We start from the raw sequence: 72,089 nt of genomic DNA on the forward strand, positions 1-72,089 counted from the left end.
ATGGACAGTCCCACAGGTGACCACCAAAGTCAAAACCAGTGAGTCAAAACAGCTTTCTCCTGTTGTATATATTAAAGGAGTTGCTGTAGATTAACCTCTGAAATGGGTTTCATAAAGCAAGTTCAGAATGTTACCTGGAAGTACGTGCTCTTAAAGTTTCCTGAACTCATGCCTTCTAAAGCATGGAAGAGAAGGACAGGTAATAAAACAACTTCTCCCTCAAAATCCAGGTCAGGACGTTATGTCAATTACTTATTCACCATCTTATTTTTATAAAAATGTTCACAAAAATGGAGAAGGAGAATGGAGAAGAGGGATTAACTAACACATCTGGCCCTGAAATATTATTTCTTAATGTCATAACTTGAAAGGGACTACCACAAATAGCAATTGTGGTATAGTTACTGTGCAATAAATTCTACTCTTGTGTCAGCACCCGCTGAGCAGGGAAGAGGGGAGGAGACTGAACTGAGCCTTCATCTCATTCATATAGCTTGATTATACATGAGCTTTAAATCCAGCTCTCATTCCACTTTATATTTTCATCTCCATTCAGCTTCCAGTGAAGTGTTCCTGTGTTCTTGAGAAAAAAGGAGGATGTGATTAGGTAAGAGAGTAAAACACGCATTCGATTACAGAAAGCATTATCATCTCTTCCCTAAACTGATTAGTTATTGTTCCCTTAAGTAGCACTAACTATACTCATGTGCTCTGCAATCCAAGCCATTAGGCATAGGCACTGGCCAAATGCCAGCACAGCACCCACTGACACCGTTCATAAAAGACAGAGCCTGAAAAGGCTCTGGTGGAGATCCTCTGAGGAGCTTGAAACTTTGGTTCATGTTTTTCAGGAATCTTCTTTTTGACGAGGTTTCTTAGTGGCCCTTGTCCATGCCAGGTCATGCTCATTCACCAGCCAGTGCCAGGTAGCAAAAGAGCCTGTGGTGTCCTGATGAACTCATTTATCAGCCTGATTTTATGCAGTAGAGGAGTACTAGCTCACCTGTGATTAGGTTTATCTTGAGCTGATATTACACAAGTTTCTGGGCTTCTCAACCAGTTGCCTTTTGAGAGCTTTAGTGGGCTAAAAGGGGAAAATGTAAAGCAGCTGCAGCTGGGGGAGAGTGTAAGGGCACCAGACTGAGGGATGTATCGGCTAGCTGCAGTCACCTAAGGTTTCCTTCTCTCCTCAGGGAGACACCAGGAGCCCTACCAAAGTGCATTCTCTCTTCCCAGGGAGACCTGAGAGCAGCATTGGGCAAGGCAGGGCCGACATTTATTGTCTTTTGAGTGTCACCATATATTTTGGCATCAGCAAGTAAGGAGGGATATATGAAGAAAGACATTGGTACTAGTATATAAAAATTTTAAAAAAAGAGACATAAAAGACATTATATTAATTTCTTCCTCTGTCTGCTATTGTGTTACTGTCTGTATACATAATTAAATCATTGGAGTGTATCCAGTCTTGCATTCTTCTAACATATCTGATGCACACTGGAGGCTGCCTAATATTCATTATTAGTATTATTCATTAATTATGCATTATTAGTATTATTAGTATTTTAGCCAGTAACTGGCTAAAACAAACGGTGACATTTGGGAGAACTTATTTAAAGTACTCAAAAATAGAATGCAATTACGTGTGGTTGTTTTTTTGTATAAAAGTTTGCAGTGCTCAAAAATTTCTTTGCTTTTAATTTGGAAGCATGCAATTGCCTGATGAACTAATATATATCTAGAGGTTATTTTAATGGGCAGCAAGTCCTACAGAAAGTTAATAGTGAGCAGGTAGATTGTATTTTGAAATTTTGGTCCAGGGCCTTTAAAAGTGAATGTGTAACAAACACCAACAATTTCTACTTTTACAAACTACTTCAAAACAAATATTATTTGTGTTATTTGCATAACCATGAGGTTCATGTGTCATACTCTAGTATGGCTATCTCTAAACATGGTCCTAAACAACAAGATCAGTTAGATAATGCAGTTACTGAATCAGCTGAAGATCTAGAAAATATCCTGTGAACACATTAACAAGATATTGAGAAAGTTCATAAAATCCAGCCTTTACTTGTCCTAATTTAGTCAGATTTATTTAGTAAGGTCATACCACCAGTAGAGAATGAGCAAAATTAATAAAAAGTGAGGGTTACATAGACAAGACTATCTGGTTATTTGTGTGAGACAGAAGCATGTCGTGAGAGTTCTCTTCTGAAATAAGCTGACAGTGAACACTAATATGTCACAACATTCCACAGATTGATTTCAGTTCAGTCAACCTCAGATATAATGATTAGTACAGATGATATTTAACTCTGCAATTTGCATTCTATGGATTAATGCTAAACCTGGGTGGTTACCATAAGTAAGACATTCATCTCTCCTACATTCCTTCATCTACAGATATTTAGGCACAGCTTAGTTCCCAATGAGCAATACTCACTACCATGATGAGCAATAGGAAACAAAAAGTTAAATCCAAAAGCAAAGAATCATCACTAGATTTATGAATTTAGCATTCAGATCAAGTAACTTATACAAGTCTGAACTGAAAACACTGTAATTATTTATATCTCCATTTGAAACTTATTGCTTTCATAAAACATCTAAATATATTGACAACCAGTAAATATTCATCATTTGAAAACTACTATCCAGATTGAAGTTTTGCAGTAATTAATTTAGTTCTGACAGGGTGAGCAATATTCTTGAGTTTCTTTAAGACTTAAAAAAAGGTCAGATTTGATTCTCATATTTTTCTTGTGAAAGAACTGTGGAAATATATATTTCAAGAAAACCAAACAGATTTGTAGGCAGCATCAGGAAATGTAATGATAGCATACCAGACACATATTTGATTGAAAAATATGTTTTTCAAGCTTTTTACTTACTGGTTGCAGTAGTAGGTGTTAACTGCTACGCATGAAAAATCTAACAGATTCTTGAACTTTGAAGATCTCAGCCTGAAGATATTTAGTATTTTAAATAGTTGTCTTAATATATATTTTGAAGTTTGGAGAAGCGAAGTATTTTCTGGTAACATATGGAGTTCTGTGGTTTTTGGGATGCAGGCATATTTCGTAGTTATGATCACCCATTAGAGCCTATAATGTCTATCATCCTAGAAATTTTATCTTTATTCCAAAGGTGTATGTATTTATAGACCAGAAAAATTATGGGTCCAGATACATGGCTACCAATATTCAAAACATTCTAAAGCCCTTTCTCTGCAGTGATGTGCTGTTATCTTTTAGATAGAATGTCTTCTTGCTGATATTAAACACTATTACTTTTAATATTACTTACAAAATGCAGTAGTCCCATATTTTCAGGGGCATCACATCTTTCAGAAACATATCCTTCAAATATCATAATTTCTTTCTACAGCATCTTGCTCTGGTGCAGAGAATTTCACAAGGAAAAGAAAGCAGCAAAATGCTGATCTTTTGCATTCAGCTAACTTTGGATCACAATATATGATCTATTTTAGGGATTTCAGTCTACACCCAAGGTCTAAAAAGAGTCACAGGAAACATCTCTTGTGACTTTGACTGTGATAGGAGAAGTGTTTAAAATTATTTTCTATATGTGTGTGGAAGAAGTCTTGATGAAGATCTGACACAACAATATTGTGTTTATCTGACAGACCATGGACGATACTTGCTCAGTGCCACCCCTGCCAGAATAGCTCCTTGAATCTTCTGAATGTTTTTACTTTAGAAAGACTGTGATCAAGATACACAATATGACACATGGCTCTTCTCACTGCCACTTTGCAGCATGTAACTTCATGCTTCAGGCTTCTCACTCATTGTGAAAATTCAGTGTGTGCCAGGAAAGCAACAGATAGGGGGAAAAAAATAGGAGCTTGCTCCCTGTACAATACTATGCATGAGAAAAGCAGCAGTGAAATATTCCTGTTTATAAACTCCTTGGTGGCAGAAACTCTTCCACAATTTTTTTTGTATCCACTCTGAGGAAGTTCTTCGTATGTAGAGACAGTCAATTTAAAAGAAAAAATTCTCCATTGCCTGAACCAGTTTTCCTAGTGCAGGATTACTGGCATTTTTTTCAAATCTGTAGCTTCTAATCATAGTTATAGGGAAAGAAAATTAATTTTAAAAGACATAACGTTTTTCATTTGATGTAGGTGTTACAGTAATTGTCCTTTTACAACAAAAGAAATGTTTACATTTGTGTTTCCACTTCGAAGATATTGTTTCCCTTTCTCTGAAGGAAGGGAGCCCATCCCTCATAGCAGTTGCTATTTCAGGACCTCCAATGACTACAGGAAGATATGCTGTTTAAATTTGTACTCAGTGTGAACAGAGTGCAAAAGCCAGTACCAAGAAGATACAGCTTTAAGTGAGATGTTTGGAAGACTTTATTCTGTTCACTAATGTAGCATGGAGTAGTCAGCCTCAGTCTGGGAAATAACGTGCTATTGTCACAATGTTTGCAGCTGGAATACAGTTGACTCAAATTGTAAAAAAACAAAATTGAATTTGGAATACACTAGAGAGGTATGGCTTATTCTGTCAAAAATTATTACACACTGAGAAACTGCTGACAGTAAAGTCATGTATTTCCTGCCTTCCTTCCTTCCTTTTCTGTTGTTTCTTCCTTTCTCTCTGTGATAAGAGAATCTTAACACAGATAACTTAGCACTGATAAGGAAACTTAGCAGTTTTCCTAACTAGCACTTTCTTCCCAAAATATCTTCAGCTGTAAGGACGATTTCAACCTCCTCTCCAACCCATAGATTTACTATGCTTAGGAAAAGCAGAACACTTAGGAAAATTTGAGAGCTATTTATTTATTTGCTTACTTATTTATTTTTGGTGCTCACATAATTACACCTGCCATGATTAGTTTTAATATGATGAATTGCAAAGATAAAAGTGTAGCATGCTTTGTGCCCATTCATTTCACTTGCAAATGCAGCATAGATCTTCCTTATTGCCTGTGGTGCAATTTTCACCAATAGTACAGCTTTTAGAGAATGCTGAAATCAGTCATCTGAAGCCTGTAGAAATGTGATCAAGTTTGGTATGAACCCTGCAGGATTTTATTTTCATATTTACTTTGTTTCGAAACCAGAGCCTCAACTATGACAGATGGTTCTTTTGCCTTAGTGCGCCCATAGTTCAGTTCTCAACAAAAGATCAGAAGATAACAAAAAAGGTCTGATATCCTGTTTGTTTGTTTAATATATATATATATATATATGTGTACATATTCGTCTGCAGAACATTTGGTTTCATCTCAGCAGGTTATGTCTTGTCTTCCAGTGACCCACACTTTTCTGTTTAAGAAAAACCCAAATGAAACAAACATCATATTCAAGACCTCAGTTAAAAAAGGTTTTCTGGAACTGAACTTCTCCAAAACTACTTGGGGATAAGTTCCTAAACTTATCTTCACTGCAGATCACTCAGGAGAGCAGCTGGATGTACATCTCCCCAACAACAGAAGGCAGAGATATTTTCTGTGACGTCATCACTGCATGTGACATCAATGGTTTCTCTTCTGAAAGGCTGTGATATCTATGGCTCATAAATTCAGATAAACTCTGAGACAATGTTTCTTTTATGAGTGGAAGAACAAAGCCATTTCTTTGGTGCTATAGATGGATCAGAGCAATAGTTTATATGAAAAATATGTGCAAGCAGTTAAAGAATGCTTCCTTTATTTTTTCTTCTTTGCGCTTTGTTGGGTGTGCTCTGTGATTGAGGTTGGTGATGAAGGCATAGACAGGATTAGTAGATTCTGGGAACATTTGGTTATTCCTTCATGTTGGTTTCCAGGCATTCTCAGGACAAATATGCTAAAACCTTAATTGTAAAGATAAACATGCTCGTAATAGTAACATGGCTTTGAAGTAAAAGATACATACATAGAAAACTCAATTTCTTGCTAATGTATTTTCATGTGTTATATAAATTAAGCAAATAAACATGACAATCTTATCCGTTTTGGAAAAAAGCTATTAAATATTACAATACCATAAACTTAAGTGCATTTCCCTAAATCATAAGTTACAGTATACTCTCAGTCTTTGGGAATTAATTGTTCTGTTTCCTTAGTATTGAGCAGAGGATGAAAGCTGGTACAAACCTTGAAACCATAATTATCTGTTTTTTCTGAAATCAAAATTAAAACAAAGGCTTGAAGTATACATAGCTAAGAAGCTTCTACCTGAACAAGACCTAATAAGTTGCAAGGAACCCAAATACCCAGCAGTACTCAACAGCAATAACTTGAGAAACATTTTTCTCCAAACACCTTCCTTTGCTCAGAGAAATCTCAAAGCTAAAAAGAAGCCTGGTGACTTTCATTACTTATTTTGAGAGCAATTTCTGACATCTGCCTTGTTATTTAAACTTTTAACTAATTTAGAATTAAATCCATGCATTCAGTCTTAAATACAAGATTTAATATACTGGGCATAACTTGGTTTGTTTGGCAACTCTTGCTGAAAAATGATCGGTTTAGTATAGCAGCTCTGTGGAGAACACAACAAAACCCCTTTAGCTCACAGAGTTCAAGGAGATAATTTCTTCAGGCTGTGAGTTTTGAATCTTTAACCAGCTCTTGCCTTCATTATTGCTGTCAGAGCTACCTGAGCAGTGAAAGGAAGCATTAATAATCAGCCACAAATGACAGCAGCAGTGCAGTTCCTCACCATGGGACATACAGCACTGAGCATTAAGTCAGGATCTCTGCTTTTGACATACAACCAGTAGCCCTAACTCTAACCTTAATTATAGCCCAGGGTTCCATCTCCTCAGAAAATATGTACTTAAGGTATGTGACTTAAGAAATACCTTCCCTCTTCCTACTCTCAAGCCCATTATCATTCAGCAAAGAGGATATTTTATATTTTATATTACTTTGTCCTAAATCTTAATGTAATTAAATATGGGGCAGCTACCCCAGCAATGAAAAAAAAATATCATCTCATACTGCATAGAGTTGATACAAAACTTCTGCCTCTCTAAAGATCTACAACTTTTTGGATTAGCAAATCCTGACACCATTCCTAACTTTTACCTTTCCATTCTAGCCAAGGGAATCCATCTTTTCTGAAACAGTGACTACTGAGGGTCACACCTGCCTTCTTGCAATCAGAGTCATTTAGCACACAGGGGAAAAAGGAACTCTAGTTTTTAGATTTAAAAATACAAGCCCTAATGCTTACTGTCAAATTCATTCTATCCCAGGGTTCCATTGTGAGTAGTAAACCCATCAAAATACTGCTCGTCAGAGGCATCTACTTTCATTTGAACTCTGAAATGCCAGTCAGACAATAGCTGAAACTGCTAGATCCCAACAGCTAACACTAGCTGCCAGCTTGACTTAGAGGACCCCTTTCTTCTGGAAAAGTGGATGTGAAGTACTGTATGAAAGCGTCTTCGTAGTCCTCAAAAACTCTTAGAGCCATTCAAAACACAAGGAAAAAGCTTCTCATTACTCTTTAGACTCATGTGATCTAACTCTAACCTTCTCTCTAGCAAAGAAACATAACCAGATGGTGAAAGGGAGGTAATGTATTGGTCATAACAAACTCTAACCTTGTCCTTAGTGGTGGAGATCGTGCAACATCCAGTCTTACAGTGAGATCTTCTCTCTCCAGAGACCAAAATCCTGTCTGTCATCTTCACTTTCATTCCAGCCAGCCGAGCCATCTGAGTAATAAAAGAAAGCACAAAGATTTACCACAACTTTTTGCCAATAGATGACCATTTCAATTTCAGTCTGTGTGGGCTCCAGAGCAGAAAAATTTTTCAGGCTTTAGATTCCCCAACTCCTAAAATTCAAGAGCAGGAAAAACTAGGCTGACCTTATTTTCTTCTGTTGGGGACAGGCATGTCACACATACTAACAGAAGATCTGCTAGGTTTCTCTTTTATCTCCAGACATACTGATACTATAAAGTAATTTTTAAAATATTTTAAAGCCACCCATCATTTACAGGTACATACTGGGTCATGGTTCCTATCCACTGGGAATTACATGCATTCTGTACCTACCTAGTATAGAGAGCCAAAATATGGGTTTTGTACAAGTCCTTTGGCAAAATTCTTGATGAAAGAGGCCACTGTTGTTCTGGCATCTGCCATTGCAGACGCTTTCTTGCAGTGATGACTTACAGGAGATAAGATTGCTTAGACGTTGCTGTATTGATCTAGTGTTCAGTAATAGCTAAATTCATTACTTCCCAAGATCTTCACTCTTTATCTCAACGTCTCTGATCAATCCTCTTGGGTAACAATCTGTGTGAGAGAACATGCAAAAGACAGATTGAAAATCTGAATGTTAATGAGGAAGTTAGTGCAGCGGTAGCAAAAAGGACTTCTAAAATACAGCCCAGCAATCACCAGGAAGCAATTTTACTTCTTCTAATATATATTTTGCCTTCCACATGGTACTGTTGAGGGTAAATTGATTGATGTTTAAAGTGCTTTCCATTTCTTTGATGCAAGTTGCTATGGAAACAGAAAGCATACTTATTAGATACTTGCAGTCACTTTTTGTTAAATTCAACTCTTCTAGGTTTTCTTTTTCTCAGAGTCTTGCTGCACTTTTCAGCATCTGATGTCGTTAGCAGACCCACAACAGGAGATCTCCTATGCTGCTCTGTGTACTCACTTTCCATTCTGTATATTTTAGCTGGATTTCTTAACAGCAGAGATATAAACTCAGCCACTTTCAGCACTGGAGAAACCTCTGCCAGTCATGCGAAAGATTTTCATGATGATGCATTAAGCAGTTCAAAGGTTGAAAAGGCACTCTGTTGTTATTTTAAATATTTATAGTATCTTTTGCAGTATGTAAATGCAGTTAAACTATTAGCCTTTTGTAACAACTGCCATCAGAGGTGCCCTGTCAAGGCATTTGGGGCACTGCAACCATGTGCATACAAATATAAACATTATATATATTCAGCCCTCCAGGACTTTGCTGCTGCTGTTATTATTCAGGACTGTCTTTCCTTTTCCAGAACTGTGTCATTTATAATCAACAGAAGAGAGGAAGGAATCTGTTTTTCTTTCTATTTGATTTATTTACATTTGGGTACTTTCCTTATTATAACTCTAGTTTTGAATTTTTTATTGATTCTTTCCTGTATTTGAGAGAAGAAAACATGATTTAATCATAAAGAAAGGTGAAAGGGTTTATGTCAGGTTTTTTATACTATTTATATGTCTGTAAGGGAGAAATTTTTCCATGATGCCACCAAGGAAAGCAAAAAAGGAGTATTAAAAAAAGATCTAGCTTTTTATTAGGGTCTAAGTTACCCCTCTGAGGCACAAACACAAATGCCTTCTGAGCATACCTATGCAATGGACAATAGACCTCCAGGAGCACATGAAAAAAGAAGTGAAACTTCACTGGGAAAATTCTTGTAAAAAAGAATAAAAAAATAAAATAAAGTGCCTACATTAAGCATGCACCCCTATTGTTCTGGAATGGAGAGATGTTGGCTTTAACCTTAATAGCAGAAGGTGCAGGTGCAGCTGATTTGCATTCAGAGCTTTCTGGTGAGGTGTAGATGGCTCTGGAGCGAAGACAAGTAGGAGGTTCCTTTTCCCAGGCAGGGAACATTTCTTCTTTGCAGTCACTCAGGTATCTCAGCTCTTGGTTGCTTTCCTTTCATGTGAGTCCTTAAGAAAATATTAGAGGATAAGTGAAGGCTTGTTTTTGTATCTCTTCCTAAATGTACCCTCTGGTGAATCAAGAGCCCCCTTCACTGTCTTTCCCATAATTTAAAAATCTTACAGTGTATCATATACAGTAAGGGAAATACGAGTGTTTTACTATCTCTGTTGCTGAGACTGTCAGTTTCTTAGCAGTAAAAGCAGAAAGAAATAAACCCATTCACAATAAGGGGAGATGTAATAAAAAGTGACCTTCATCTATATTTCATTTTTTTTTAAGGCTTCAGGAGAAAAATAAAAGGCTTGCAGCTGGGCTGTCACAAACAGCCTGTAGAACTGCTGAAAGAAACTTACTTTCAGGGTGTATTTCTACTTTCATGCTACTAAATGCTTTTATGTTTTAAAAGGCATTCTTTTCTGTTATGGATTTGCACAGAGACTGCTAGAGCTGTATTACACCTCTCCATCCAGACAAAACGCAAAAAACCAAAACAAAAACCCCCAAACAAACAACAACAAAACCCAAAATCACATTGCCTAGTTTTTCCAAGGATTAAACAGTAATGCCAAAATAATTTCTAGAGAAAAAAACAGCTATCCTGTAATTTTTACTAAAAAGATTGCAAAATTAAAAGAGTCATTTTGGAAGGGGAAAAGCTATTAACAGAAAGGAAAAAAGAAACCCCAACCAAACCTTTTAAAATTCAATACTGTTTCTTTTAAATTGTGAAATATGTAAATGCATTGTGTATTCTGCAGGACTGGTTGCAAACTGCAGCTAAGGGTCTTTGGGCCACTTCAGGTGAAAGACAGCAGTGGAAAAGAAGGGCTGTGGAAAGGTTGCACAAAGCTGACTCAGTGCTTGATTTACCATGTGCTGAGCAGCTATGAGATAACTTCTCCATGTCTCAAAGGTCTCCCTTTTGTCCTTTACAATGGATGAAAGAATAAAGGGGCTGAAGAAGTTATATTCAGTACTTGGCAACCTCACTAATTCAGCCTGTATCTCAGCTCCCGCTGCTCCTTTTATCTTATTTTTTTGGGTGACTGGGTGGGTGGAGAGATTGTTCCTCCTTCAACCCTTTTTACAAACAGTTATATTTCCCCTTTTGTAACACCTGCAGTAAAAAAAAAAAAGAATAGTGGCTCTGGTTCTTCTATTCTCTCATAACCATTGCTTGGGCTCCATCAATATCCTTGAAACGGAAATGCACCACTCTTTCTCACTCCACCCTAACAAATATTTGGAGATGGAGACTTGCACTGTCCCATCCTTCATTCTGGGGAAGGGATTCCCTTGCAGCCTTGTTAATATTTGATGTCTGCATTGCTGCTGCTCTGCTTATTTCTGATTTTTTCTAGTAGTGTTTATTGAATAAAGGCTTACAGCTGGGGTGCTGCATAGAGTGAAGACATCTTGAGTAGTTCCTTGTTTGCTTTGAGAGAAGAGATATTTCACACAGTGCATAGTCATGGCCTACATGAGACTTATGTATGGGAATGGACAATTTAAAACAGAATGAATTTTAAATTTGAATAATTTCATTGCAATTGTTTTTGAGGGATATACAAAGCAGTACATTTGTAAATATGGGGTTTGTTGTTGGTAAAACAAAGTAAAGGAAAATTCTCCTTTTCTCTGACATCATCAAGAAAATAAATCTTCATAGCAAGTGCTGTTAATAGGGAGGCAAGATACTTTAACAAGAAGCAACAAATCTACTGTGCTGTAATATCCATTTCAGTACCAAAGGATTATTAAAAGTCACACAGATTTATTTCTCCTGTCTCATTTCACATCAGAATATGCTGACAAAACTTTGGAAATTTAAGCATTGGCAGCTTTTCCAGATATAGCTAATTCATAAAAAATGATGGGAAGGTATATGACATTTATATGCTGAGGGTCAGTACATCACAGTATTGTATTACTGATTTTCAGTGTCACTTGAGTTTCCCCATGATTTTGCTATAACTCCTTTTAAGTTTTGAGCTCTAGAGGCAAATACTTCAAGCAGATGGCCATAATTTCTTCTGTGAAGTTGGTGAAGTCTAACAAACAACTTGTTTGAGGGCATATCCTCACACCAATAAAATACGTGAGCTAGCAATATTAAAAGTGAATGCAAGGGGAACACCCTAAAAGTTGAGATTAAATTGTAAGTATTAGTATTTTTTATTCTTATCACGAGGCATGATAGTAAGTTTTTAAATGAAAATAAGGTCTTTCAGGTGCAATAAAGAAATTTGAAGAGTCTAATGTCAGTAGAGGAGATACTAGAATAAAGTGCTAGATGAAGCTCTGCTGCTGACAATACCTACATAGGTGGGTGCCTTTTGTTGCCTCAATCCCTTCCCAGTGGTAGTGGGAAAGTTCTTTAGTGACTATCATCAAGCAGATCAATTAGTAATTTATGTAACTGGACTGTAGCAAGAAGTTAACACTGATGAAGTTGAAAACCGATAGCTGAGTAACTGACAAAATATTTTAAACTAGAAAACTCCTTGACTGATGGAACATATTAAAAAAAACAAACCAACCCACATTACAGTGTGCTGTAGCTGCATTTCACTTCAGAGGGGGCACTTAAGCCAGGAATTATAAGCAAGCAATAGATGCCAAGTACTTGTCAAAGTTCAATAGAGTAATTTTTGTTAGAGTAATGTTATTTTAATTTAATTAATGTTAGAGTAATGTAAATTTTGTTAGAGTAATGAATCAAAATTCAATAGAGTCCTTTCCCATAGCAGTAGCATTCCCCTCAAAACAGGTATAATTTCTTGCTTCACCTCATAGATTATTTACCATCCAGTGAATGGGTATATTGTTATGTTTGGTTCTGTTTTTGTTGATAGAGGTGGTACTTTGGGCCAGAGCAGCAATAAAGGATTGCAGCAGCAGGGATTACTGGACATGCTTAGGATGGCTGTAGACATTTGACCTGAGATAGTACAATGGGTGGAAAGCCTTTCAGGTGTCACTTAGGCAAAAAAGACTGTGGATGTGCTACACCTCTCTATTATTTGTGGAACTTGTGTGATACACTTCTCTATTATTTGTACACCCTTAAACAACGATGGAAGGAGTTGAGGGCTAGTCTAAATCATTCAGAACTAGAATTAGTGTAAATGTAGGTTTTTTCCTATGTGTGCCAATGAAGACCTTATCCTAAAATGAGGACTTCTTGGAATCCATTTAAACATTTGCAACAGAAAGACATGGTTTTCACTTTTATCTTTCTCAATAGTTGTTTCTTCATGGTGTCTACAGACAAATACAAAGGTATTTTATCTTTCAAGCAGTATGTGCAGGAAGTGGAGACCTATAAAATCATGGTCTTTCCATCTCTGCTTTGGTAAGAAATATCTTTGTGCCACCCCTAACTGAAGGCTGTGTTTATCAAGTTTACAAAAGCTCTGGATAAGACAAATCACTAACACAGACAGTTCTTAAATCTAACATACATTTCCTCAAAGTTTGTCCCTTTCTGTAAGGGAAAGATGTAATAAAGCTCGCCCCAGGCATGCACTTTGATGCAACCAGCTAGTCTTAAATGTAATCAAGAAACTATTGTGAGTAAATAATTGTAAGTACAGATCTACCTATTTCTGAATTATCACTAAAAGTCTGAAAGGGACAGGGACAGAAGAACCTTCCAGAGATCTTCTTCAATATTACCCATTTCTAAGGCAGTTGCACTGAGCACCACACCATCTGACCATGCATTCAGGTAAGGTATGCTCTTCCAGGACACAAGTCATATTATCATATTCAGAGATTCAAGCAGGACTGCATTTCATGCAGTATTTTCTTTTGCTTTTCTAAAACTTTTCCTCCAAAACATCACCTGTAAGATATATAGCTGTGTTTTCACAGTATATCTCCTCTTTCTGTTCTGTGCCTTACTCAGGTCTTAGATAAATCTTTTGTAATTTCACAGAGAAAAATAAATAACTGAAAAACTTCTCATTATATCACAGCAAATTCAGGTTTTTCTTGGATGAAAAACATGTTTTCCAACTGCACTATTGTAGTCCTCATTTTTTCTTTGAAGGTACCTAATGTGGTTGGAAAAAACAGTGCCCAATCTATCAGCGTGGTGTGCAGGCAGTGTCTGCAGGTGTATTTTACGACTGAACTGAAATTTAGGTATTTGAAGACAAGTTACCTTTTTAACTGTTGCTATAATATATACAGTTTATGCACATTCACTTGTGAAAAGCAAAAAATCCTCCCTCACTGACCAGTGAGGATGGTCCAACTTGTGAAAGTCAAGTGGAAGACAAATGCACTGTTGAATGTCCTTCAACATGTAACACCATTAAAACAGGATTAAAACATGGCAGTTTTATTAAGTGCCATTAAACCACTGTGTAATATGTGGGTTATACTCTGCTACATCAGCACTTTACTGGAGCAGATGTCCCTGGTTTTAAAGATCTCAGACACCAGTCTGTGATGACAGGTCCTTAAACAGCCTCAATCAAGTTGCATTTAATTTCTTGCTCTAGATTTAGAAGACAATGCTAAAGTGTCCTTGGAGGAGAAACTAATCAAGAAAAAAACTTATTATAGTTTACATGAGACCTCTGATTTATTCACGTTGCCAAAATCAGGCTTTCTTCAGTTATTGTTGTTGTTAATAAAACAAAAGGAAAAATGGAACAAAAACAGCAATTCATGTACCTGTCATTCTGCATCTCCACATGCATTATCCTGTAGTTCATTTTCCTGTTACTCCTTGCCTTCAGAAGCACACAGTAAAATATAACTTGCTCTTCATTTTTCCTCCAGCGAGGTAGAACAAATTTTAAAAATTAACAAAGAAGTGCTGCAGATTTGACAGCTGCTACTGGCTTTTATTAGTTAATTTTTGTGTATTTATTAACACCTGCCTATTTCAGAGACCAAATGTAATTTTACTCTGAGAATCTCAGTGCTGTGGTCTCTAATCTAATATACTCTGATCATCTTCATTCTCTTGACCTTTAATAATTAGCTAGCTTTATCTATGGATTCTGAATGTATTTTACATTAAAAAATATTGTACCACCCCCTCCATTATTTAATTATTCATTAACTGACTTAGGTACATATTTGTGATTAGAAATTTTGATTGAAACCAAGGATTAGAAAATGGAAATGTGTTCTGGACAGCAATAATGACTCATAACTCTTGAAGTTTGTCTAAAGATATGTTTTTATTGTAAATTAATTGGCACTAATTTACAGACTAAAACTGCAAAATACTTAGAGAAGAAGAACAAAACCAAACAAAAACAAAAACTCCATCAAGCTTTTGACAGCATGTATAAATTCATCTAGTAAAAAAAATCTTTGCTGGCATTACAAAAAAATTCTACTTTTAAGTTATTCTAAATTTTATTAATTTCTAACATTTCAAGTTTTTCTGCTTTATTTTAATTGAAGTCATATAATTGTGAACACAATGATTCCAAAAGGTTTTTTGTTGTTTTAGACTATTAGGGATTTCAGATGTGGATACAAATCTTCTCTTTTGACAGGTTCGACAATATCAAAACATTAGAAATAATGAGGCAGATGGAACATAGAAGTGTCCCCATCATGCTTGCAAATAACTATTCACATACCACTGTTATGACAGACACATTTCTTTTACCCCTGCTCTCAGTTTATGCAGTTAGTATTTGGGAATACTTGAAATAGAGAGAACGACATCTAAATGTGCAATAACCTGTACTGTAATGGCAATGCCTGCAGGTCTATTGGTTCTGTTTGAGTTAGCATAAAATTTCTGTGTTTGTTCCAAAATTTGGAATGTTTAGACCCCATAGCTTTCAAATGAAAAGTTCTTCAATAGATGAAGAAGATCCTTAAAACAAAATTTCCAGTCTAATTTTCCTTATGCAGGAAGGGAAATGTTGTGTTATACATAACAGAAGAATGAGTGAAGCATATTTTTTATTGAGAGAAGATGATTTGCAAATAAATTCTGTTGATTGTAGAACCTCAAAATTCCATAGTGTTAGGCACTTGTAGAATCCCTCTTGCTGCAGGATTTCAAGACAAGTTGGTAGAACAGCTGTGAAGATGTGGACTGAGGTTGGTCTAGATGACTTCTGGAGATGCTTTCCAGCCCTGTAACTGCAACCCAGCTGCCCTAGGAATTTACCAGTGACCCAGCAATGCACAGCTGAGTCCTGGCTGCTCAGCTCTGTCATGCACATCCAGCAGTCCATGGGTTCTCAAACACCAAAATCCTTTGTTGCAGCTACTGTCACAAGAGTATCTGTCCCACAAAATAACCAGTGAGAAAACCCATTTCAAATGGCAACTTTATTTCAGTGACAAAAGCAGCAGCGCAGAATTCGGAAGGAATGGTGATAATTGATGGGTAGAGGCAGCTGCTGGAAGCAACCCACTAAAGTTAGTAAAAAGGCAAAAGACTGAATATTGTGTTGCCAGGAGTTAGAGCATGATTTGATTAGATGTGTTTTTCCAATAATTACATGTTGTCTGTGTACCTCTATGGATCAAAAGAACTGTTGGCCAAGCTGCCTGTGGCTTGTTTTTTCTGTTGTTTACTAAGCTTAAATTAGTCTCCTGGCTCCTAGCATACTAGACTTGAAATTCAAATTTCTTCTTTATATCCATCGCTGTTAAGTTAGGATTAGTATGATGGCTGTGAGTATAAATTAAGAAGAAAAATAAAAAAGGATATTCCTGGAATGTATAGCCATTTCTCTCAATGTACTTTAATTAAGTAATCATTGGAATAAAGTGATGCAGTAAATTATCAGAAATTCAGGTACCTAGAATCCATGCTGTTTCTTCTGAAAGGAATTCTGTGGTGGGTTTTTTGTTGTTTTGGTTTGGTTTTGTTTTTTTTGGTGGAAAGAGATTATCAACTTTTTTCCACATTGTTTCAGGAAAGGAGTTTTTTCCACTGCTATGTATTGCTCCTTTCCCATTAGGTTTGGCTGCATAAAAGATATCCCCAGAACATATAAGCATTAGCTTTGGTTCTTTACAGACAAATGTCTAGAAGCATATAATTAGGGATTTGTTTATTAACTCATTTTTAAAGAAGAGAAAAGAATTCAATTTCTTTTTCTTCATTGAAGACAGATTAAAAATTTGAGAAGGGAGGCAGCTTTTAAACCAAGTCTGTTCTTGCAGCAGTGAATTGTATTGGCTTCCCTATATTGGGTTGACCAATTCCAGCCAAATGTTTCAGGTATGATAAAAGCTTAATAAAGCTGAGAAATTAAGAGTCTCTGCATTCTGGTTTCAAGACATTGACTGTGTCACAAACATCTGATACTACTTTTTTTTTTCCAAGCATAGGAGTAGTGCAGCAATCACACTTTATTTACTTGATGGACATCTTAGCTGGGCTGACACATTGCAGGAGCAAGTCACAGCACTTTGGGCAGGGACTAGTTAAAAAGAAGTTGACAGAAAATTAGCCATTCCTTTTGCACAGATATGATTAATTCCACTGTACCAGTCCTTGAGTCCACTCCCAAGTCCTTTCAAATAATTCCTGTGTCCTATGCCACTTGGCTAAGTAGGGAAAAAACAACATTTAATTAAAGCCAGTATTAGGAGCAAGAAATGAGACTGCTGTCGTAAATGCTTCCCTAGGGCCCAGTAGTAAGTGTTTGTGTGCAGTAAAAGAGTAGAAATTAAGCTAATAATAATAAAACTTAGCCTTTTCCTCTCTCTAAAGTGCTGATAAGTCTGAGAAATCTTCACACTGCTGCTGTGAGTTACAGAAGCAATAGATAGCACAGTGTTGAGAAAGGGTTAGTTTTCTCTCCATGCTGACAAAACCATGTGAGGAGTGCATCTACACCTCCAGCCCCTGTGTTGCTTTTGCTTCTAGTGTAGTGGAAAAAAAGGGCTGCTGAGAAGAGAACTCACAAGAACTTATTTCTTCTGTTTTATATGGCAGCATTCAGCTCTATAAGGATAAATATGCTTAAATGATATGTAAGTTCAAAAGCAATGTTCAAAAATTCAGAAACCCCCTGCAAACAATGCCTTTTAACTTTTTATCTAGCACTAGGAATATTTACATGAAAAGACTAAAATATTTCTGCTTCTTAAGCATTTATCTAATCCTGCTGTGCTGTCCTCATCTGTTACAGTTTTCAGCTGTTCATTTCAGAGCAATGTTTCCCTTTTTCTTTTTGGAGAAAGGCAGTGTCAGGACTGAAGTGAGAAAAGCAGGAACTTTGTACTTTAGGCTGTGTGAAGAGGTTTTGAGTGTTGCAGAATGAGTGGAAACAGCTAGTATTAGTATTAATGAGTTTATTCTGGAAGAACTATATGAGCACAGCACAGCTTTCGTGGTTAGCAGCACAGCTTCACAGCTAATGAGTGTTGGAGGTCAGCCTTCCTGGAAGGTCTTTGCTTTACTCAGAAAATTCAAAAAGTCTGCGTAACACCAACTGGTACTGGACATCAATGCTATCACTTCTCAAAGAAAGGGAGCACCCCTGTCACTTGAGTTTGGTGTCTGCTATGCAGGACATATGAAGTAGAATTCACTTAGGTGAGTATTTGTCCTTCATTCAACTCATTAAACTCATGCCTTTGGTTTTGTTTCTGGAGCCATGCTAAATACAGACACCCAAGGATGACTTCAGCAGAAGACAGGCTTTTGGTTGGGTAACTTGGAGATTTATGACTAATGCTTTTGGGAGACAACCAGGTCTGCCCTTCATGTATAATCCAGAGTTTAACTGATGACTAGATTTGATTTGAGAAGAAATATTATCAGATTAACAAAAGATTAGCAGAGATGCTTCTAAGGGAAGATGACTGTTCTGTTGTTGCTTTGTACAGTAGAACACCGTACAGTCTATCTGAAAATGATTTCTGATGAATTCCCAGTATTGCATGCCCAAAAAAAGTGGTGATGATGCTCTACTATCACACTCTCCTCATGGCTGCTGCTACTGTGCTTTACTATTGGCTTTATATTTGCTGTAAGCTGTTCTGAGATACGGCGTGGATGTTTGCTAAATGTTTTGGAGCTACCTACACTTTTTCCCCCCACTTTTCCGTGAAGTATGACTCTATAATTAAAAACACACTTAACAAACATAACTTGGACATCTTGAAGTTGTTTGTATTGCATTTCTGTCTTCCAAATCTCCAAGTAGATTTAAATATTCAAGTGTTTTAATTCTGTACCTTTCTGTTACTTACATATTGTTTTCCACTTCTTTCAGGCTTTTTGTATGTGATCACTGTGTCTCCCAGTGTGGTGCCTGTGGCATTAGTAAGAATATAAGAACTGTAGGAAAAAGGATTTTGATGTGTGGGATGAAAGTTACAGCACAAAATGCTTTTAGTAAACAAGCCAGTTTTGCCACTTCATTGTAATTCACAGGGATTGTCCACACACTGCAACAAGCAAGTCCTTTTTCTCCCTTTGTCTTGATTTTCCTGACTTTGAGTGTGTAGCATGGTAATAATTGGTGTAAAAAAGAGCTTTTTATCTCATACTTGAATAAGTTTTCTGCTGTACTTTAGCTGATGTTGTATCTGAAACCTTTTTGTGTATATGGACTGGCTTTAAATAAACTGTGACTGGTACTGAGGATGACACACCTGTGACATCCTGGATGCAAATATCTAAATATAGAGATGGGCTCAGAGATAACATTATCTCTGGGAGAAAAAGTGAAATTAGTGTATGGAGACCTCACATTTTCATGTTGGATGACTGCCCTGTAAAATTGGCTCTGCATACAAGTTTAGATGGATTTCAGATTGCACTGAACTACACAGCTGTTCTGTTATGGACAAAAGAGCAAATCAATTTAAGGCTATTCATGTCTACAGAAGTGATATATGTACCTTCTGTGTTGTTTTGTGGATATTATGACTGTTGGCTACTGGTGTATTTTTGCTTTTTAAAAAATGTACACTCCCAGTGGGAAAGCAAACAGTACAAAGCCTGAGGAACAGCAAATCAAGGTTGGATGGAGAATTTTAAGGGAATGAACAAAAAGATATAGGTTTGTTGGAGCAAGAAGATGACTTTTCAGGCTAGAAACTTCATCAGGTTTTGAAGACTGTGACTTAGAAACAACTCCCAAGAGATTTCCTAGTGGTAAAATTATGCAGAAGACCAGGTAGGACTTAATTTTAATTCTTTTTTTAAATAATTAAAATTAAAATCATTAGATTCCTCTAGTGTTTTGATTTGAAGTGTCAAGGCATATAGACAGTGATTCAAATATAACTACGAATAAATTTCCTTCAGAAGTTTGGCATAAAGAAATGAGTCAAATGGCAAGATACTTTTTATAACTAACTGACTATAAAGCTGTGTGTAGATTTTAACCAGAAATGCAGAGGTCAAAGATTCTGTATCTCATTCTGTTCTGCCCACACAGTTACACACCTTGTAGTTTTTCCATTTGATACTTGATTTGACCTCTTGTACCAGAACCGATGGTGACTGGGTTTTTTCCTCTTTAGTATTTAATTAAAACATTCAGAAATTAATGAAGACTTCTAAACCTGTAGTATCTGCTTATGCAGCACCAGAGCATGGAACATGAAGGCAATATTTTCTTTTGACTTACTATGAACTGGAGGATGTGAAAACAGCACTCAGAGTGATGGAGGGGGGCATACATCCACTTGCAGGAGGGTACCCAGCAATAGGTAGGACCCAGCTTGGTGTGCTCCTTAAGCAAATAACCTGTGCTGTGTGGGGTGGGGTGTACCAGCCTGCTTGGCATGTCACACTGCAGCAGCTGGTCTGCTCCCACTTGTGCTGGCACTGATCTCGTGCTGCTGCAGTGAACTCTGGAAGCACACAGAGCATCGAGTTTCATCTCAAATTGCCTGATGTCTCTTCTTCAGAAAAACATTTCAAGTCTCTTATTATGTCTCAATATGATTATTTTAAGTGGGTTTATGTGGTGTCTTTCCCACAGAACTGCTGTGGTGCCAAAACTGGTAGTGTTAAGGGCTCCATTTACAATAGAAATCTTAGAATTGTATATAGGTGGGATCTTCAGACAGATATTCTGGTTCCAGTCAGGGTTAATTTTTGTAGTACCCAGAAGGAGGCATGGCCAGGACACAGGACCAGGTTATTCTGTACTACCTCACCTGATTGCTGGGAGCAGGGGAAAGAAACTATTTTACAGGGAGGATGTGTTCAGTCAGGTGGAGGGAGACATCCAGTATTGTCTGTTATATTGTCTGTTATAATCTGGTGTTTTTCTGCATGAATGATTTCTTATTTTATACACTCTGTCGTTGGTATTGCTGCCATTTAGGGCTTGTTTTCTTATCTCATTATGGCTTCCAGCAAATTTTTCTTATCTCCACCCATGATCTTTGCCTTTTGAACTTCCAATTTTAGGGGTGGGGGTAGCGGCATGTGGTTTTAGTGGGAGCACTAAATTGAGGAATACTATCCCTAAACCAGGACAGCATAATAAAATTATAAGCTATGCTTCAATGTAAATCTACGTAACTTCTTGTTGTGTCCTTTGCATGCAACAGACTTGCAGGTCTACTTTTGAGCTTCTTTCATAAACCTCTTTGTGGTGTCTACAGCATGATCATTTGAAAACAGCTGGTGGCATCCATCCACTCAGTCAATCTGTTGCTGCATAGGGTGGATTTTTGGCTAGGAAGTTTCTGAAGATGTTAGATCTGACAGGTGTGGAAGACACAAGGGTGAGATTTCCCTGTGGCAATTCCCAACCCTACCATCATTCTTCCACTCACTCTTGCATGACCACTCATTTCTTGGCTTGGCATAACTTTCCCCAAACAAACAACAGACTCTAGCAAAAGTTTCAACCTACTCTTTTAATGAATGTGCAGTAATTACTGTTAAACCTGCAAATGTGGTTGGTGGCATCAGAAGAAAATATTTACAATATTAATTTTGAGCAGAATGATTTCTCCATTGACATTCATACTTCCTTTTGGTTATGGTAAAACACTTAATGTAGCAGATGTAACTTCTTTGGGGCTTTTGGGAGCCATGCCCTATTTGTTGCAGGTGTAATACTCTCTCCTGGTGGTCTGTCACTATCTTTGGGTGGGGCATAGATTACAGGTAACTATGGCTAGTGGGGTTTAGCACTGAGAAAAGCAATATAAAAGGTAGCTGGGTGGAGTTGAGAGGGAAGTGAGAATATCTTTACTCCTGGGGCAGCCACGTTTACCTACTCAGCAGTGAACAATGATGAAAATGCTATGGCTTTCCTCACTTTCTCCAGCCACTACTGCCTTTTTGTGAAAATACCAAACATTTTCTACTTTTATTTAAAGTTTTATCAAAAGAAATTATATCAGGTTTAAAAAATAAAAAAAAAGAAAAAAGAAAAAAAAGAAAACCAGAAAACCAAGAGAATTTGCAAATGGGAACTGGGGAACTGCAAGAATTCACCCAAATTCCAGATATTTGTGCCCTTATTCCAGTAACAATGCAAGCTTTCTGAGATAATGGATAAGAAAGCGTGTCAGGGTGCTGCATGGGGTAGCTCCCCCAGAGCAGCTGGGAAGCTGGGGCTGAGGGTGGCAGCAGGGCAGAGGAGGTAATGAGGTCACCCCAGACCCCACATGAAAAGCCCTCACCAGCTGCCTCTTCTGAAATGCACTGATGTTTTTTTCAGGAGAATATTTCTTTCCCTGTGAGAACTGGGAGCTTTTCCTGTGGCCTTACCATTTTCCCATGAGTGTCCCATGGGGTCTCCCTGATTAGCTCCAATGCCATGCATGGATGGGAAAATGCATGTAATGGGCTTCTGAAGGAGTATGGCTTGTTTGTATTGCTTCAGCAAACTAGGGATGATTTCCTAAAGCCACAGAATTAAATATGTGGTTCTTCTGTAAGTCAAAAAATAAAAAAAAAAGAGATGGCAAATAGATGAACTTCAAACTAAAAGCTTTTTTAACTAAAAAAGAATGGTCTGCAAAAACCTTTTTGTACCCTACTCCTTTCATGAAAACAGGATTACTCTGCTTTGGAGAGGGGAGGGGAAAGGAAATAAGGAGATGTGGGGGGAAAAGAGTGGAGGGGAGAAGAAGAGAAGAGAGAGGAGAGGTCCACTGATGAAAACTCCAGCAGTTTAACTTCAGTATTCTGTGGGGTATCCTAAATATCAAACATATCAGTAATATAACCCATTGATCCTTGTCCTATCCTCAATGAACAAGCACTGTATTTCCCTGATTTGTTGTCAGGCTTTTATACAATTGATCCTTTTGTGAAAGAAAAATTATGTGGATATTTCTTTTACCATGATATTTACATAGCACACTATTGAATTTTTGTCTGTTTGGTTTCCATAAGCCTATCTTATGAAACAATTCCTTTTTTCTGTTAGTTAGAAAAGGAGTGCTTATAATGCTTTGGGAAAAAAATTCTGTGAAAATAGCTGCTAGCTAATTTCCAACCTAACTTTTAAGAACTGTTCTTTTCCTCCACCCTGTTTTTCCTTTGAAATGAAAGTGGTAATCATCTGTATAGGAGGGAAAGGGAAGGAAAAGTGTGGGAAGAACAAATATGTGTAAATGAGGTTTAAAGTAGAAGACAAATGCCCTTTTATGCCAATAGATTTACTATAAAAAAAATAGATCCCAGAAGTAATGGAAAAACTCGAATAACTAATCTTAACTGATAGTCTGAATAAAAGAAATCATAATAACTAAGAAATGAAACTGAATGTACTGAGATTTGCATAAAGTTAAATATTACCAAAAGGAATTCATACTGGTAACAGTACAATACATATAAGACAAAAAAGCACAAGAAAACCAAAAAACCCAAACCTTCCTTAAACAAATCTGAAAAATTATTCAAATTTAATGTTTTTTAAAACCTGGGTTTTCTTTTTTATATTTCATATAACAGAAGGAAAGAACTTTTTCCCATAAGAATATTCATGACAATACCTTCTATGATCTACTTCAACATTTAGTATAGGAATTAATATATATATATATATATCCCTATTTATGTGAAATATAAGTGGTCCTACAGTGCTGTTTTCTCTACTGCTCTCAAGTGTTTATTCCAGAAGTGATGCCTTGCAGCAGAGATGATAGCATATGTCTTCCACATTCACTTCTGTGATGCAGGGTTCTGGAATAGGTGTGTGGTGACACACATTTTGCTACCAAAAACGAAGTGAAACCTTTTCTTCTTTCAGAGATTCTGTATAGTTATTTTTAAAAATCCATGGCATTTAGGTGATTGGTGTTTTTCTCCAAGATGCTAAATGAGGAACAGGAAAAGAGGATTACTATTTCTAAGTAATCACTGGAAAATAATGTGTTAATTTATAGTGACTGTAACATATCAACACTTAAAATGCTTGCTCAGGTGGTACTGTTGCCATTTTTCTTATATCTTTAATGGAGTTATAGACATTCATAAGATAGAATAATAGCATAACAAAAGCAATTTTATGTACCTGAAATGTATTTACACTGGTCAGTTGATGCACTTAAACTTGAGATATGAGGTAGCAGACAACTACCAGGCTCCTAGCCTGGAATGGACTTTTGTACTAAAGCTACAAGACAGCAGGAGTGTAAAAGACCAAATTTGTTGTAGTTTTACAAGCAAGTCAGAGTAATTTTTGTTTTATTGAGTATAGTTGAGGGAAAAAATCCTTATAATGAAATATTCACTTCAGGCTGTTTCTGTTCAATCATATACTGATTGCTTAAGCAAAATTATAACTTCTTCAGCAGAAAAATGTAAGCTATTTTGTGAAATGAAATATTTTTTATATGCATTGACTTGGGATAACTTCAATTATTTCATGTTTCAGCAGATGAGTCCTTCATCTTCAAGACACATTGAACCACCCATTTCTAGTCTTGGTTCTGTATAACCAACTGCAGACATAGTCAATTTTCAGGGGAAAGAAAGAATAGATGGGGATTTTCAAAAGCCAGTTTTATTTTTAGAGAAAACTGTGGTTCCTGAGTCATTTAAACACTCCTGAAAGTCTTTACCTGCACAGAAATTATTTTTCACCCTCAACTATAACTTTTCCCTGTATAAATGTGGGCTATTGGCCCTATAAAGACCCCTCTGCAGAGATAGGAATAAGGGCCTTGAAGCAACACTGAGGGAAGGAGAATGGCCTTTGCAAAAGAACAAAAATGTTCAGGATTAGGACATGGTTTAGGGATGGACTTGGCAATGTTGGATCAACACTTGGAGGCCTTTTCCAACACAAGTGGTCCCATGACAGTGAGACCCTTGACTGATAATGTGATTCTTTTGGCATATAGTTCAATCTACAGCTTCATTTTTGCTGTTTGGATTGTGCTTTTGTTTTGAAGGAACTAGAGTGAATTCCTGGAAGTCACTGACAGTGAGCTAAAAAATAACAGATCATTTACAGGGAACTTTCTCATAAAAGATACCACAGAGCATGAGAATATCAAGTTTCTCTTCTGCCTCCTCTACTCAAAATTACTCAGTTATTGATAGTTTTCCTCCTCACCAAGGGAAAGCTATTCTAGTTTTACTCCTGCTGGCTGCAAACAGGAACTCAGTTTTGCTTTTTTCAAAACAGTACTTTCATATTGGTCTGCTAGTTTAACAAAGACTGACTTATGACTCCTATGAGATTGATTCTATCAGAAATTTGCTCACACCAATTCTCTACAGTCTTTAAAAATTATTCCAAAGCATTTTATTTAAAAATTAAACCAACTAATGTAGAACTTTGTAGCTCAGATGTGATTTGAACCCACAGATTTCTTGAATGAGTAAGGAAATGCTGACAGCGCAATTTAATTAATATAAACTTTTTTTTTTTAAAAAAAAAAGAAAGTAATACTCATTTTATATCCAGACCAAAGACTTTGGCAAAACTTAAAAATAGATAATTTGCTGCTTAAGTCAAAGGAAGACTTTTAAACTGAAACCATAAATAATGATTGAGTCACACATGCAACAAGTAATAGAGATATTTTCAATGTGGAAGTGTGATCAAGTCAAACAGAGTTTAAAATAAATACTGCTCCAGTACAGCAAGGAGAACAGAACAAGTGAGCATTGCAGTTCTTTTTACTTGCACTCTGTTTGCATGGAGCCTTTTTTTTTCACTAGAATATCCTTGGGAAATCTAACTATCATCACAAACTGTTCTTATAAATATACATGGAATGTGGCTGCTAGAGACCTCATCTTAAGTGGAGACTATTATGGCGTGTTTTTCTTCAGCAATCTTTCTTCCAGTGTAATGGAACTTCTACAGGGGTACATTATTTCACCCAGATTGGTCAGCATATCTCCTCTACATTTTTTTTGGTAATTTCTGCTTCTCTGTTGAGCACATAATTGATATCCTAGGAAAAATCACTCCTTGAGGACCAGATTAAGGTCACTGGTGATGACTGGAGGAGTGATAGAATGTGATTGACCAGGGTGATCAATCTTAAAGTGTGTGGGGGGAAATATCTCTATGTATTTGGATAAAATTCAGACCATCCTGAACTCCAAGTCAAAATTCCTTCAGTGTGTAGTGACATCATGATCAGACATCATGACAGAGATCACGACAGTTTTGAAGTACTCCATAACAAAGATCAAACAGCACTGAATATTCATTCATGTATAAGAACACTGGCCACAAAAAAATAATAAGGATAAGAGAAGAACCAAAGATAAATGGGGCTGATGTCCTGAAAAAATACAGATACAAATGAACTGCTTAGGAGTTGGTGCCTTGCCATATTTCTGGGATCAACAAAATCACTGACATTTTAGCAAGGAGTGCAGTGTTTTTCCATCTTATGGTTGCTCCATATGAAAAAGTGTTGTGGCTACAACTGTATATTGGTTTAAAAGGTGGATGTAGAAGATTTAAAACCCCTTCTGATTTAAGGAACATGAACTCAGCTTGTTTCTATATGATTCTTCCTTCCCATGCTGGTTTTAAACTTTAAGGAGCAAAGGTGATTTCTCCATACACCCACCCACTGCTGGAAGGAAGTATTCAGTATTGGCCAGGATTGTAATAACTACACAGGAAACTCAGATTTGTTAGCACAAACATATTTTAGCTGTCAGACTGTGTACTTGGTAATCTCTATTCAGTGGCCACAGTTCTTTCAGAAGACAGCATGTGTCTGTTACTGCTCAGGGTCCATCTGTCCAGTGCCCTCGGGTGAATTAAGGCTGCATAGGGAAGGTAGCTGGTCCTTCCTTGCCTCATTGGATAAGGAAGCCGAGTGTTATCAGAGAATATGGGTGATGACAGAGTAAAGATTAGAAAGGTTAAAGAAGATGAATGTAAGCTTGGGAAATTGCCTTCTGTCCCTGCCTCTCCCACAAAGTTAGTATATGAGAAAGGACAAATTACTTAAGCAGAAATCTTCAGAACTGGACATTGAAAGTGCATTATCAAGGGATCTAACTTTTGATACCTGAAGCTTCTTTTAAATAATTGCTGAGCAATCACAGCTGCAGGCAGAGTTGCTTGGAGATGTGCTTTGAATATATAAATTGCTATGAAGATTTTTTTCTGCACCTTAAAAGACACGGAAGTATTTCTAGCCTATTACTGTAAAGCAAATAGTGACTAGAATCTCATTGCTTGTTCACTAGCTGTAAAATGAGAAAAAATAAAGTTTAATCTTGAACCATCTCCTTTTTGCATCAAAATACATGCCCACAAGAAGACAGGTGATATTGTATTCACTGTTTCATTAGAAGGGCTGGCAGATCTAATGACTAATGCTGATTAAAGAGTTAAAAGGATTGGATAAGGATAGTCAGGAACTTTAGAAATCATCTTTCAAGAAAGTGTCAAAAAAAGTTTGCTAAGGCAGTCAAGTAATTTACATTTCTCAGCTTTTGAATAATTTGGTTCAGACACATCCTACATTCTTTTCATTTTTTAATCTTCTGGGTAAGATACTAGCTGGAGTAGAAAAGATTTGGCGTCTGCCTAGAAACTTTGTCTTAATAATGACTTAAATTGTGAAGGCTACAAAAAGTGTTCTACTTTGGTTCATGGAATCAGTGCATGAGGGTGGTGGGAAGTGGCATCTGGACATGGTCTTGTCCAACTGCCCTGCCCAAAACACAGCCAACACAGACTGACTACATAGAGCCAGCAGGGTTTCAAATATCTCCAAGCATGGAGGCTCAACAGCCCCTTTGTACACCATGTTCCAGGGTTTGTCTGTACTCATGGCAAAAGATTTTTTTTGCTGTGTTTGACTGTAACTTCCTGTAAAAACTTCAAAAACTGTAAAACCTCAGTTTGTGCTCATGGTCTTTGTATTTTTGCGAGGCACTGCTGGGGATGCTGTAACACTAACCAGCCTCTCCCGTGTTCTGCATTGGGCAGATGGAGGAAGGCAGATGAGTGAGAGACACAAAACCTAGATGGACCTTCCCATAACTTGCTGTGCAGATCCTGTCCATCATTGCATGGGGTTCCAGCCATCTGAAGGGATATAAGACATTATTTGCAATATCTGCCCTCCTTTCTTTATTCTGTCTTAAGCTATTTTATGAAGCCATTTGTTGTTAGGTCTTTGTTACTGAGATACAGAAAGTGCCCTGTGCCCTCCCCTCCCATCATTCCCCTGCTCTCCCCCACTCACTCTCCAGGCTCCCAGGTGGCTCATCAGTCCACCCAATATCCATTAATTCCTACTTCTCTCTCACATAAAGCATGCTTGCCATCCTGCATGAATGATAGCAGAATAAAGTCATATTAACCTGGTAAGAGACATGCCATCAGCATGCTTGCCAGAGTTAGGTTTTTACGCTAAACTGTGCATTAAAACATATTTTCTATAGGAATAATTTAGTTCTCAGCAGCAGGTCCACCTAATGACTTGTTTTTGCAAGACATGAAAATGGCTTTTGAAATGCAGCTAAGAAAGCTCTTGATGGAGGTTCCCCAGCCTCAATGCCAACTGTCAGATTTGGATGCAATTAATCAAGTGAAAAGGCAAGACATAGAAACTCTTGAGGCAAACTGCAGCTTCATCATTACAGCACCATACAGCATGTTTATGTGGGAAAAGCACATCGTTACAGAAGGATATGGCATATACAGTGATGAAAGTAGCTGTGAGCTCTGACATGTATTGGAAGAGATCTTCCATTTCATTACCCTCCAGAAAATTTCACCTGGGCTAATTTATTCAGAATAACTAAAAATAAGAGAATTTTTTTAATATGGTAATTCCCCATTTATTTTCTATCTCTCTCAGCAGAATCATAAGAAGCTTGAAATTATTCTGGCAGCTTTCCTTTACCAGGTCTCTGCCATCTAATGAAGGAAGCAGGAGCTGTTTTGAGCAATGCAGGTGATCACTTGCACAACTCAAAATGCAAATGATATTTTGATATTTTAGTGAGTGCTTATCGTAGTGTTTTCTTGTACAGACAAAATCCATTGCTAAATTTATCTTGAATTTATCTGTCCAATCTGAACCCAGTCAACTCTAGTCAATTAGAAACAAAAAGAAAGGACCGTGTTAGAAGACATTTTCTATCAGAATGAAGTTACGCTCATACTCAGATGATCTGATGATGGATCCAACATTGGAGCAGTCAGATTTTATCTTCTACTTACAACTTTAGTAGAAGCATCAGCAAAACTTGTGACAAAATTTAGATAAAGCAGAAAACCTGACACAGAGGGTCGTTAGAAAAATGAGATGAACAGACCTCAAAATATCTGCAGTCCAACCTCCCACTCCAAGCAGCAGCAGGTTTGAGATCAGAAGTTTCTCAGTGATTCATCTAGTCAGCACTTGAAAACTGCCTAGGATGGCAATTGGACAAACTTTCTGAATGATATTCCCAGTAGAAAATCAAACAGGAGGAAAATAAAATGTGTTTCTGAATGGAAAATAAGGAAATACTGTATGTCTGCCTTTGTGTTGTTATTGGACCAGGTTGCTGTAACTGCATGCTGTGCCTTTCAGAAATAGGTGTGTACACTGAGATTATTACAATTGATGTCAGGCACTCCAGATAAAATCAACAGACAGACTTACTCAGATATCACTGTCATGGGGTGACTTTACCTTTAAGATAGTTTTGAGTGCTAAGGAAGTTGAAGCTGCTGGGGACTGATGGGAGTCTTTTCTCCTGGCCAATTATTGGTCATTTCTAAGAATTGACAGCAGTTTTGACCATTGAAAAGTGAGATCAACTTGTGAACACCACCTTAAGATGTAAAGCCAGAGTTCTCTTGTTCTCTTTGGTTTCCGGCTTCTGAAGAGGTAACAGGCTCTGTCCCGGCCTCCTCCCCCTCTCCAGGCCGGACAAGGCCGCAGAGGGCGGGGGGCAGAAACGGAGCCAGCCTGGCTTAGTTTGTAGTTTCTGCTGCTGGACTGAAACCTGACACCATGAACATCTGCAGCTTTCCAAGACTTCAATTCTTTTACTACCTGGATAAGACGTACAGATTACTCCTTTTTCCCAGAGAGACAGAGAGAATCAACAAGAAAAAGGCATCATAAAATCATCAAAGACAGTGAAGAAAAGAGTTAACTTTTAGATGGGGAAGAGAGAATAAGGAGATGCTTTATAAGCTGAAATATTTTTCTGTTAAATCTATGGAGATGGACAATAGTGTTCTGAAAAAATTCCTTTAATTCATGACAGAGTATATTGGGAAGAATGGAGTGTTCAAAGTGTAGATTTTGAGCAAAAGGTGGAGTAATTGTGATACAGTGAGGTGCTGGAACAGAGTGAAGTGAAGATTTGAGGCCTTGAGGGGCAATGAAAAAACTGGTTCCAGAGAAGCTCACAGAGACAGATGAAAAGAACTTTTGCCTTTGAATAACTCATCCTTAAAAAAATCCCTAGACTCATTGACCCATACACACCTCAGAGTGATGTGAAATGGGAGGAGTGAACTGATGACAGATTTCTGGGCAGTTGGGATCAGAAAAATAGATATAACAGAAATAGTTTTCTTGTGAGAAACTCCATAGATTAGCAGAAGAAGACTTCAGTTTCTCTGCAAAGGCTGATTAAAAGACTCTAGAAGGAATTGGGACTGTTTTAAACACCAAAGTTCCAAAGTTTTTTGTCTCTATGTTGTCATGTGAACAAGAGAATGGTGGGTAGTGGGCGATAAAGGGGTTTTCTGGAGGTTTATTCTGGTGTTCTTACAGTTTTGTTAATAAACTTTCTTTATTCCTTTTAAGTTTTAAGCCTATTTTGCTCTTGTTCTAATCCATATCTCACAGCAAGAAATAAGTAAGTTTTCTAGTAATTTTTTTAGTTACTGCTTTAAAACCACAACATTTATTTGGTGCATTGGCCGGGAAACAAAATTAGCAAATCTAAACCACTACACATACTTAATTTATAAGAAACTGCCCTTTCTCTGGAAGACTTATAAAAGAAATCCTACAGTCATGCATGTGAAATTGCCACCCTATTAGCAGAATGGAGAATCTCTAGTTGTCTGCCTCTCAGGGTTCCCAGGAAAGGCAGCCCTCCAAAGTCCCTAAAGGGTTTTTTTCTGGAAAAGGAAATATAAGCAAGAATAGCAGATCCCAGCAGTGATGCCCAGAGCAGAAAATACAGCAGCCTTTCAAACATTTCATTATTAGAGGTAAATTGTTCATCATTCACTGCAGGTAAAATTGTTACCGACAGAAGAATTCAAACTCTTACTTTTCATGGTTCAGCCCTGATTTGAAATTAGATTCATGCAATCAAGCCTCTATTAATTTTGGCATGCTAGCCCCATTTTATGGAGAGAAATTTAGCATTTGAAAGGCAGGAGGTCAACAAGTCAGCAAGAAGTGATATGATCCTGTCAGATAGGAGACTCCCCTGGAAGGGAACCAACTCTAATTCCCATCAATGCCTCTTATACTGCTTTATGCAGTGATCAATCACCCTCATAGTAAAAAAGGGATGTTCAGGCAGAACCTCCTGTGTCTCAGTTTGTGCCCATTGTCTCTGGTTCTGTGGCTGGATATCACTATGAGTCTTCTTCTGTCTTCTGCACACCCTTCCTTCCGATGTTCATGTACACTGATAAAACTCCCCTGAGCCTACTCTTCTCCACATTGAACAGCCACAGGTCTCTGGACCCTCTCCTGGACTCTGAAGTCTGTCTAAATCTCTTTCATACTGGGGTGCCAAGAACCGGTCACAGCACTCCAAGAGGGACTCACCAGCGTTGAGAAGCAGGCAAAGATAAATTCCCTTGACCCACTGGTAACTCCTAATGTGGCCTAAACAAAAGATTCAAGGTTCTCCAACAGACAATCCTTGCTGTCACGTTTTAAAAATTGAGGTGAATTTTCATGAGAAGGTTAAGATGTTAACCATGGAAACAGATATTTCTAGGGGCTTTTTTATTACTGAATAAGTTACCTAGATAATCTCTAGAGGAGAATTTGCAGGGAAAACATGAATCTTATAAGAATCTGCCCTGTGTAGGATTTGCTTTAGTGCAGTTTGATTCAAACAGTACCTTTCAGAACAAATGGCTTGTTGTTGGTTGAATACATTTAATATATCTCTTCAAGTGCAAATGAAATCTGAAAAAGATTAGTGTGACTAATGTTCCTTGAATTATTTCAGAGACAGATGTTTTAGATCCCAATTCTGCAAATGCTTTTCCTTAAGTATAACTTGACACTTCTGAGGACTGATCATTTTAGTGATTATTCTGTACCAAAGCTTTCAGCTGGGGATAACTTGACCTATGATAAAGCAGTCTCTGATCTTTGTTTCATACCTCCATTCAAAAAATGTAAATAGGGATAGAATTTAACTGCCTGTTCTATTGTTACTGCAGTTGCCTTTTTTATTTTTTATTTTTTTTAGAAGAGGTATAATATTGAATTGTAAACTAATTTTCTTTATCTATGCAATGGTTCTAAACCTTTGTTCCTTCTGGCTTCAATAAATTTTTATCTTAAACCCTCCATGAAATAGCCAATTTGAAAAATGGAGAAGAGTAAGAAGTCTCAGCCATGGGATGAGAGAACCTTAATTTTTCTTGAATTTGGATCTATATCAGATTTGGATGAGTTGTGAAACTAAATGGTCCTATATTTTGATTCAGGTTGGTGGTGTTAATTGAATTGTCTCAGAGACTGTGGACATTGATTTGAGAGGACATGGCTTGATTAGGACATCATGAGAGATGGTAATATAGTATTTTACCTTAAAAAGTCTTAACATTACTTTGTTTTTTGGTCAGGGCCCTGATGCTGAAGCATGACTGGAAAATGATATTTTGCTGCATATGAAAATTTGCAACATGGTACTTGTAAAGAAAAACATTTTGGAGAAATATTACATAGGCCTGTACTGTACCCCATTTCCTTTTCCTTAACAAAAATATCACTTCTTAAATTAAATTCTCTATGAAACCACGTTTTAGCAACAGATGTGGGCCATATTTCTGTGTGTAGAATTTGAAACCCAGTTCAAATGAAGCAAACTTGCTCAGCTTCCTCTTGGTGCTCCCTCAGTACAGAGACTTTCAGGCTCCGGCTTTCCTTAGAGTCCTCTTAGCAGTGATTGCCAAACTACTGTCAGTTTAAGAATGTGCAGGGATTTTTATTCTAGTTCTGAGGTCCCCTGGGATTCTGCTAATTGTACTCATTCCTTGCCTACACAATAGAATGCATTTATAATCGTAACCTGCGAAAACACTAATTTATTAGCACTGAACATGGGTTGTTTCACATAAGATAAAGTAACTAAAATTGAAGTCAGGGAGAGACTTTATTCTAAAGACCCAATGAGGTGAGACCCCTTGGATATATTTATGTATTTCAGAAACCTCAAATTATCTTTAAATACTGTAGATTCTACCATGATTTGTTCTGAAACTCATACCACTTCTGTGGAACTCCACTGATTTAATTTTCACTCTATAGTGGTTTTTACTTAAAAAAAAAAAAAAGTATTATTTTTCGCAATTCATTTATCTATGGGAATTTTCCAAGAGTATATGCATTATAAAAACTATTTTCAAACTTGAGTCTGACTGAACTGATCAGATAATTGTTAGTTGAAAACAGGTAGCTGTTTTCTTAGTATGCAAACACTAAACACATAATTTTCCCCCACACAGGGGTGAATGACAGGATGTAAAAAAATGTTCTGTTCTATTTCTACAGATAAATTTGTTTTCCAAACCAAACTAGAACAATATCTGCCCTTCCCTTCTGACTTTCCTGTGTTAAGAAACAAAGGCACAGAAGTTCAACCTGTGGCAGTTCTTTAGCCCACATCTGCAATTAGTACAGGCAAGGTGCAGTACTTGTATTTGTTCAGCAACTCCTTTATGCACATTGTGACACAGAACTTCCTTCATTTTATAGCCAGGTTGCAATTTACAGAGTTCACAATCCAGATGCCAAAGTAAAGTATAGGAATACTTCCATCCATCCATCCATCCATCCATCCATCCATCCATCCATCCATCCATCATCAGTTAGTTGACATTTTAGAGTTACTGCAGTTGGCAAATTACCTTTGGGGTGGTAGAAATGTCTGTGCAGTCACCACTGTGCTGACAGCTCTGCTGCTGCCCAAAAATTCCACTGCCTTAAAAGTTTATCTCAAAAGACATTATCACTTCCAGAAAATAAATTAATAGAAATTTGCATTAAGTAGAAAATAAAAATAGAAATAAATTAAATAGAAATTTGTATTAATCTTCTCTCTCCCAACCCGCCATTTCCGTATAGATCCCTGCTGAAAGCAGAAGGTGAGTGGAACTTTTGGAGGAGAGAAGTTTTACTGTAGCACTGAATTTCAGTTAAAAAAAAAAAAAAAGGGTTTGAGTCATTCACAACACATTTCTACAATTTAACCACTCCAGGTGCTTCTCAAAAAGCAGATGAAAAATTTTAAGGACTTGATCTCTTGTGAGCAAATTCTCTAGAATAGATGAAAGAAAAGGTGTTTTGATGAAAGAAACAGGTTTTTTGTGTGATGGGGTAAAAAAATATTGTCCCTGAATCACCAGTCCCACAGGATGACCTTTGCATAGAAAGTATACAGAAAAGTTTATCACACAATGTGATGACAACGGAAATAATGGAATCTGCCCACCAAGACAAAGCATCAACTGTGTGGTGAGTGAGAATCTTCCTTTTGTCTTTTTCTTTTCCTCTCATTTTTATAGTTTCATGATAAAAAACATTGCTTTGGTGGAATTTTATTAACAGTCTAGAGAAACTGAACGGTCTAGAGAAACAGTTTCAGGCCAGTTTCACTAAATGGCAGTAATGGTTTTATGTTTTCTTTACCTCTTGACAGAGAGAGTGGTAGGAAACATGCGTACATGGGATACAGGAAGGGCAGCTCCAAGTAAAACTTCGCCAGTGATAAGGTTAAGAGACTTATTGCCATAATAGTACACCAGCTAGGGGCTCTCTTTGGGTTGTGAATTATTATAATGATTTTTCTTATTTCTACAGTGACCTGGCTGCATGTAGCAGCCACTGATTTTTACAAACATTTCCCCTGAGATTGCCATCTTAATTCTTTATTATCTCTTTTTCTTAATTCACAGTGACCAGAAAGTATTATTTCAATTTCATGGATAGAAAAAAGTTGTATTGGATTCAAGTTAATTTATAGTTTATTCATCAATCATATTCAAACTCTTTACTTTTTCTTTTTTTTTTTTTTTTTCTTTTGGGGGGGCAGTTTGGGTGTTTGTTTTGGTTTTCTGGTGGGTTTTTTTTGGTTTGTTTTTTTTTTTTTGCCACTGACCTTAAAAAATCCCTTTTTATAGTTCTAGTTTACCCATCTAGGAGGTGGAGTTTAGGGTATAACACTATCAGCATGCCTATTAGTGTTCCCTTGAGAAAATATTTAGGAACTCTGGCTATTATGAGCTAATATTACTAATTTCCATTAAAAGAATTGTAAAAATGAAGAGTTGAGATTTTCAGAAGTTTTTGAAGTATTACTGATTCGATACATCTGCTTATTCTCACTCTCATTGAGCAAAATTAATACTTTGTCTTAATATGTGATTTTTGCAATTGTTTTTCTTATGCCTGTATTTAAATTAGAAGTTAGGATCTTAATCTGCATTTAACTGCTGACTGTATTGTTAAATATACAGGCAAAGTAGGGAACAAAAATATCTGTAGTGAGAAAAATTATGCTGTAGTACAATTATTGAACTATGCATCTGTTCTGATTAAAGTTAAAATACTTATGGCGGGTTGTTCCCTCAACTGCTTTTTGAAACAAACCTATGTCAAACTGGCTTTTAAAGAACACAAGTTTCTTTCTCATGATATCATGAAAAAAGAAACAAAGAAAAATCATTCAATATATCTTTCACTGGCATAATTTATTGCTATTCAGTTTAGGTTTGTTTTGGCTTTGTTTGTTGTGGCTTGGTTTGGTTGAATTTGTTTTCTTTAGTCTACATTGTACCTTGATATGGAAAAGAATAAAAGAAAAAAGAGTAGAAGAATAATGTTACTGTTCATATGTTCCTTTCTAAAATATAATTACTTTCTGTCTCCTCTTCTTCTGTCATGCTATGGAACCTAGGTGTAGCTTAGGAGAGAGGCAAGATACAAGGGTGCATATCTCAGATCAGTGAGGAGGAAGGAAATCTAGGAAATAGTTCATCCTGTCCCAAGCTGACGTCTCTATTCTTATGTGTGGATGCCTCCTCTAAGTGCCTGCCTTCCACCACTTTCTGTACCTGAGCCATCTAGACACTTCTGACAGTCTGTTTGAATGTTCCTCCCCACTGTGGCTTCCAGCAGAGAGGGGAAGGATAAAAGGCAAAGAGATTGGTCCAGTGCCTTTCACTGTTGTGCTTTCACAGTATTTCTTTTCTACAGGACCCTGTTGTGATGATTCAGGAGTGTCACTTTTGTGTCTGGCAATGGGAGCAGAAGTGCACATCATTACCTACATTCCCTTTTGCGTGTCTTGTTGCTGGATTCCCACCCTTCTGCACTGCTGTCTCTGCTCAGCCACATTCCTGGTGTTAATCCCCAGGTCTGGTACCCTGAGCATCTCATCATGTGGCTGAGGGACATGAGCAAACAAGCCCATGACAGAACAGACAATCTGTCCTGTCCTGAGAGTTTCAGTGACTTTGGGAGTACCAGAGTAACTTTTTATAGCTGATAAGTAGGAAAATTGAGTATATTTAAAATTTGAGTATTTTGCTTGAGCTGTTCCTTAAACTGTTAATAAAATTTACAGAAATGTAAATTTTTGACTAGGAAAATTTTTTTTTATTATCTTTATGTGTAGCTGTGGTGACATACAGCTCAACATGATAGCCAGTCTCGTCTAGCTGTCAAGAAATTGGCTAAACTGACCACTGACATTTTTAATTGCTTGGAAGCATCCATGATAATTTCCTCGTTAGCTCAAGAGAAACGCCAAAATCACTCCAGGGACAGAATCTCTATTTGGGCAAGGAATTCAAAAGCTGGTGTTCAACAATATTTTGGTCTTCTGTAAATTTTGATGAAGACACAATGTTCTCCACTTAAAATGCTGATGCCATATAATTTTGAACTTCCAGAATATTTTTAAACAAAATCAAATGTTGACAGCTGTAATTATCCCATGGCAAAAGCATAATGTGGAGATATATATATTGCAGTAAGTTCAATGTTAAGTATATCTTTATGAACAACATTTTAGAAATGGAAAATATTTTTTAAAAAAAAATTAATGGATAGAAATGGGTAGAGCTGCAAAAGCAAACTTTCTTGGATTGATGTGCTTACAAATTTATGGACCTGCATTAGGTCAATCACACTGGGATTTTATGTATACTTAATTCAATGTATACTAACTAATGTGTGTAATAACTGTAATAGTGCTCAAAATGGTTCAAATTTTTGCATGATTACCAGTGTAAAACCTCATGGCAACAGAAGCCTGTTTTTCTTCTATTCATAGCATTCAAATAATTTAACCTTCTCAGCAAGGTCGAGTTTTAATGCGCAGTGGACATCCATGAAGCCCTGGAGACTTGTAGACCTTGAGATCATGACCTGTTTGTAAAACCTTTCCAGGGTTTTAAATAGCTATTTATAAGAGCACTTATTATGCTTCCATCATCTGTAAACATTTAAGCAGTGATATAATAACTTTTTTTTTTTTTTTTCTGGAAGGAAATATTGACAAGTAATTATATAGAAAAACTTGCATTTAAAAGGTTTCTAGACTTTTCAGAGCAAATTGGCCAAATCAATAGTTTCAAGATGGAAGACTGTAGCAATAATACTAGTTCTTGGTAGAATAATTTTGTTTAGCTAAGATATGCAAGCCAGGTAGCCTGATGACAAAATCTTAGGTTTGCATTTATTTCACTTTTAGTTTTCAGCCTTGATAATGCTATGTGGTGCTGTATTTGAACACTGCAAATGGCTTTAGTGGTTTTACAAGGTCAGAGTAACCCAGTTAGGTACATGGTCATATTTGTAATCATGTTATATTATCTCTGGTGATACAAGGCACAGGTGAAAAAAAGGGTCAACTAATCTAATACACTATTACAGCACATGAAAATGTCCTCTCTAAACTATTCAACTCTAGGTCTTTTATTATGTCTTTATTTTGTGAATATTCATTGTAATATGATGTATTAAAAAACCTTTCAGAATTCTTTCCTCTCTGTTGTGAATAGTGATGAAAATGATCTGAATTTAGATTGAACAGCGGTGTGTTTACTTTAACTTATAATCTCATATCTGTGTAAATGGATTTTGTCACAGTTTCTAGTTGTCACTTGCATATATAGTAGCAAGTCACTGTTGCAGCAGGGTGGTTTTGTCCTTGAATCATAGTCAAAGGAAATAATATTATAGGTACAAACTGAGATCTGAAATGTACATTTCTGCTGAACTGTGTGGATCACTTGTTTGAATACAACTAAAAGTATTTAATCTATGGCTCAGGAAAGTCCAGATTTCTTATAGCAGTTTCCACCGTGTTTAAAGCATGTCCTTTATATTTTTTAATACGAAAGATTAAGTGAAAAAAATGAGCTCCAGGAACATGTATTACTGAAGTTGTTTGTGTGTCTGTCTTTGGTTGCCCACAGAAATACTGGAAGTTGTTCATCAGCACGTTAGACCTCTATTCATTTTCTGCTTCAGCAGTGACTAATCGATTGAAATTTGACTTGAATATGTCACATTGTCAATGTTTTCTCTTTATGCTGTTCATTGTTTGGTATACATCTTTCACATTCATACCTACTTATTTTCTTTGGCTGAAAATTTCTAAGCTGCTAAGCTGCTGTTTAGCAGAACATTTAGCCTATTAATGTAATAAAAGTCCATGTAAGACCATAAGTGAGGCCAGGTGAAATTTAAATAAAACTTCTTTCTCTCATTCATGCTCATTGTTTCACAGGTTTTACTCCCTCTCTCACACCATGTTCGTAGGCACTATGATACATATATGTGTATAAATACCTGATGGAGGGAGTAAAGAAGACAGAGCCAAATTCTTCCCAGTGATATCCAGTGATGGAACCACAGGAAACATGCAGTTTGAATTGGAGGAAATCCATTTAGACATATGAAGAAGCTTTTTTCTTTCTTTTATTGTGGGGGTGACTAAGCACACTGGGACTAGTTGCCCAGAGACATAATGAAGTCTTCAGTTTTGAAGAATGGTGAGGAAAGCTAAAGCCCTGGTAGAATTAAATCTGGCTAGGGACTGGAAGGGCATCAAGAAAATTTTCTCTAGGTAGAGTGGTGATAAAAGGAAAACTAGAGAATATATAGGACCTCTCCAGAAGGAAATGTGAGGCCTGGTTGCCTGGGATATGTAGCGGACTGAGATGTCTTTTTTACCTCAATCTTCATCAACAAGTCCTCCAGTCACTCTGCCCATGTCACAGAAGGCAGAGGCAGGGAGTAGGAGAATTAACAGTCCAGGTTTCACCTGAGCTTTGACAAAAAGGATTTATCTTCCTTTGAAATCAGTTGCTGTTTTCTGCATATTCATTCTGTTGAGATCCATAAAAAAATTTCAATTATATATGTAAAATGTGGGACATAGCTCAAGTATTCACTCTGAAGTATTTATTTAGAACTTAAAGAAAGTTTGGCAAATGGACTAAGAGTACTTCCACGTGCCTATATAAACTGTTAGAATATAAAGTCTAAGTATTAATGTTTTGCTTTGATTTGATATAATTTTAAAGTTGAATCCTAATGTTTTTAAAAACTTTTAGTAGTCCTTAGTGTACTCATTAATTTGCTGTCTTCTTCCTCACTACCTTACAGATTTTCTATCAGGATTTTTCAGAAGTACACCAGCAAAAATATTGACCATGCTATGACTGTCATTGGAACGATGTTGATTGAAAAATATCAGAGAAATTTATGTTGCACTTCTGCTATAGGGTAGCTGTTGTACCGTGTAGGCCTGTATAATCTGTGGTAGATGCAATTCCTCAGGAGAAAGACTTTATATGTCCCTGCCACGCTCTTCTACCATTCAGAAACAAATGAGGCAGGGGTTATAGAAGTGGGTCTTCTTTGGGAGACACATATCCTCTGTTCCCGAAATATTAGTCCTTCAGTACAGCCAGAGAGGAGGGATCCTTTAAAAAAGTAATACATGGTTCCAGTGTTGGAGAAGGAGAATGAAAACGTATATAAAAATGGCTGGTGAATTTTTAGTCTGTAAGAATTTAGTTCTGAAGTATTTTAAAAAGGCATAGTTTAATCTTTTATAAGCTGCATACGGCTTTTAAAAGATAAGCACTAAAGTCATTAGAGCATATGGTGTTATATCTACACCTGCTGGGGTCACCAACAGGGGTGAATGGTTCTTCATCCTCTGCAGAGGCTTCTCCCATTTGAATTAACAAAGTGTCTAATGGAATGTGACAAACTGCTATCACTGGACCTGTGCTCAAGGAGGGCAGGGTGCTGTGTCCCTGCATGGCAAAGCTGCTGTGCTATGCTGCTGACAGCAGAGAACTGGTGAGCACAGAAATTCTCTATTGGATTACAAGGTCTTTGGTCACTGTTTCCTCCAAGGCTCACATGTTGGGTCTTTTGGCTTTTCCCCAGACTGTCTTGAATTTCAGCTTCCCATCCCTTCTCATCTTTTTGCTAAGTAGTTTGTATTACTATGTCTCCTAGCTTCCAGTTCTAGTTTTTGTCTCCCACGCATTTACAGATTTCTGCTTTCCTAATCTGTTTTATTCTTCTGTTATAGAGTCTTGCCCTGTTCCTGACTACCGCTGCACTCACTCTTACCAAGAGGTCTTGCTTTCTCTCTACACCTTCTTCAGCTCAGTTTCCTCTACCTCCTCCCCACATTACAGCAAACTCTCTTTTGGTTTTGATTCCACCATCATCCTCGTTTTCTGTCTTTCTCCTTCTTCCTAAACTTTCTGGAAAAGTTTCCTTTCTCCTTTCACTTTTTCTCTCCTGCATTTCCAGTTATGTGGCATCATACTAAAAGCCAGTGTAAGAAACAGTGTGTAATAGGCTGAGGCTACACGAGGGTTATAAGGAAATAAATGACTTCTGTTTCAAATTTCATCTCCCTCAACTTCTGTTTCAGCAAAGCCTACAGGAGCCCACAGCAATCCAGGGCTGAAATGGCAGAGAAGGAGCTTGAGTTTGCAGAGATTTTGACATAGATTTTGACAAGAGGCATAGATTTGCATAGATTTTGACAAATCTATGTAGAGCCCTCACTGATAACTGGCACTTATGAGGAGCAAAAGGGAGACATGAAATGGGTCTGCAATTTGGAAACTCTACTGGAGCTTTATAAAGAAATCATCTTAAACTAGCTACAAATGGCAAGTGAAATTTTGCCTCAGTTCAAGTTTGGATAAGTTGTCTGAAAATGAGGCTTTGGAAATAGGGGTCAAAATGAATACTAATGTTATAAAGTCCAGCTACATGGTCAGTAAAAGTAGAGTATTAATCATTGCTATAGTGCTGAAAGAGATAAGGCTCTGATTTAAGGGCTTGTAAGAAATACAATATATATATATATATATATATGATACATATATATATAGAGAGAGAGAGAGAGAGAAAAAAAAATATACATATAAAGAAAAATTTATAATCAGAAGGAGAATATCAGTAAGAATTGAGAAGTGTTAAGTAACCGCAATTCTTAGTAAAATAAGTTTGTGCAAGAAGTAGTGGAACAATTATACACTGGACTTTTATCTGAAAAAGAAAAAATGGTTCCTAATTGGCAGAACTGTGCATCTAAAACTGATATTTTATTCAGTCTTTTTGAAGAGATGTGTGATCATACCATATATATTTGGTAACCATCTCTAAATTATTCAAAGGACAGAAGAGGGGAGTTAAAACAAAGAGAAAACAGGCAATATGAGGACATGTAAATTGGGATGTAGAAGCATGACTGAAAATGGAAGAGAAAAGAAAATTTGCTGTTGTAATGAGAACATTTTCCTCTTGTTATCTCAACTTGTCGTGGGTGAATATTAGGGGGAGAGGATTTTTACAATACATAATGTTCCTTTTCTTTTTTGAAAAAAAAATTTAAAAAAATATAGAACTTCTTCCAAGGGAAAAAATTAAATAAAAAAGTTCAATCATTTCCTGATCTTGTACTGTTTCAAGGCTAGATGCATTAAGCATTCTTCTCTTTTCATATATGCATACATATGTCCCCAAAGACAATTTCAAGTTACACAGTCAGTTAATGATGCAGCTTCTTATATAGGAAAACCTTCTTTTAAAGTTGTTTTATTTTGCATTCATTGAGGTCACCCTGTGTCTCTCATCTTTGCAAGCAGCTCTCATTCATGTCATGGGCAGTTTAACGAGCTTAAGCTCCAATAGCATCTTCTGGTCCCAAATGCCTCCTGACAGAGCACAGCATATGGAAAGCTACCAAGCTCTGCTGCATATGAAATTAGTAACAAACATCACAGTAGAGAACTCTATAGAAAAAGATAATAACTAGAGATGTACAGTAACAGTGGAAACATGATAAAGGAATTGGGCATGTGGACTCATGCAGTACCATCTCCTTAATGGTCTGTTCATGTTTTAGACAGTCCTGCTTTTCTCAAAACTAAGAGAAAATATAGCTGAATCAATAGATTTAAATAAATTTGTGTCTTCTAAAGTGTCTTCTTTTTTTGCAGGGAGGGGACATTACCTATCAGGTTTATTGAGTATTTGTGACATATGGCGTAACCTTCACTACAAAGTATAGAAAAAAGGAGAAAGTAATCCTTCTTTTGTTATACTCCTTTCCTGTGCACTTTACAGGATCAAGAAAACTGCTAAATTTAATGGGAGTCTTTAGTATGCAAGTGTTATTAGTTTGAAACCAGAGTGAAGGGTTTTACAGAGTGAAGGTATTACAGATTTTTCTGAATATTAGTCAGAGATGGATGGAAAGATCCTGCGGAGAGGATTGGCTGTCCATTTATTTCCTCAGACTTTGGGATAATGACGTTCCTCAAGGCTTTGTGAGATTTCTAATATTTGTTAGATGTATTTGGTGTCTATGCATACAAAATAATTTACATTAAAAAGTATGTTTCACTGCAAAATCAATTGGCTGGGAATGAGGAAGTGTCTGAAAGGCCCTTTTAGGGACTTTTACTCACCTGCCTTCAATTCTGGAAATGCATCAGGAGACAAGGTCAGTATCTGGTGCAAAGTTCGTGGTTATCTATAGTGGAAAAATTAAAATGAAATGTCTCTTGGAGAGGCTATATTGGGACCCTATGAAGGGTCTTTAGCTTTGTTGACTATATGATTTCTGTCTCTTCTTCAAAGCAGCTTGGGCCTTGCTATCTGTCGTAGCAACACTTGCTGCTGAGCAGCCAGGCTGCCTCTTGCCCACACAGCTTCACACACAACCAGGCTTGCTGCTATTGCTGCTAAGGGAGCATAAAGCAGTGCTGTGTGTTTTGGGGAAAAGGGAGATGGCTCCCCCAGTGGCATTTGTTGTTTCTTCCCACATTCTCTTTCACATCCTGTGGAACGGTCTGTCCTGGCCCTCTGCTGTGGGGTCACTCCTGTGGGGTCTGTGGGGGCAGAATTAACCTGGAGAACATAGGCAGCTAAGTCAGTCTTTGGGGACAAGACACCATCAAAGATCAGACCTTCTGGAATGGGGGATTGAAGGTTTGTGAGAGATGTTAGAGAGCTTACCCATACTCCCCCACACTCCTTCCTTTTCATACCTTACTCTTCACCTCACTGCCAAAATTCTGCTGACATTTTTGAGCCCTTTGCTTTTGCACAGATCTCCTTATCCCTCTAAATCAAATAGACAAGCAAATCCAAACCACGCTAATACTTCTTGCCTTCCCACAGTCCTTCTTTCTACTAGTAGTTAGCCCACAAGATTAACTGTGCTTTAAAAATGAATCAGGTTTGTGTAGTGCATGATGGTCTGGTTTAGTCCTTTTTAAAAGCAAAGCAAATTCAAACAGAGCCAAGAGCAAAAAGTCAGCTCTTTCACAGTTGGCCACTAACTGTGAGTTAGTTTTATATTTCTGTGTGCTCAGCATGAAATATCCAGGAACAGATCTGTGGAAGCCTTGAGCATACAACTGTGGCTGAAATCACTTTAAGTTGTGCTTTGAACATACAGGGTCCTGGGAAATGCTAAGTGTTCAGGAGGATGATGGCTTAATGCTGTTAAATTAAGTGTCCCGCATTAGTGAATGCTTCTGATAGTTTTGGGTTTAACTTATTTGGGCCTTAGTTCTCAGGGGGTAAAGTGAAGATAAGATCAGGTAATTGGGAATGCTGTCAAACTCAAATAATTAAAACCTCTAAAGGACGGAATTTGTGATGGAAAAGACAAAACAAAACCCATGTTGAGAGCAACATTTTAGTATTCAAACACTAAATGGTCTTTCTTTCAGAAGGGTAAACTATTATTTCTCCATTCAAAATCAATCCTTATTTTTGTGATGTGGAAGATGCTTTCTTGCCTGAGCTCCAGAAACTCTATTCAAACCTTCTTTATTGAATCTGCTTAGACTAGATACTTGATATAGTTGTTTCAAGTTTGGAAAAAAATGGAATGGGAAGCATGATTTAATAGGTCAGAGGATGCCTGTCTGTAGCTGCCAGAAGCGGATTGGACTAGATTGTCTTTAAGGTGATTTCCAGCCCAAGGCATTCTGTGATTCTGTGAATTGTTGTCATTTTACTTGTGTTAATGCCATTATTGAAGATTACAAAACCTGTGTGCCTGTGAGTTATAACTGCACCACTCCTACTTCCTTACACTTGGGCTAGGATCTTAGCAGAGGTGGGATATGAACACTCACAAATGTTTCATTGAAGGTGAAATTTACTGGGGAGAAACAAAGAGTTTGAATCCAAACTCTTGCCAAACTGCTCATCTGTCTCCACTGACCTTGTGCTGGGGCAAGTTCCAGGTTGTGTGCAGTACATGGTCTCAACAGATGGAGACTTTAACTCCTCATTCTTTAATTAGTATAAAATATTTACTTGTTATGGTCTACTAACACCCCTAGGCCTGATATGAGCATTTTCATACTCACACAGAAACCAGCTTTCAGTCATTGGATTGTAATGAGTATACCGACAGTGACTCTGGAATTTACATTCATCTAATTTTCAGACGCACTTAATTGTCAGCTTTATTTCTCAGAAGGCTGCCTTTTGATAAGCACTGTAAGATATATAAGCTTTACCTGACAGTCCAGAGATATAAAACGATAGGATCTTCACTGCTGTGCTTTATTTCTGAAAGAGAAGTTAAACTTCTTGTCATGAATTACAGCTGCCAGACCTACATACAGTAGGGACAGCTAAAATTTTATGGCCTTGAAATTGTCACTCAGCAGTTTTGCTAATGTTAACAGCCATTCACAACCAGATAATAAAACACAATATGCTCAGAAAAGCTATGAAATTTTGGGAAAATCTTGGCACTAGATCTGAGAACTTTTTATATTGAGTATGTTGCTCGCTGTCAGTGATTCACAGAAGCTTGCAGAACTAATTCTGCTATCAAGAAATTATTCCTGTCAATATATAACTCTTTATAAATCCATTTATACTGACAAAGGGGAGGACATGTCTATAAATAATATAATATATTAATAATATAATATAATACAATATAATATAATTAATATAATGTTGCTAGCTAGGGTGGGGAGGGAAAAACATTGCTGATTTTTTAGTACTTTAAAATTGTAAATGCATCTAAGGTTAAGTAACAGGATAGCCTATTGCTGAGTCATGCCAGTTACCCATATCTCTCACCTCAAGCAGCAAAGAAACATTTTTCTTTATCAAAGAAATAATAAAAAAATCTCCTCATGTAAATCTGATTCCAAATGGTGAACACATTGTCTAATTACTTTGTAAAGAGAGGTGGGATCAACTTCCTATTTAAAAAAGCATGACGTGCTGCATAAATTGCAGAAATTATTTTGAAAAGTGCACAACTAGACCATGAAAGCTGTAACTCTTTTGAGGCTGATAACATGCAGTCCCTGATTAGCATTTAAGCTTTTTTTTGAGGCAAAACAGATCAGCTTATGAAAGAACACATTCCCCATGCAGCGTTCTCTAATTTCACCCATTCCAGGTGACTTAGATTGTAAACAGGATTTTAAATAAAGGAAGGAAATTATCAACATAGCTTAAAAACTTTCTCTTACAACCAACTCTAACATGGTTTAATGCACTGCTGCTTTGCAAAAATCCTTGTGAATTAATTTGTAAAGCCTTAGGGTAACTGTACTGTACTGCTTTAAAAACAACTTTGAAGGAGCAGTGTGGCTCCACTGTGGCCCGGAGTGAAGGGTTGTTGGAAAGTCATGTTGTAGTCCATTGGAAATTATGAGGTTTCCCACACCTAACCTTCATCTCCCAGGAAAATGAGTAGTTCAAATAGTCCAGCTGAAGGGAAAAACTCAAGCAATGTTGTCCTTCTAGCTTGGAATTAATCTCTCAGGGGCAGCATTCTCACTGAACCTAATACAGATCTGGAAGGAGAATAATCACACTGACTGAGCATTGAGTTCAAGCTTAGTGAGTTTAAGTCAATATGCCTTACTCACCTGACATAAACACCTACATACAGCTTGTCCACATGCCATAAGCCTCACTTGCACATAACTGGATGCTGACGGTGTTTTCAGAATTGTATCTCCATTTTTTTTAAGAATAAAGCAATAAAGTTTAGGTCTTGGGCAGCCTTAAAGATTGTTTTCTTTAAGGTGCTTCTATTATAATAGCTTATAATAATGCTTCTATTATAATAAGCTTATAATAGTGCTTCTATTATAGAAATACTTCGGAAGTACTTGTAGTGAACAAACTTGACAGACTGTTGGAGCCTGACCTCCTTTTCAGAACAACTTCATCATCATGCCTGCTTCAGGAAGCCTGTACTGCCCACATAGACTGTAGACAAAGTGTGATTAACTGAGCATGGGGATTTTACCAGGTAGTGGTTTGTGGTATATCTACTATAAGCCCACAATCTTATGTTGTTGGAAAGTGTAGTGGGACATGTGCAATATGTTTCTCTGAAATAGCTTACCTGATGCTTCCCTTAACATTCCCAACTTGCTTTAATTTCAACAGCAGTTAGTCTCCGGTGACCACAGACTAGGTATGAGTTGTAGCCCATGCATGAAAGTGCTTCACTTGATCTCTGCTCTTCTGTTAAAGCCTGCAGAGAGCAATTTTCTGAGACGGCTAATCTCACAAGATTTTCTGAAGGAGAACCAACCTATTTCAAACTGCATTTATGAGCAGATCAAAGCTCTGCTCAGTCAGAACACAGTGGCACATGACGAAAGTCACTTTGTCAAGTGTGCACCACCAAACAGTTGCTGTGGCTTCCAGGAAGTGTTAGAGTGTCAAGTCACATCTGTTCAAATAATCTAAATTCCAGATGATAAAAGCATAGGGAGCCACCAAATTTTAAAAACTTTTGGCCAGCTACCCTGAGATGTGAAAAGCCTGGCAAATGGTGGTTCCAGCCTCAAAGAAGAAAAGAATCTACAGAAACTAAATGCATGTTATTTGTAATCAATGATGTAAGAAGTTCATAGATCCTCAGAAGGGTTCTCTGTCATGGTGGAGATGTAGGAAACTACAAACAGATGCAATGTAATTCTGTGCCCTATTCTGAAGCTAAATACAGCACACAGATGTTGTTGGTTTTCATTCATGAATTGGTAAAAACATTTCTCATTCTAGAAATTCAGACTTTACTGAAATTAGCATGAAGATATCTTTATTTTATTAGGGACATATGCAACTTAATAATGTTTTTTTAAAAGAGTTTTATTTATCATCTCCACTCATTCTGTCCTTTGCACTCCAGTGCAAAGAGCAACCAAAGAAACAAAAAACAACTACACAAAAGATAATATGGATTCTCCTTCCCTTCTTCCTTTCCTCCTTCCTTCCCTCCTTCCCTTGAAACAACAAAAATCTTTGAGGAATGAAGCAAAGACATTAGGATGAAGTGTAATAGCATTTGTTAAAAGCTTATAAAGAATGAACTTCTGTTTTATAGCACAAGATTTTTGTTAATTGAAAATGACAAAGAAGCAGCACTGGGCATCCTCATCAGAAGATGATGACAACCCACTGATATAATGTGGGCATGGAAAACTCAGGTCTCAAGATAATACAAATAGTGATAAAACATGTTATAAGGTTGAAGGTTAATGCTTTTTGAGGTTGTGTATATAATCAGAATAATCAGAGTTCAGTCAGTTCTTGTAGGTATCAAAAAAGGTGAGTTAATCTCCTTTGTTTGCTTTCAAAGCCTGTACAGTTTTGTGATATCATATTCAAAGAAGATAAATCAGATTAGGACAGATTTAAAAAAAAAAAAAGCTTTTAAATTGAACATATCACTGAATATCTTACTTCATAAATACAATGTGGTAAATGCTTGCTTGCAAGCAGTCAAGTCACTCTGTCTTACTAACTTAGAACTCATCAGGTGAGTTATAGGGTAGATTAAGACAATACATCTTAGGAAAAGCTGAATGCTCAGCATAGCAAAGCAAAGCTTTTCTTGAGTCTCATGATGAAGATGAGTCTGGTGGTGGATGAATTCTGGTTTTAGATTCCATTTTGTAATGAAAATTGATCAAGACTTTGGGTGAAATGGCAGCATTTTGTGTTTGTAAGAGTGGATTGTTAGGATTAATTTAGCAAAATTGAGTAATGGAACAACATTTGAAAGTGAAAACCAAGAAAAAAAGTATTGCTTCAGGACTTAAATTTTATATATGTATATATGAAATAGATATTATATTTATTATATTATATTATACTATATTATACTATATTATATTATATTATATTATATTATATTATATAATATTATATTATATTATATTATATTATATTATATTATATTATATTATATTATATTATATTATATTATATTATATTATATTATATTATATTATATATTGTATATATAATTTTATATAAATATATATATTAAATTTAAATTATATTCATATATGCAGGTATATTTTTTGTTATATATCTCATTTAAACCTTAAAGCAGTAAGTGCTTAACATATAGTGTATATGATGTGTAAAGCCTGAATTCTTTGTGATTTTCATGTTTTTTCACCAGAAACCAGGACACTACTTTTTGGGAACTTTTGAGGAATGTCTCCTTTTATATGGAATGACAGCTGATACTGATATTTTATATGATATTATATGAGTATTCAGCAGCTGGTTAGCAGAAGTTTGTATTCTTTGTAAAACTCAGTTATGAGAGTCACTGTCTTAGAACAGCTGAAGGAATAGCAGCTAATGCTGTGAATGAAAAACCCTCATGCAGTAGGAATATGGGATGGAACAACATTTTCTGTATCATAAATTGTATTAACTCAATTACAACTGCTTCTGAAGCACTTGTGGTTTCCAACACCACTTGTGGGGCTTTGATTAAAACGATCATTTCATTCATTTTTTCACATTTAAAGAGTCCTGTGCGGGTGTGGGGGAAAAAAGCACTGGTTGGACACATTCCAGATCCTAAAAAATGAAAGATCTGATACTCATCATGCTTCTGTCAAGATAATTGTATAACATGATCATTATCAATAACATTAATCAAGACTGAAGTTTTATGCAGGACTGAAATTTCTATCTGTTTTTGTTAGTACCCACACTGACCATGATGTGGTCAGTATTTTAAGAAGAAGCAGTAACAGAGTAGACAGCTAAGATGTTTTATAATCTATGTGTTATGTCTGTTAAATTCTGTATGACACAGAGTAAAAAATGCTTTATATTCAGTACAAGAATTGTCACTGCTGATGGACTCAGCATTTGCTCAGATCTGAGTCAATATTTAAGTTCTTAAATAAATGAGCCTACTGATCTTCAGAACTGCCAAAAGTGAACCTGACGCAGATTTCTGTTGAGAGCCACAAGGGACCTGAATAGTTGATACTGAAAACTGAGTTGTGAGAACAGTGACTGGTGCTTTTTAAAATGAGAGGTTGATCCAAAATCAGTTTTATTTACATAAACAGGCTTCAGAACTTCAGCCTCAGACTTTTTTTCTGAGTCTTGATAAGTGGGGATGTCTCATGCCGGTGCAAGTTTGAGAGTAGATGGGTAGGATAAATGCTAGTTTTATCTCGGTTGTCCTCTGCAGCCACTCTCTGCCTGTCTTGCTGTCCTAGTTCATCAGCTGGAGAAGTGTCAGTGCTATATCCTTTACTGAGTTTTGGCTTCCTCCCTTGCTCCATTTCTGTTTGTTTATATTTTCAGATGGGTCTCCTACCTGCACACCACCTATCACAGTTACACCCATGGTTAATGGGTTACACATGCTTTTTGTCCAGCCCTGGAAGAAGGGAGAGGATCTGAGAGATCCAGTAGGGAAGGCAAGGTGGGAGGGGGACATAGTGGTCTGGGACAGCATTGGTCGCAAGGGCAAGCATCTGGGAGCAGTGCAGGCAGCTTCCTTCTAAGACCTATGTGGTCATGGAGGAGTTAATGTTTGTTTTGCAGTAACTCCACTTTTTAGCAGAGTGACTTCAGATGCAAAGATGAGACCTTGTGAATAAACCCCATAGCAAACTTCCTTTGATAACCTACTAAACATGCAATATTTTCCTTTTTGAGTATATGTGTTTGCTCGTGTGTATGTTTTCAGAGATTGCAGCCTCTGGAAATTATCAGTAAGTGTAATTAGGCATCACAGTACTGTCACTGTAAACCACAGGCTCGCTGATACCATTTTTTCATTACACTTTTGGAAATTAACTTTGGTTCATTTTTATCACTCTGAAAGGGCAGTGGTGGAGAAAATATCTGTGTCCCTTGGCTTTCTCTGAAATTAGTACAGCATCTCACACTCAGCACCTCTGGAGAAGCTTTGTATTAAGTACTTGACTTGAATATCATTCAGCGCAACGCTGTGTGTACCGCTAGGAAGACAAAGACTGTGCCGTGGCATTGAACCTTTTCAGAAAATGCCAGCAGTGAGGGATAGCATCATAAATGCTCCAGAATTATAACAATCTGAATTAGTCCATTGCTGAGGAAGGTGAGTAAGGTTAACTCACATCTGTAAAAAATTTTGGCTTGTGTTGCAGACAAGTCTCACTGTGATTAACCTCTTTCAGAGAGCAGGGAACAAAACTGGAGTCTGCTTGGGTTTTTGGCTTGTTTGTTTGGGTTTCTTTCAGAATTATTTTTTTGTTTTCTTATCAGTGATTTCAAATTCCAGCTACTAACCTCTAGTGATGAATAGCACCTTGTAACAGTTACAGATGAAAAGCCAGAACATTGTTCAGGTATTACAGAGCAGGTTGATAACCTTAAACACTTCAGAAAGGAGGATTGTGAGATGATCTTCCTGCTGGCATGTGTAAAGGGGCATTTTCTGATTCAGGGAGAACTGCTCCCTGCAGATGTGATCCTTTCACTCCAGCTGCAAAAAAGCAGCATACTGTTTCCTCGGGGTTCAGTCAACTCTGCTAGTGATGGATGAGGAAGAAGGTGCCCCCATGGGTAGTTTAGAGTGTAATATCTGCTGCAGTGTCCATTATAACAGATGCCTCATAGAACAGTGCTAATTTTATCCAGAGGAGGATAAGACCTGGGTGTGACCTCCACCTTCCTTTGCAGTTCTAATTAGTCAGTCAGTGCTCTATGCCCAAAGTACAAGGGACTTCATAGTCTTTCTACATAGCACCTTATGGAGTAGGGAGTATTGTTTGTAGGATATTGTATTTGGCACACAACAGGGGTACAAAACAAAACTGAAAGACAACCTGAGTATAGGCACAGGTATAAAGCTCAGTGTGATTCATTGTGGTTATTTGAGGGGGTTATGAAATGTCCTATGGCTGCATACAGCACTCTGCATACTCTGCTGAGGGTAAGCAGGTCATCTGTTGCTCTGAAGGGAAATTTTTATGTCTTCAAACTCCCATCCCTTTACTGTGGCATTTCCTGAACACTGTTTGTGTTGCATGCTTCTTTTATTGTCCCCACTTTTCACACTCCTCTGGGACACGTTGTATGTGGAACTAGTTATGACTGCTGTAATCTCTAAAGTCTTTGAGTTTTGCAATAGACTCTGGTATCATTAAAGACATCCTTTTGCTGGCCTCCTGCCATGCTTTTCAAGGAAGCACAAAGGTGAGAAAGGTTAGTACTTCAGTACAGATAATAGCTAAATGTGTCTGAAAGGAATGGAAGGTTTTGTGCCTCTGCACAATGGTTATGTCCTTTCTGCAATAGAGTGGCAGTGCTCTTGCATTCTGATATCCCAGGAGCCTGCAGCAGGCAAGCTTCTCTATTTTATTTATAAACCCTTTTTGAATCCAAGATAGCTGAAATCACAGGATTTGCTTCCTGGAGTTTAAATGATTTCCAGTTGCCACACAATCATATTTCTCAGTGTCCTCATTTGCTTGCTGCTTTATCCTTACAGCACAATCTAGACCTTTGACTATTTCAGGATTAGTCCTGACACTACCTAACTTTATTTTGTGGTTAAAATTATGATGGTTCCTTCTGTTAAATCAGCCAAAAACCTCAGACCTTGCCAGAATACATATGGCCAGACCATCTTTTTGTAATGTGCATTTCCTGACATATACTTGGATTCCTTGAGTCAGGATAATTAGTGCTTTTTATCAACTGAATCTCCAGTCTGTTTGGTGGCTCAGAAAAGGGACTAAAAATATTCTAATTTTTTTTAATGTTTACAGAACTGATATTTGACTCTGTTTCTATTTGGCTGCATTTTATTATCACATTTTTGACACACAGTTAGCTGTGCCTTTTATAAAGCTTTGAGTATAGGAACAGTATTGAAGTGTTCATTAAAATGTTTGTTTCTAGGGACACATGCTGCCAACACTTCTCAACTGTTAATCCCTGCATTTCTGTTTTCCTTGGCAAGTCCTAGCCTTCTCTCTTAAATTAAGAATAGATCATGTCTCAAAATGAGGCCAAAGGACACTAAAAATTATTAGTGAGCAGTCCTTGCCCTTTTCAGCTGATGGAAACATCTCTGACATCTGCAGCCACAAAACCTTGACTTTCTAGTGCCTTCAGCTACCAATCTTTAACTTAGTACTTTACCCTACTGAACTTTTTTTCCACTAGGAAAAAACCATGTCAAGGTATGAATTTTGGATTAATAAAATACCTCTGTTAAGCTTACCTCCATTGAGAGCTAAATCCTCTACACCAAAGATAAAAGGGTCAGGTCTTTGTGCAGCTCAGGTGAAACTGTATCCCCTACCTAGATCATACTACAGGAGTTAATAATTTTTTGTGAAATTTCATGCTCTCTGTAGGTCTCCTCATCTTACAGCAGCCAGTTTACACATGTGAAGACTAATTGATTTCCCCTTGCCATATTGTCTTTGGCAAAGGGCTAAAAATTAGTTAAAAATAGTCAAGGCTTGCAGGGATCCTATCCTGGATAGGGTAATTGTGTCTATGTTTTCCTCTCGAAGAGATCACACAGAACTAGAAAACTAGTCTGGAATCTCAGCTAGATTTTAGGTGAATATGAACAAGATAAGTGAAGAGCTAACTAAACCAGTACTCAGGGCAATGACTAGAGCAAAGATAAGAGTCTGTACATCAGTTAATTGTCCAATTCCTCCTCTTTAGTGTTGCTTTTAGAGGATTTCACACATGAAGTGAATTCTGCATAGCTGTCTGTGCATCCTAAAGACAAGTCTTTCCACTGTTTATGGAAGGAGGGGCCCTAGGTTTCCTCATTGCCAACAGTCTCCATCTCTGCATTTGCATGGCACCTCTCTTTTTTCTTCCTGGCTCTGTCCCTGGGAACCTGCTTGCTCTTGGCATGCTCAGTAGTTTCCATGACAGACAAACTCTTGCACTATGGTCAGGGGAATCAACTTGATTCAAAATAGCTGCCGAGACAAGGCTTCCTCCCTGCTATCCTTCACCATGAAGAAAACACAGCACAGGACATAGAAAGCGATGAACAAATTAACTGAACACCATGCACAACAAACCCTGGACCCAGTCTGGAAGATTTGCATAGGTAAAAAAACCCATCAGCTTTACAAGTTGCATTAGGTGAGAGGATGAGACTTACCTTTTTTTAAAGTAGTATCTGTCTGGAGAAATGAAATATGCATCTTTTACCTGCACAGAAGGTTTGTACAGAGGACAGACAAGAAAAAAACCCTTCAAACAGTAAAATAATATGCAATTTTCTTCTGTGTTATTAAAGTAACTTAAAAGCACACCAGTGATAAAATGTATTATCTATCTGTTGCATATTAGACAGACAATTTGCTTTTGGAGAGATAAAAAGTGCATTCTGTTTGAGGGTGTTTCAAGGCTGCAGTCCTCAATCTGTCTGTGTCATGCTGCAGTGCTCCCAGACTAATCATGTCCTGGCAAAAAAAAAAAAAAATAGAAAAAAATTGAAAAAAAAGAAAAAAAGAAAAAAAAAGATACATCTCTTACTGGTCACTCATTCACAATACTTCGTAACTAACAAGATTACTGATGTTTGTTATAAATTCTTAAATTACACCATCCAGCATAAAACAGGTTTCTGTTCTCAAGGCAAATACAGGGTAGATTGTGTAATGCTGTTTTTCTCTCTCTTGTCTAATGTTTGTTATTGATTTCAATTTGAAAAGAAGCTGTGAATATTTTGAAAATAGTAAATCCTTGTCAAAATTACTATTGACAAAAGGCTTCAGAAAGTGAACAACCACAATTCAGAAGGTACAGACTGCATGGTGTCAAAGGTTTAGAGCAAACTAGATAATGATTTTTTCCAGACCATTGAAGACATTTTTCCTTTCTTTTTGCTAAGTAATAGCTTATTAGAGATGCACTAAAGCACTGAAGCATCACACAACTAATCATACTGACTGACAAGGCAAAGTATATGCTTGACAACTACCATTCAGTAAATACAATTTAAAGTTAAATTATATGTTTTGAAAAACAGCATTTCCTTCAGGACTTTTTAATCCATTAAACCTTCTGTCACAGAATATCACTGATGCCAAGAATTTACTAGGTATGAAAAATGATGAAGCATTTATGTGGATGGAGAGAACATCCATGCTCATATTAGGCTGGACAAAGATTATAATTATTTTTCTATTAGGAATGTGACATTTGATCATCTGGTTAAATCGGTGAGGATGGATCAAGACTGTGAACTCTTGTTCAGAAAATAAACCAGTAATGAATTTTATGGAGTAGAGGAAAACAAAAACCCCAGCTGTTCTGCAGCTATTTACTGTAGGATTTCTTGCAACTTCCTGTCAAGCCCATAGCATTCACCAGATTTAAGGGAAAGGTGATGCATTACTTGCAAATAATTTCAGCATGCATAAAGTCATAAGTATTGCACCTTGACTTTCATCCCTCTCTTGACAGGTTCTATTATTAAGATTTGTAATTTTCTTTTCCTCTTCTGCTCCTGTCCTCCAATTTTCCTTCATTAATTTCTCTTAGCAATATCTGTTAAACTATGTTGAAATATATTCAGGTTTTTCTTGCCTGTATTATGTGAAATTGTCACTCCTTGTATTCTTTGTTTTATCATTTGCTCAAATACTGTGGGTTTCTTTCAAATTCGAAGTCTACATCCTGCTATTGCTTATTTTTTCATGTCTAAAAACTTTTACTGATTTCATATTTTGAGACCTTAGACTAGTTTTTTTTTTCTCAGAAAACTCATATGGTTTTGGGGTTGTTTTTTTTTTGTCACTGCTCTAGGCAAAGATTTGATTCAAACACTAGTTTTGAAATGATTTAGCAGAGGAGAAATGAAACCGAGCATCCTTAATTTTTCCTAAGTCTAATGATATATCGTCTTCTTTCCTCGTTGTTATTCTCATGTGGCATCCTTTCATTGACAGTGGTAATAGCAGTTGTTAGTACACAATGTTCCTGTAAGCTTATTATGGTTAATAAGCTGCAGTTTTATGGTTAAGATATTGAGTGTCTATATAGCTCCTGTGGGTTATTCGAGATTCTTCTTTCACACACACGAAGAATCGAGGACGCCTGTCTGTTTTCCTGGTAGAGAAATTTTCTTCTTCTTTTATCTTTCTCAGAACCTGTACAAAATTTTCATTTGAGGGATGAGTTTTGTCTACTGTACTTGCTCTTAGAAACTGCAGTAATGCCAGGTCAAGGTGCCCCAAAACAGTGAGCTGGAATACTGGGATTTGGTAAAATAGAAGAGAATCCCAACTGACCCAAGTATCTTGTATTGGCTTCTCAGTTTGTCTTTCCTGGCTCTGTCATTCTGTCTTGATTTCACTACAAGACTGAAGAGGAACACAAACTTGATATACAAGTAATTGCTGAATCAGGAGATGTTTAAGATGGCCAAAATCCAATGGGATTTTTGATAATGCAGTCACTACTGGCTATTAAAAAGTGTGTTTGAATCAGGACACACTTTTTTTTTTGTGTCTTTCTCTTCAGGAAATCCTTGTGCTACTGTAAGTCTTTACCATGAGAAGTATGGCTCTTTACTCTGCTTCATTTCTGTCTCAGCAACTAGTCACACTCAAAAGCAGGAGTCTGGATGCATGAGTCTTTGGAATAACAGTTTTTTGAGCAGATTTGGAAGCTTTTGTGCTGGCCTTCTTTCTGGCCTTTTTCCTTAATCAATGCTTGTCCTCCTCCCTTCCTGGTTATTATTTTTCAGAACTGAGACAAAATAACTATTCTAAGTGTGGGATAAAAACCACTCAAGGAGATGTGTTTTTACTGAACAGAAATTTTGGGGTTTGTGTCAGTAATCAAGTGACTATGAATTACAAGACTCTGGCGCTTAGGTTGGAGGGTATAGTCTGTATTTGCTTTCATTAAAGAACATTCAGATGCTTTTGTATATCTAAAGATGTATGTTACTTCAGGCTGCTCAGACAGCTCCTGATTCTGCTAGGGGAAAAAAAAAAAATTGTCTTGCAAAAATGGCTGTATTCCCCCTTTTGTAAAAACTTTTCTCCTTCCATTCTTAGGCCAGTGTAATTTTGTACTAACCATCTTCTAGTTTTAGACTATTTTGACATATGTGGAATTATGCAATTTCATTTGGTACCACACATCAAGTAATCAGAGAGTGTTTTCTGAAGGCTAAGGAGTTGCAGTTTTAGAAAAATTGTACGTGACTGCCAAAAAAGTATCCCCTGTAGTGTTCAGAGGCTACCTAATCATTAAAACACTGAAATTTATGATACTGATACATAAGAGGCTGGGAGTCACAAAGGGTGAGACAGGTGACCCATAGACATATTTGATACCTTAAGTTTTAGCTTTCATATTTTTACTACATGTGTATTTTTGAACTTCATATTAAGTGTTAATGAGCTCTCTTCACAGAGTAGGTAGACAAAAAATTCCTTTTCTAACTTGATACCAAGGACAATCGTTACAATTGTCCAAAATTTACAGGCCCAAAAGCATAAACAATGGTGGACTGAAGAGAGAAAACAAGATGGATGGGACTTCATGACCTGGAGATGCGATTGGACAGTTAATTGACCCTGATATGCAGATGGACCAAAACTTATAAATGTGAGACCTTGGGACATTTTGTGACCATTTTTAGGTCCAAGTAGGCCTGGGCAGTCTCTTGTACTGCCCAAGGTGTATCCTTTAAGGCCTTTCAATAAATACCTGCTTTATTCTTCACTCTGTCTAGCCTCTGTTCTAGATCAGCCTTCTCAATTTTCATATTCAGTTCTCATATTGATAATATGATCTTTAAGAACGCAGCCACACAATTATAGTCAATACTTACAGAACACAATATCACCTTCTAAACTTGGACACCAAATGAATAGAAAATTAAGTATAATCTGAGAAAAATAAATAAACTTTCAAAATAATGCAAAGGAGTTGCCAGAGAGATTTTATCAACTAAACTGCATGTTGCATGATGATATGATTGAAAGATAACAAAATACCTAATGCTTGTGGAAAACAGTTTAAAATGATGGTTTGGCTCTATCCAATTGTCTATTCAACATGAAGTATTGAACCAATAATTTTTGTGATTCACTATGCACTTATAGGCCCATGTTTCCAGCAGCATGTAATTATTTTTGTTTTATGAGAAGACTGGTTGAGCAAATGAAGTGAGCCTCTGAAGAAGTATCAAATATATCTGTTAGAAGCTCCCCTGAAACTTATGTTTCTCTGTGAAGACTACCACTCAAAAAACCCTGATCATGCAGCAGCATCAAAGGTAGTTTGACTTTAAATTAGGTATTAAAATTGAGGTTTTTACTTCCAGCTTGATTAAATCATTATTGTATTGGTTTATAGCAAGACAGTTGTCCTATTTATAAATCTTAAGAAAATTCCCATGACTGAAGAGAGTTTGACTGTATAAGGGCATTGGACAAGGTGACCATTAAAGATTCTTTCAGATCCAAACTATTCTACGATTCTACGATATCCCAATCTCAGTGGGTGCCGTTGCTGACACATGTGGAGCACACTGCAAAGACTGCATGTTCCACAAAGTTATGACACAAGGAATTTTTCTTGCCCAGTTTGATTCCAGCTTGATGTGGTGTCCTCAAAGTAAAGCATCCTTCTAAACATAATGTGTGGATTTAGGGTTGATCCTTGGGCTGTGTTGTGCTGTGTGTCATGGGAGTATCAGATTAGGAGGAAAAGACATAGTCTGATTTTAACAACATCTCCAATGTTTTGTTAAAATGCAGATCAAAGGGAGCCTGAAATAAAGGAATGGAATGAGCAGAAAGTCATTAGTGATTTTTATGGATCTGTGTCAAGTTACAGTTGTACAAAGTGTGAATGAAAATGAGTTCTGGGGTTATGGACAGAGAGTGAATTAGCACATGGAACAGAGTTTTTCTTTAAACCATTGGATAATTTTCATAGTGCTCAAGATGATGAACTGAGAAAAGAGCAGTCTCTCACCTATGTTGTATCTGTTTGGCATTCAGTAAACTGGACAATATCTCCTTAAGACAGATGAAAGAAAAATTATTGGGAATTTTGGCTCCCTCAATTTCCATGCACACTGATTTGCTGAGGTCAGGATATGCACTGGAGAAGACCCAGCCAAAACTGTGCTTGCAGTATCTCATACAGTAAATATCTTAAAGCAAGTTAGTCTTGCTGCTGCAGAACATGGGGTATTTAAGTAATTTACTTGAGGATACACTTATGTTTTGCATTAGGGAAAGAAGTGCTGTTTTTCTCTTAATCAGTCAAACTGGTGGAGCATTTTCTAGGGAAAGGCTGATTTTTAAAAGGTGACTACCAGTTAGTCTTGTGGTTCATTTGACAAGGCAGTCAATTACAGGCAGATTTCTGTCTCTGCAGTACTAAACATCATCTTCCAAAAGAAGGACATTTACATGTAACTCAGGTCTTTTTTTTGGTTTCATGCTTCTTTAGACTAATTTGACTAATTTCTGCTGTGTGTCAGGTTAAACTCACTGACAGGAATAATCTAAAAATTTTCAGTGTGGTCTTCATCTCAGTGCTTTCACAGAAAACTGCAATTTTCTTCTCAAAACCTTGGTTCTACAGCATCTGACCCCCTCCCCCCTCCCTCTTTAGGCACAGTTTTAGTAAGATTTGATCGATTTCACTGGAGGTAAAAAGATGCCAATGGCTAGCTCCAATAATAAAACAAAGCTTTCCATGAGTGTATCTAAGTGAACTTCTAGTCAAGGTTATATTTAATGAAAGGTCATCATTGCTTGTGGGTTCTTTCTGAGGACTGAAAGGGAAAAAAATCAGTTTTCATGATGACCTGAAGAATAAAGAGGCAGTCTCAAGTGATCTGTGACAGCAGAATGACGAAGTACTCAGAAGAAAGTCAATGTCAGTGCTGATCTTTGAACCAGAAAGGTAACACTTGAAGTTAAAATCTTGTATAAGAAGACAAAACTAAACTCATCTAAAGCTATCAGGACTGAGCCCTAAGGATTTCCATGATGTTTTGTTAACATCTGTGGGTAACAACAAAATACAACATATCTTGTGGGGATTTTTAATCCAGCTTTATGAATTTCAGCTTTTTTTTTTTTTCAGATGTGAAAAATAGTTTAAAAAAAAAAGGACCCATTATCCTTTGTAAGTAAGAAAGTATGAGAGATCCAGTTTAGGGTGACTAATAGGTTCCTGCTGCTCAGTTTGTATGTATGTGTGTCTTTCTGTGTGTGTGTTTTTCTTGGAAAACTATGAGAAAATATTAATGTAATCTTGAGTGCAATTGCTCAGTTTAAGCACAAGGTAAACATTTAATTACATCTTTTTTAATATATATTTATGGGATGAAAAGATAAGAGATGAAAAACAAAGAGTAGGAAAAAAAATCCTACATTACTAGAAAGAAGAATTTTTCCTTTTTGTTTTTAATTCATATACCACTTCTCAGTTCTGTAGTAATTGTTTTTCCTTGCAATTTTTACTGCATTTTAATGTGCAAACACTTCCACTGATGGCCTAAGAATTATTAGGAATCTAAAGTGCTGGGTTTGTTGTATGTACAGGACAGGGATCAGCAAAATCAAACTCTTTGAAGCAGACACGGCTGACATGTTCAAACAGACCCTGTCTTACGGTACCTTGTGAATCTGTGTACTGATGTGGTGAGTTTTTTGTTGAGAATTCAGTTCTGTGTGAATACATGAAAACAATTCTTGTTGCTGTTGGGGAGAAATGATGATGTTTTGGAAGTAGACCTAACAGGACTGATTTTAAATTTGGCTTTGCAACAGGCAGGATATATAACTCCATTATTATCACAGTGTCAAGTTTCAAGGCAGCAATCTGGTGAATCTACATGTTTGATCACTTCTGATGAATTTCTTGAGAGACTGTTATAGGTAGAGTAGATACATGGGCAGGTTCAAGACCTTCCTCATAGTCCTTGATATTCTTTGCTTACTCTCAAGAAATAAAGCTGACTGTTTATCCTTGAACATGACTGGAGAAATGGAGCTCGCCTTGTAGGAAGGTCAGTGGCAGAAGGGGAACCATGGAATATTGTACCATTGTCTCAGGGCAGACACAGAATAAAGACAATTTAAAAAGCCTCCCATCATCTTGGTATCAAAAGACCTTTTGGTTAGTAGGAAAATCTACCCTGTCCTGTATAAAATTTTTGAATATAAATTAGTTGAAAGTCAGAGATAAATTAAGAAAATGTTACGAACAATTATTAAATGTCTTGTGAGTATTTTTTTGATTAATTTTGGTTGAATAAATATTGGTTAGATGCATATTCAAGAATCACATTGGATTAATTTGTATAAACATGTAATCTGAATAAATCATTACCCTTGTCTGACTCAAGTGTCAATTGCTCCAGTCCTCATCTGTGTCTTCTTTAATTTCACTAAAAAACTAACTTTATTTTTAATATATGGTAGGACACATTTTCTTAATGGTCATACTAACCATTTGCTAGCTTTACCTAGAGTAATCTCTGTCAATCCACCTTTTCTTTCTCAATCAGGACATGCCATGGTAATGTTTATTGCTATACCTATAACCTTTCTTATTGATATATTTTTCAATGCTTGCCTAACTGAATATATTGTATGTAGAACTGTATATTCAGAAAAAAAAGGAATTATGAAAACCTGAAATTAATTACAGTTTTACAGCCAATTCATAACAGCTTTTGTTGTGAATAAACTTCTATATACAAGATATTTAATTTCAGTGTTTTGAAGGAAAACCTTAATAATTTCCTAAGTACCCACAATGAAAAGAAAATAATCTTACAATACAACAAAGTATTTTGATTAACTTATTTATTTTCCTTTCTCATTCCTTTTTTGCACTGCTCAAGTTCCACACAAAACTTGTTTCAGTCCGCTCAAGCCACTCTTCTCTTTGCTGTTCAACAGCCAAACTGAAACATCCTCTATTCCCTCAACTCTGCCTGTTTGCAAATTCCAGCTTTTTATGTCAGCTTTACTCCATCAGTTCAGACATTTGAGGGCCAACAGAGATCACTAGATCACTTAGACTGAGCTAAATATAACCCCAGCAATTGTACCAGCAGTACAATTTCACCTAGTTGAGCTCTGTAGCAAGCCAGATAACTTGAAATGGGCTCAAGCTTGTCCCAGAACATCTGTCAGTCTTGATTTGAGGATTTCAGCAACTGGGGAAATATCATCATTTTACTTGATGACTCTGATAGTTAATCACCAATGCAATTAAAAAATTGCCTCATTGTAAGTTTGAATATGTCTAGCTGCAAGCTCCAGCCATTGATTCTTGTTCTGCCTTTCTCCACTAGATTTAGTAGCCCTTTGGTGTCCAACATTTCTCTCTGTTCTGCATAAAGGGTGCAGTTTTAGGTTAGTCCGTGCCAGAATAATACAGTAAGCCTCAAAAGATGTCACATTTGAGAACAGTTAGCCACTGATGTTTGGATGCTCTCTTTATTCTTTAGGTTCTACAAAATTTACTCATAAAAGAAAACTTGGCTGTAGTATTTGGCATCTAGTCAGAAACACCATTGCTGAGAACATAATTTTATATGTTTTTAACCTTGCTTTCTAAGGAAAATGTGCTTTTTAAATCATACTATTTCTGTCCCTTTATCTTTTCCTCTCATTTCCCAGAGAACTTGGGAGCTGACTGAATAATTCCAGCCATATATCATCATATATGTTGATAGGTTCAGTAGAGATCGCAAAGCTTTTGTGCTCCTTTAGTTTCTTACAGAAGGCAGAAGGAGGAGAGAGCTCTCTCCAGTTTGTTTCTGTCCACCCTTTTGTCACCCAGCAGAGGAATAGCTGCTGCAGGCTGTTAAACTTGAGCTGATGCCTTCAGGATCTGGGTGTTTCTGTTTGGGATGTGACCAGGAGCAGGATGCCTTCACCAGCCGGGTGCTGCGGGACCAGTTTAATTGGTGATGAGGAGAAAAGGTGGTTAGGGCATGGTGGGAGGAGATACTGCAGGAGACAGCAATCACAAGGGTAAATGCTGGAGCCCCTGAACTGGAGCAGGTTGGAAGGGATTTGAGGGTCATAGGAGGTTCCCTGGAGGAATGCATTTTTCTTTAGTTTCTGATTCAGATTGTCACAACAAAATATATCTGTAAAAAGTCAGTGTGCTGGCTCTGAATGTGTCAGCAAACCCTACAATACATTTATCATGATCACAACAAAGTGTCTTTTCATTATATTCTGCAGCTTCTTATTCTAAAAAGAGTTTCAGGTTATTTATATGTGTAGTTTATAGCCATAAGATAAATTTTTGATGTCCACTTGGTATGCAGCATGGTTGGAATGCATTTTTTAAAACTATTTTTACAGCTTTAATCCTGGCTTTGTGACAGAAAAAAATATAATTTGCCTTGTGCTGTCATCTTTGCAAACTATTTTTTAGGCCCAAGACATAACTTTGCAAATCAAAAAATCAGGTTTCTTGCTGTCTTATTTTTTACCTTTTCAGTATATTTTCTCTTCTGTCAGGCTTATTTTACAGGTTTCCTTCACAAATAAAACATGTGAAAGGAAAATAACCCTTCAGGACTAATTAATAAAGACGATATTGTGAGGGTGAAAATGTATTTTAATTTAATTAACTATGTCATTTACTGGTTGGAATTGTCACAGCTTCTTATTAAGAGTTTTCAGTAAAGGGTTAGCCCAAAAGTTATGTTAGGGTACAAATAGCTGACTCCTGAGTTCTTGACAGAAACTTGTAATGACCTAATTTTACTTCCAATCCAAAGCACTTTTCTTTCCAAAGCCATCTCTACTGCATACATCTCATGCTGAAAAAATGGCTGAAGACTTTAAAACTAAAAAAAAATTCTTTACTGAGGGACCCCCCCCCTTCTGTGGGAAGAACACACTTCACAGCACTATCTGGTGTGTGTAAGAGAAAGCTAACTAAGTATGGGAACTGAGACCTGGACTCCTGGCAGAATTCCTGCATTGACTTCAAGAGCAAATCTCACACTTCAGAGTAGTATTCTTGGGGATTCTGAAAAGAGATCATTTCTCAAGTAGGTTTTGGGTTTTCTCTTTCTTTTTCATTCTTTAGGACCCTCATCATTCATGTCACATGTTGTTCTTCAGTTCATCCCTCAGAAAAACAGTGAACCTTTTAAAACTATTTTTCAAAAGACTATGAAATAAATTTGAAAGGAAAATTCAGATTTGAAACTCAACTGTTAAAAATAATACATTTCTTAATTGCCAAAACCTGTAGACCATTCCTACAATTTTTATGGAAACCTGAGTAGGAAAAGCAACTCACTATCCTTAATATCATGTGTGTCCTTATTCAGATGTTTTTGAGACCTCAGAACACTAAGATATACAGAAGGTCAGGTGAGAAGCATTTTAAACTGGCTTCTACTCCTCTTAATTGCATTAACTTCACACCCAGCTGCATCAAACTCTGGCCATTACAGACCAATCTAAATATTTTTTTTAAATAATCAATAGAAACATTTCTCTTAACTTCATTGGTGCTTGGTCTAGTCCCTAATTCAAGTACCTCCTAATTACAGACTTTCATTTCCACTGCTAACATGAAATAATGTGTCCCATGTTAATCTTCATTTCCCAGTTTTCTCAGCCCTTGCAATGAAGAACAAACAGACTAAACTTCATTATTGCGTTTCTGAAGCAGTCTCTTTTCAAACTGAGAGCAGTCAAACAATTACACAGTTTTAAATAATACTAAAATTGACCCTTTATTTTTGCAAACCACTCTGTCATCTTTTTGTGGTGAGTTTAGCTTAGTCAGTATCTGGATTTCCTAATTCACGCTTCTTAGATCGTTAAAATTTACATTAAACCTCTTTGCATCAGTTGTCTCTGATTGCAGCCAAAGGACTACTGAGGGATAATGGAGCATGGCAGAGCCAGACTATATGATGGCTGATGAAGGAGCTTAGTTTAAAAAGGACATAAAACCTCCAATGAAACAAAGAGGAATTAAAATGTGACAGTGGATGAAGTAATATCATTAAGAAGAAAATGAAAGATCAATGAGGAAGACAGTGCTAATATTGATAACAGCAAAAACGGTGCTGCAATCCAATTAGTGCCTAATGAAAGATGGGACAGAGAGTGGTCAGTTAAACACACCAGTGTATAAAGCATTTATCAAGCAGTTGCAAGAGTATAGGCAACCACATAGAACAATTAACAGGAGGTGTGGACAAGGTGAAATTCAGTACAGGGTAGACCTAGAGAAACAGACCTGGAAAGCAACGATTGAAACAGAACTATGAATTGTGTGCTGCTCATGAAGAATGAAATAGTGGGTTACCTATCCTCTTCTATTATCTTTAATTGGCAGTAGAAAACTGGGAGCATTTCCACAGTTAAAACAGAACTCCTCTAAAAAGGCATAACTGGGGAAAGAATTAAGACTTCTCTTGCAGTAGTGAATGATTGGATCCTGCTGTTGAATGCCACAATCAGACCTGGCTAATTTTTCTGCAGAGACAAATGCCGTTGTCCTTATAAGAAACATTAACTTCCAAAACAGTTGGATAATATAACAAATAATAACAGATAATACACATTATTCCTAATATTAAGGTCTTCTGGTTCTAACAATATTTTTCTTTTTGTCTTTAATGGGGTCATAATGTAAGAACAAGTAACCCTGTCTTGGGCCTGCTTTAGTTAACTGATTCATCTATAATCTAACTATAAGCAAAAAGATTTGGATCAACCTTCTGCACTTTGATTGTTTAATTTTGGTGAAAATATAATCAGGAGGACTAGTTCTGTCCAGATTTAAATTTCCAGAGGGAATTTAAAAAAAAAAAAAGTATGAAAGGACTCAGCATTTGACTGCACAAGAGGTCCAGGGTTTCCCAAAGTCAAGGGTATTTACACTACTAAGTAACTTTATGTCAGTCAAAGGAAGAGTTTTCAGGGGAGAGCTCCAGAGGAATAAGGGAGGATATTAAAAATAATTGAAGCATATTTTGAGAATAAGAAAGTCTATGCACTATGACAGAAGACTGCCAAGTTGTCAATGAACATGGAGATAAGATGAAATCACCAGAAGATGATTCAGAGAAAGGGAGGAAGGGCACAGGAAGGGAAGAAGCGAAGGGAGGATACAGATTGTAATGAGGAAACATGGGTAAGTTTGTTGAAGTGTCAATATGGCTCATACAAAACACTTCACAAATCTGTCAGTTGCTTGAATTAATCATGGGCAATGTGATCAAGCGGAATCTGGGTGACATCTGTTCTCCGAGAAGTGGCTCAAAAAGATTCTCAAAGAAAAGTCAGTGCTACTGGGATTATAGAGGTGATCACTACATAGATAAGCAGCCCATTAAAAATTGAGAACTGGAATTGATGGACGGCTTTCTCAGTGCAGCAAAATGTACAGATGCACAAAGTTATCTGGGGTATGAAAAATGACAACTATTGCATAGTGACAGAAAGGCATTGTGATACTGACTGACTGAAGCAAAATGACAGGTGGAACTCAGCACAGATATATTCAAGATATGGAGAGAAGAAAATCATGCCTTTTAAACAGGTAGTTCTTGTACCTGTTCTGTCTGTCATCATTCCAGAACGAGATCATAGAATTACAGCTGATGCTCTTGTTAAAAGTTCTACAGAAGCAACCTAATCCAGCAGATGTGCAGGTCTGGCCAGTAGCAAATTACTGCCACATACAGCTATGGGCCTGTGACTTCCAGCCTTCCCTTTCCTCATCTTTGGTCCATTCCCTAAAAAATTTTATGCAAATATTTTACACAGTCCCACAAACCCTTTCTGGAAACTCATCAGAAACTTCACACAAATTCCCTGAAATATTCCCTAACTCTCAAGCTTCTATTCCTTATCAGTTATGATACTCAGGGCAATTTTTCAGGCTGTGCCCAAGCAGTTCCTTGGATGGTCATCAAACAGTGGCCAGAAAGCTCTGCTCTTCATCACTGTCCCCATGATCACCTCTTCCTATTGCAATGTATGAGGGAAAGTATCATATTGCATTTGTTATATGTTTTTTTCTTTATATCTCGTGGCAATTATTTTAGGAGACATGACATTGGAGTAGTATGGTATTTACTTGAACATATATATTATATTATATTATATTATATTATATTATATTATATTATATTATATTATATTATATTATATTATATTATATTATATTATATTATATTATATTATATTATATTATATTATATTATATTATATTATATTATATTATATTATACTATATTATATTATATTATTGTAATGTAATTATCTAATATTATATATTATATATACTATTATAGAATATATTATAGAATAAATAAAATATTATATAACATTATATGTTTCATATAGCATTATATATTATATTATATTATATAATAATATATTATTCAATTATATAATATATAATGTAACATACCTAATGTTATATATAATATGTATTTCTATTATGTAATTCTGTGGAAAATGAAGATTCACTTGGCTAAACTGACAGTGAAAAATACCTCTTGTTAGCAGCTTCCAAAGGAATTTATGCATTAAGCTAGCCTCTTAGTAGCCAAGATCAATGTGTAACTGGCGTAGATCTTGTCCACAATGGTCTGAATATTCAAGACCAGTGCAATTTTGGGTGTGAAATACTTTATGAGTCACTCAGCTAGAACATATATACATTACTGGGGCCTGGAGAAGGCAGAAGAAAATAAATACATTTATTTTCAAAACCCAAAATCACAGAATCATTGCACAGTTTGGGTTGTAAGGGACCTTTAAAGGCCATCTAGTCTCATCCCGCACTGAATAGTCAATTGAACTAAAAAGTTATGCAAAGACCAGTTGACCACAGAAGAAGGATTCATGCTGAATTTCTTTATCATGCAACCAAGATGAAATCCCAACTTAATCCATCTTGTGAATCCCTGTTATTTTTGTCTCTATACACAAATACACCACCTTTGATGTGCTGTCCAGTGTATCCTCGCACACTCTGTAAACATATTGATTACCTGCATAGAATTGACCATAGAATTTGGCAATTTTACTTGCTTCTTGGGCTTTTCCCGATGTTTGATTGGAATGTAAAACAGTTGTCAACCCAGTGTAAAAAAAACCAAAAACCTCTTCTAAGTACGGCACTTTTAACATGCTGAATTTTAAATTTCATTTGAAACTTGTGTCTTACTGCTAAAATCTCTCTGGAAAACTTCAGTGATACTTAATAGTCTGCCATTTTAATGTAAATTTTTTCAGCAGTCCAGTTCTGAACTGGATTTTCTTTAATTCACTTGTTCTCTAAAATTCAGTAAAAATAAGTGCATTAATGTTAGCAGTGGATGTTGACTTTTGATTTAGAAAGCAAAGCGGATAAATTGTTATATTTAATGAAGGATGCCTTTTTTGTGACAATATAAGGTATTTCTTGTATGTAAACTCAAAAATACTGAATTATTTGCTGACCCCTTATTATAATCATGTTTTGAGCAATCTGTCATTGAAATAGAACAATATCATCTGAACTTTGATATTGCCCCAAAAAACAGATCTTCCTCATAAATCAGCAATAGATTGGACATCTTTCTGAAATAAAGTTGTTTTCCTATCAGGACTGGTCACTAAACAAAACAGAGTCAACAATAACATGATCAGTTCAACAATGGGTTGAAAGCAGCAAAAGCTGATTGCATGCATTAAGAAACTGGTAATTATAAAGCAGACAGAAAAAAAAGAAAAAGAGAAAAGATCTCACATTGAGCTTTTCTATTGTACTACAAGAGGGTTATAGTAATTTGCAGATGTTATTTTGCATCATAAAATATTTCATGCTTAGAGGCCATTTTGCCCTTTTGTTTTACTGATATTGTGTTTAAAAAATGTATCTTGGAAGCAAAGTGGGATCAAGGCAATAAATGTACATTTGTAGGAAGACAACTGCAGATATATTTAAGTCTACTTTAGTCTCTGCTGCTCCCCGAGATCCCTTTTTTGCTTTCAGTCAAAGATGTTTCTTTTGTGATATGTGCACTAAATCAACACAAAGCTTGTACACTGTGCACACTGCAAAGCCCCATGTCTGTGTCCACAGGTGTTCACTGCCTGTAGGATATAGAGGAAAATTGTATCTCTAATTTCACATCTAAAACTGGCAGAAAAACATATATGAAACAGACTAAGGTATAAAAAAGTATTAAAGAGAGTGTTCCTCTCTGGTAACTGGAGAACAAAGTTTCTGGGCACCTAATTGGGGGTCTAGCTGGAGTTTGTTTAAAGTGAGTTAATACCCTGAAATGTCAGTAATCTGGCATCCTGCAGTAGCCATAGGTGGATGACATATCTGGGGATCAGTCATCTTCCAGCTGTAATGTTGAACCGCTTGAAAATATACATAGACCTAAAGAAGAAACCTTTATTCTTAAAAGAAGAATAAATGTGACAACTCCCAACATATGTTACCTAAATATTGTGCCAGACACAATAAAGAAATGTCTCTTGCTCTTTTATTCACAGATTTTTATTTTTTTTTTCTTTCAGGAAGAAAGCCAGAGAAATCACAGCAAAACCTAGAATTTTCAGGCAAAAGTTGGTGTTTGTTTTCACGTACCTTCAAATCTCAGTGTGAAAAGAACATCTCTGCAGAAACCTTTACATCTTTGGATTGAAGGCAGCTGGGGACATTCCAGACATTCTGAGACTTGAGACTTGCATTAGTGAGAGGACACTCCTTTTTGAATACTAACAGGTTTTTCATGGTAGCTGTCTATGTAACTTATTTAAGACAAATTGCACTGGAAGGAGAGACCACTGCCCATTTTACCCACTGAATTGGTTCTGTATGACTTTATCTGGGATTGGGATTGGAATTGGGATTGTAATTCTACAAAAACTGCATAAAACTTTATGAGGTAAGGCAAATTAATAGTGTGTTTCATTATTTTCTAATTAAAATTTAATTGTTGTGAGAGCAAGAACATTGCTTAAATGATGGACAGATCTTGGAAGAAAAAGCAGCCCAAAAATTACAGCTAGACTGATAATTAAAATGGTTAGTGATAAGGAGGTTTATCATTATTTTGAGAGGTTTTAGTGGATGTAACGAAAATTATCATGGAGCTGTGTCATACTGAAAAATGTGAGGCTTTGACCTCCACAGAATCTGAGCTTGTGTTTTATTTCACAGCAGCTCCTCCTCTTCTCCCACTGTTCCAGTTATATTTCTCAATCCCTTGCTGTGATACCTTTTTCACCTCAAATAAAATACAGGGGTTTTCTGCCTGCATTCAGAATACCCCTTTGCATAACAAACCTGCATGCAGCCCTTCTTGTTCCTTTGCACTACAGTAATAGCTTTTTCTCCTTGTTTTAGTTTCTACCTTCATCTTTTGATCTTATCTGTTTAGGATAGAGTTCATTATTAATAATTCCAGACTAAGAGGCTTTAATAGACTTTTGAAGTTTTTTCAAAATGCTCTCAGAAGTTTAACTTGTGTATTCTTGTGTTGTCATTTTTGTTTTATTGTATTCTGGGGAGAGAGGGGGAGAGTTTGATGCCTATTATGTACTTGTGATTATTTCTTATTGAAAAGAAAATTTAAAAACAATCTCTTCAGGAAGGATTACTAAGAACAAGTATAATAATGACTGTTCATTTGATAATAAATACCTTTCATAATTTTGCCATTTTTTCATGTCCTCATGTAAAAGCTTGACATTAGTACACTTTCAATTCAACATCTTGATTATTTTGGTGTTAATGAAGTCTTAATTTTTAGACAAATATCATTAAATATTTCCCTCAAATCTGACTCATATACATCGATTGCCTCTCATTAAAACTGCTGTCAAGTAATCTGCACCCTAAGAATAAGACAGGTTTATTCCTTTAGACACACTCATATAGAAGACCTTCTGAGGCTAACAGAATGCTCACCTATGTTTTTCTGTTAATTTTTTGATTAGCAAAGCCTATAGGAATTATGCACAACCTGGGTGTGGAAACACAAATATTTAACAAATATTTAAACCAGCAATGACTGTGTACTCTCTACACAAATGTCTTCCTGTCATTCTCTTCTATGAAACACAGAGGACTGAAGAAAACAAATTATTAGGGCTAGCTCCTGATAATCACCTTATACAGCACTTCCCACTGGCGTTCCTTAGGAAATCACTAATTGAAATCAATGGGGCTTTAGAAGGTGTAAGAAATTAGTCAGGAGGAGCAAGGACTTTTGAGGTTACACTTTAGCTTCTCTGCAATGATACTGTTTCCTGGTAGCACATCTGAATAATTTACTTATAGCAAGGTTTCTTTCTTCTGAAAATGTGAAGTCTATCTGTTTTTCTTCTGATGTCATAGTTACTACCTTTCCAGTTCCTGTAGACCTTGTTGATTGAATACATACCTCTTAATGGTGGGAAGATTTTTGGTTTAAAAGACAGATTTGGTTTTCAGAAGCTCCCACTCTTTAACTATTTGCAAATCAGCTTTATTCTGATTTTTATATTCATCTGAATTTTCACATTCTTATTTAATTTCTTTCTGCCTCTATCTTTTGCATTAAATTTTGGTATCAAGACAATAGCTATGCTCAGTGTTCATTAGTATAGTAGTTTTTTAATCTATTCCTGTTTACTGATTAATAATAATATTGGTAAAGAAATTGCTTCCTGAAGCACTTGAAATGAACTTTTTCACCTTGAGTAGGAAGTATGTTCTTTATGCAAAGTACTGACCTATTTAATTCTGCTTTGCCTTGTCAGTAACTTCAGCAGCTGTTGTTGGCCTGTCTTCAGAGGCCTTTCTCTATTCAAATTTGGGTTTCATTCTTCCACTACACACATGGCTCTTGTGTGATTAATATGCAAAAGAACAGGTTTGGTTGCACATCTTGAGTGCTGCAGAGTACGAAACACGAATATTCTTGACACAGAAGTCAGAGTTGA

The 72,089-nt window shown here is 36.7% G+C and overlaps 3 long non-coding RNA genes across 3 annotated transcripts; 1 reads left to right on the forward strand and 2 right to left on the reverse strand.

The window, feature by feature from the left end:
* Positions 1-804: 804 nt before the first annotated feature.
* Positions 805-6,014, forward strand: LOC147654712 (uncharacterized). The gene is made up of 2 exons (XR_015282972.1): positions 805-926; positions 5,433-6,014. It is a non-coding gene; the product is annotated as an uncharacterized LOC147654712 (long non-coding RNA).
* On the reverse strand, positions 2,083-8,279 carry LOC111926078 (uncharacterized). Its single transcript, XR_002862656.2, has 3 exons — positions 8,037-8,279; positions 7,578-7,691; positions 2,083-5,837 (listed from the first exon to the last, which is right to left on the reverse strand). It is a non-coding gene; the product is annotated as an uncharacterized LOC111926078 (long non-coding RNA).
* Positions 8,280-21,482: 13,203 nt separating this feature from the next.
* Positions 21,483-33,578, reverse strand: LOC147654713 (uncharacterized). The gene is made up of 2 exons (XR_015282975.1): positions 29,722-33,578; positions 21,483-23,917 (listed from the first exon to the last, which is right to left on the reverse strand). It is a non-coding gene; the product is annotated as an uncharacterized LOC147654713 (long non-coding RNA).
* Positions 33,579-72,089: the final 38,511 nt, after the last annotated feature.

Source organism: Cyanistes caeruleus, chromosome 2, assembly GCF_971803275.1.
Source record: "Cyanistes caeruleus chromosome 2, bCyaCae1.hap1.1, whole genome shotgun sequence".
NCBI lineage: Eukaryota > Metazoa > Chordata > Aves > Passeriformes > Paridae > Cyanistes > Cyanistes caeruleus.